Here is a 70,399-nt window from a genome sequence, read left to right on the forward strand (position 1 = left end):
CAGAAATGTGTATAGATATGTTAATTCTTTCATAGTTCTATTGGCAAGTAAGTACTAGTATATGTGATGGCAATTTATAAAGACTGATAACACAAACTCACGTTATAACTATTCAAACAACATAGTACTCGCTCAGTCCCAAGGAAAATGACCCCTTCCTTGGGCGGCCTAGGTTTTAAGACATCTTTATTTTATGTGTTAAGTGAAGAGGGGGAATATAATAGAGATAAAGGTGTTTTCATTTTTAGTATTTATGTGATCATTAAAATATTTATTAAAATTAGTTTATGTGATCAATTATAATATGATTGGATAGTATTATTGATTAATAAAACCACGTTGTGAAAAAAAGTTAAACATGAGAGATACCTTCCTTTCAAAAATGAATTAGGAATCTACAACTAGTCATGCAATTTAACGTTTCTTATTTTCTGCTCAATTATTGAATCCAAGCATTTATAGTGTATATAAATAAAGTGAATTATGATAACACAAGAACACACGGGTCACACATTAATACTTGATGATGAAATGAAGTCACATTGAATTATAGTAGTGTATATATGAAAACATAAAGTGTAAATGTATGATAAAAGTAAGTAACAAAAGAAATTACATAAATAGTAGTATTATCTACAGTTTTTATCATTCGAAACTCTATTATTAGGACAACCAAATAGTGTGTCAATGCTAGGCTTTTGCATCACTATTTATTAACATAGAAGTCGATTGATTGCGACTACATATCGAGCTAGCATAAGCATGCATATTATAGTAGCGGATTGAATGCTTTACCAAAGATATGAAAATATTCTATAAGCAGCAAACTGATGCGGAATCATAGGGCCCTACTAATTTTGTCTCCTTTCTAATTTTTATGAAAGTAATCAAACTTAGGTACTCCTTTTCTTTTATTATTCTGGCCAAACAACGAAAAAGCAGATAGATGTATAATTGCGCAGCTTCAAATCAATTCCAAGTTCTATTTCACCTTTCAACAATTTTAACCTAATGGTATACTGTAGAAAAATGGTCCTATGTATTAAAAGTGATACTTTATTACTGTATTACGCAAAAACTGTACAACCAAAGGCGCTAACCATGTGTGGAATATAAATTGAATATAAAATACGTGATCCAAGTTTGAAAATTATTTGTTCAAATCAAATGTTAACCTATATTATTTCTATATAGTTAATATACCACCTAAATATAGCAACACATGGAAACTATTCCTCGTAAATCTTAAACCTTGTCCAATTATTGTTGGCAATTGAAACTAAAAAAATACAACTATCCACATCGGTGTACAAAGGGAACTGAAATCACTATATAAGTCTCATGAGTCCCTCCTCCTATCACCAATTGGTTTTAAGATGAAACCCATGGATTTTTATCCTGATATCAGAGCGGGTCGCCGACTGTGATTTGAATAAATCTGAAACCGAAAAAATGACTGGCCCAGCAGTATAACTGGACTTAAAAATTTGGGCCAAGTGGTCCAACCGATCGAAAAAAATTGAGTCAGTTGTCCATTCGATTAGAAAAAAGTCCATGTTCACATAGACCTGCTGAAACCACTATATAATAATTTTATATCTAGTTTCAATTGCCAACAATTATGACCCAACCCGACCTTTCGGTACATCAACAACAAACATACAAGGATGGACACTTAATTTAACAGGCTATGGTAAATTTGATATGCAGTGAGATAACATATATGGCGATGGGCGAACCCTTGGGAGAAAGAGGTAAAAAAAACAAAATATGTATTATACAGCTTCATATGTTATATGCTAATTCAACCATGATCGAGCCGAGCCAACAGAATTACCTGGGATACCTTTGCCAGGAATAGAAAGATAAGGTGATGTGGGGAGAGAGAGGTCCACTGGTAAAGCAACAAACATTGTGGAGGAATGGCACTATATTTCATGCAGACAAAATTGAAGGTGGGACATAATTTCTTAAGAACCCACGAAACCGTCAACAAACAGCTATTTATTTGGATCTCAACTCAACACAAGAGAACAATACACAAATTCTACATGATTTGCTTAATACTGTCAATATTTATCTATAGCCTAGACCATCACAAGTAAATTTCAAAGACCACACGATTAGCCTCTCCTATAATGGACAAAGATATACTCCGTAGATCATGGATCCACTTCTCAGGTAAAGACAAAAAAAAGCACATCTTAAGATTCGATCAATTTGCTTATCACAGAAGATGTATTGCCATGATTTATTTGGTGGGGTTCGTGATGAAATGGTTTTTGATGTTATTGTGGAATGGGGAGCAAGCACAATCTGCACTTGATCTAGGTCTGGGGCTGATGGTAAAGTGGTTTCAAAAGTCTGTGGCTGTTAAGGTAAACTGTATGGTGAAAGCAAAAGAGGTTTTGTCCGCACAACATAAACAAGGTTTCCCACTAACACGTGAAGCTGTTGGCTAGTTGCTGCTTATTGGATTAAGTACCATCAGATCAACAAATTTTATTAGTTTCTGAATTTAATTCAAAGCTAGTATCATTTTGGGTCCTATAACGTGCAATATAGTCAATAAAATTGAGTTCCTACCTCAAATTGAATCCAGCATACTTTTAACTAAAAACTGAATATAGTACGAAAGAACTAAAATGGCATGTTGGTAGACTTGTGGGCAGAGGTTTTCAAAGCTTTGTTCACTCTGTCTACGATTGAAATTTGTTTCTGGTGGTTTTCGACTCAAGTGAAATATAATCATTACATTAGTTGATGAACCCACCACCCCAAGCTTCGATTATGTGCAATATAGTCATAGTTTATGGCTCTCATGTCCGTATAGTGTCGGGACGTTATGCGCTAAGTCCATGTGCATTGTTCGGAATATGAGTATTTTCATTGACAGCCCCCCACCTCCTCCAGAGTGGTTTACCAAGTAACGAATGCAAGAAGAACTAGATCAGTGATAGATTAGAAATTTACCTTCTTTAAAGCCAATCATGCTGAATAAGTGCCAAGGCTCCATCACAAAAAAGGTTAGACAATCCGTTTCAGCTCCATACAGTCCGTGAGTTAACTTGGCACTGTTCATCTGAAAAGAACAAAGACAGATCAAAAGAAAGCATAGAATAAAACAAAATAAAGCTATATTCGAAGCTGAGAGGTGGGATCATGCTCGTGAACCTTACACAAAATTTCCCTTAGTTAGAGGTCTACATACACCAAGTGCACTTATTTGATGATATAAGGGCAAAACAGCCCAAAGAAAAAAATGAATTTGACTCTTTCGAGCTGAAATGCAGGGCACAACGACAAGATACTATGCAGCAAACACAAAGCCACACACGCACACAACATACGAAATAATATACAGTACTTACAAGTTACAAGTGCTGTCAACCTCAAGTGAGTAGTGACTGTGTCCAACTGATCCTGGTCATCGTTTGCCCATTAAATGCCACAACAAAAAACTATAGATATTTTCTGCATAACCAATTTGTAAAAAGAAAATGAGAGTGACATCAACTCATAGAGAGAGCACTAATTAGTGCCAGATTCATAAGGATCATAGGTTTGTTGATGAAGCTAGGGCTCTGTGAGCATCTTTAAAATCATTAATCAAGATTTCAAGTACAATCGGGATCACATTTCAGGGTCAGCATGGCATCTTCACTGGACTTAACTTATAAAACTGAATGGAAGTAAAGAAAGGTATATAACTACTCATCCTAGAGAGAGAATTACTAAGAAGGAAAAACAGGTCCATGAAACACTACTCATCAGTTATCATCCAAATAGAAGTAAATGTCAAACATGTTACCATAATAAGCTAAAGATTCATATCAATGTCTGAAACCCAATACTAAAGATGGGGAATCTATCATTATAGTACATGAAGGCCGTAAACTGCTAAGTAAAAGGGCAGTCATGTAACTACAAAACAACACAGGATAAATTTTGTAATTACAGCACATCCAATTTCAACATTTTGCCTTCACCATTACTTATCCTACATAACTATCATGAGGCTGTAAGATGTCCATAAGTCATCTCTTGTTTACAGACTTTTTATAGTTCGAGAAAGCCAAGCTTCGTAATCACATCGAAGAAACCAGATTATCCTGTTCGGCAGTCAGTTGTGAGAGTGACCCCTTCATCCACCTCTTCAGCATCTCTAGTGCGGCTTTAGGCTGATCCATAGGAACCATGTGTCCAGCATCATGTACCTATATTCAGAAAGGAAATTGTATGGACAAATGAAAGAGCAAAATGTAAATCAGCGTAGCAGTGAATCTACATATTAAAATCTGAGAAAATTAGGGGAGGAAGGAGGTAGAAGACCTTTAAGAAACTCAGAGGACCATAACTTGTCAACAATCCTGCATCAGAACCATCAACTTGAAAAGGGACTTCAGGGGATGATTCAAAGTCATTCTGACCACTCCACTGCATTGCGTGTACCCATCTTGAATTACCTGTTCATAGAAATGATTCAACACAGTTTTGTCAATGAACTTCAATTTGGATAATGTCACTTCTCCCTGATCAGGAAGTAAAGTAGTCTCACCAAGCCAGTTGCAGATCAAATCATATTCTCCAGCATAAACCAGCATCTTTATTCCATCCTCAAGAAGAGCAGGGATACCAGTTTCAAGATTTCTCATCCAGTCCATGAGCATTGCCTGGTAAACAGTAGGACTGCACGAGACAAACTCTATATCTCCAACTCCAAGCGCTGTCCTCACAGGTTTTTCATTGAGGAACTTCTCCAAGTTTGAGAAGTCGTAGCATAGACTGCCTATGCACTTCTTTCTGATATCATAATACTGCAGGAAGAAAGAGTGAAGCATCATCCAAAAACTTATAGCTTGAGAAAGTAAAGACCTAATTTTTTGAAAAATTATATGCAAGGCACAAAGCCTCTATCTGAAGAAAGGCAGAAAGCCCATGTCATTTCAAAGCTCAAAGATGCTTTGGGACATGGTAAGCATAGCTCGATGAGTTTTATGAGTATCATCAATGAGTTCAATTTGTTGATTTGATCCAAGTTCATCCCAAGAATAAATTAATACGATTACAGGTAAATGTTCCTGCTGTTATTAGTATATTTTATGCACAGCAGTTATAAATCAGGAGATAACCCAGACATAGACGAGTTATATGCTTCTTACATTCACATCGCCAGCATGTGAGATAATTGAACTGAATATTGTGTTGCAAACAAAATAGGCCGCCATGCAAGATAAAGTTCCATCAGTGCCTGAAACAAGTGAAGGAAAAACGTTTAAGCTAACCAACAACATAGCTACAGAGTGATAGAGCCACTCCAAGCATATAATAAATATTGTCATAGCTGATTTACAAATAAGGCCTAACAGCTTAAGCAATGACCACTCACAGAAGACAAACAGACCATACTCAGAAAATACAAAAATCATTGTAACATAAAATATCAAGAACAGGAGGATGTATAGTACCACAGAGCTTGATCGCTGCTTCACATAGTGGAAGCACTTTGTTGATACGATCATGCTCAGATTGCGTAAGTATTCCCATATCAAGAGCATAATCAGCATATGCAGCATACTGGATTCCTGGATCCGTTAGACCATTTCCCATAGCAAATCCCTGTTTAGCTTAGATCAGATAAGATATTCAACACAGCCACATAAACAATAAAATTAACAATTCAGTAATACCTTCAGATTCACATGAATTCCTTCCCCTTCTTTGTTTCCACGGTGGACGCGACCAGCAAAAGCAGGAATATAATGTCCAGCATATGACTCTCCAGTAATGAAAAAATCATTATTTGCTAGTTCAGGATGCTCCGTAAAGAATGCCTACAGCAGAACTTAAGAGTGAGAACTCTATTCAATATTTAAGTTTTATTTTAGTCTCTCTTTTTTTCATCTAATGCAATTCCACATTAATCATAAAAAAGTGGAAACCTGTGTATAAGTTATGCACTGTACAAAAGCTTCATAAAGCGTCACAACACATTATTTCTTCCATCACTCATCAGTACGTGATATTCAAATATTTGCTTTTGGTTCACACTACCAGAACTTAAATCGCACAGAGCTTCAAGAATAATTATCATCATACACCTCATTTACATTTTAAGTTATTGAGAGTTGCTATGGACGAACAATCATTTTCTTTGAGATGAAACATATCAAAATCAATGCCAGTATTTACTCCTCCACATGCATCATCATCAGGTACAACTAGTGAATCTTTTGAGGGTTAACTTCATAATGAAACAACACTCTAAAAACCTGAATTGCCACATTCTTTGTCAATGAGTGACAGCAGAAAGCTCTAGTACTTGGCATTTAATGGCACTCTATTATTTGAATTCTCTTTTGTCAGACAAAAATCTTTCCGCTTGAATGACTAATATCAAAATTACTAAGATAGATGTAGATACATTCAAATTCTTTCTGAGAAATAGGAAGCATAACAAAGACCAGATGCTCTTGTATGAGAGGGTGCAAGAGGGAAACAAAGTAACAAAACTAACCTGTATAAAGTCATATAGGTCATCGCTGACATCATGTTCATTATGGCGAATGTCACGTTTATCAGAACTATAGCTAAATCCAGTTCCAATAGGTTGGTCAACAAATATAATATTTGAAACCTGCAAAATCATCAAAGAACTTTATATCACAAACAAGTGTTTCTGAAGCTTGACACTTAGGGCACCCACAATGGGGCGCCCGATGGCGTCCATCGTCCTCGGGCGCGGACGATGGCACCATTGTGGGTGTCTGCCATCGGGCGCGCCCGAAGCCCACGCCCAATACATCGTCCGCGGCGTATAGCGCAGACGATGGCCATCGTCCGCGCCATTGTGGGCGCGGCGAACGATAGGCGTGGACGATGGCACGCATTTTACTTAAAAAAATGCATTTGCCGGGGTTCGAAATTGCTTGGAAGACAATAATCCTAACCATTGGGTTACACACACTAGTTGAGATATCTTGAAAACTAAATTGTTTTATACATTTATTAAGATGAAAATGTGATAGAAATTAATTTTTATAAAATGTATTAATTTTTATAACATGAATTTTTCTAATTTTAAATCCAATTACATTACTAATAATGTGACTCTACTCTTGACTAACTCATAAGCATATGAACATTAATTTTTATAAATGTATGAACATTAATTTTTATAAATGAAATGGAGTTTTTTTCCAATTTTTGTAGTTATTTAAATATTTAAATAAAAGAAAATGCATAGGGCGCGCCATAGGGCGCGCTTTAGGGCGCCCCACTGCAGGTGGGGGGTAGGAGGATAAAACTGATGACGTGGCGCGCCATAGGGCGCGCCTTAGGGCGCCCCACTGCTAATGGCCTTAAAAGTGTGAATAGATCGTCGACATATCAGGAACATTGTAAACCAAATTCAGCAGTTCAAACATGGCACCAAAAAGTTTAGAACACAAAACATTAACAATTAGCATAATTCCGCTTTCAAGGAAAAAAACAATTAGCTTAATTCAGATAATAAATCAGTAGGTAATAGTATATTTTTAATCACCAGAATTAACCAAGTATAATACCTGGTCCCACCCATACTCATTTCTCACAAGAGTTAGATTATCAGCAATAGTGAAGGGGCCATTTTCGTAGAAAAGAGCCATCTCACTGCTACAACCTGGCCCACCAGTCAACCAGATGACAACAGGATCTGTGGTGCTATTACGAGACTCAAAGAAGAAGTAAAACATCCTGCAACCATAATGCAAATAGCACAGTTTGAGCATTGGGTATAGTGAGAATATCAGAGGCTGCAGAAAATCAAAACATTTCCATAGGAAACTTTACAAACATTATGTTTGAAATTATAAAATTTAAGGAACATGCTCTCGAATATAGTTAATCAGACAATTGAAAAATGGAATCCCCACTTGACATTGCTCATGAGGTCAACAAAGTTAATCCCAAGACATATGATCACCGGTATTCTAATTATCAGCTAGGTCATGGCAACAGAAAATGTTAAATGTCCAAATTAAGATTCAGGACATAGTAACCTTGCATAAAATATCAAGGCCAGCGCATACAAACCAACTAAACAGATCCAAATATCCACATTTAGCGTCATTAGACAGAAATGCAAACAAACATATCCAGTGAGTGTAAAATGATGATACAAAGTGTTCTCCGTAAATAAGTAGCAGCAAATACGTTCCTAGAAAGTATTTGTACAAGTAGAACAGTGACTGCACAGAGAAAGCGGCTCTACCTCAATTAACTGCTGGTACATCCGAATTAATTAAACACATGTATTGAAATGGTCATCGCAACAATGTACAATGATAAAATCACGAAACGTAGCAAAATAACAGTCATGGTGCCTTAACTCGATCAATGTGAGCAAACCACGTTTTCCTCACTCGCGAGTCGCGATATAGCACATAATAAAAATATCTATCACACGCGATTAATCGATATAACATCGCTGATAATCGAGGAAAATTAGTCAACCAACCGTCATATTTCTATAAATTGGCTGCTTATGCGAGTCAGTTACTGATTACGAATTAATAAACGTCAACAAAAAAAAAAATTCGACGGCAAGGAACTTGTAACTTAAAATTCAATTTCTGAAGAAGCTAACCTGGCGGCATGAGAATGCTCAATCTTATAGTAACCGGCATGGTGACCTAGTTCCTCAGCTGCGTTGGGATCCACCGAATTCGGAAACCTAAATCGCCTCTCGACCAGCCTCGCAGTGTCGGGAGAAGCAACCTCATCGTCGACGATGTTGATCGGATGGTTCGGAAACAAATTGAGGTCGTGAATCAGCCGCTCAACCGAAATCATTGACAGATTCGGCGGCGGACGGAGCAGCCCGACGACGGAGGCCGTCGGCGAGAAGAGGACGACGACAACGACGAAGATAGAGAGGTAGCTTCGCGAAGACGAAATCATTTTTTCGTGAGCTTGCGACTATTTGCTAGACTGAACTCATGCGTTTTTCGTAGTTTTGTTTGATATTTATACCAGAATCTGTAATCTCCAGTTTCAAGGCTTTGATCTTTAGATCGTGGGGTATGATGGGTCCGGCAAAGTGGAAGATCGAAGGGCTATAATCGTGCTCATGGTCTTTGCGATTTATGTGGCCCCACAATTTAGCATTAATAATTAGGGCATCCACGATAAAAATAGGCAGGCCACAAACTCCTCCAGCTACATCATCAGCACTAAAAATTCTCCTGTCACATCATCAGGACAATCAAATAGCCTAGCCACATCACTCAAAATTATATAAAACAAATAATTGAGAATCACACAAAATACGGAATTAAATTTACGACACAGATACGAGAAAATTCAATTATATTATTTAAATTAAAAAAAAATACATTAAAAAAATTACATTAATTTAAAAAAAATACATTATTTTTAAAAAAATCCCGACCTCCGCCTCACTCCTCGTCTCTGTCGCCGCCGGTACCCTCCTGTCGCGGTGGCCTTCAAATCGTCACGCATGCTCACGAGCAATGCGTGAAGAAAACTCTTCTCCTCGGGGTCCTCTGTCGCCTTCCAATCGGCTAAGATCTTGACCATCTGAGCACGCCTTTGTTGACGCGCGAAGAATTTGAGATCCTCTGTCGACTGGCCAAGGAGGGATGCCGACTGGACCTCCTGGGACCCCCGGCGCCCCCCCTCGCCTTCCGTTACGTTTGACCAACCGGGCGAGTTCGGCGAGCGAACGATGGAGGGGATGGGAGCTCCTGAGCACCCTCGGGGAGGTCGTGGGAACCGCCGCTGCTGCCGCTATAATCACCGGTATAGTTCAGTCGTTGCTTCTTCGGCCAGCCAGCGTCGACACCTGCCCGAAACTTCTCGGAGTCGTTCAGCACCTCATAGCAGTTCCAGTAGGTGAACTCCTTATACAACCCGGGCTGGGGGAAGGCTTTCTCCGCTATCCTCCTGCAGTCATCCCCCGTTTGGCCACTGCTCTGCATGCGGAGAGCGTTGGCGTACAAGCCCGAAAATCGGGAGACTCCAGCCCTGATTCGGTCCCACGCCTTCCGACACTCCTCCCCGTTGCGCGGCCTCCCCTCCGGGAAACATGCCTTGTAGGCTGCTGCTATTTTGGCCCACATGTTGACGATCCTCTGATTGTTCGAAGTGAGGGGATCATCGCAAACACTCACCCACGCCTTGGACAGCGCGACGTTCTCCGCATCCGTCCACTTCCTCCGTACCGAGCAGTCGTCCTCACTCGGTTGCGACGACTCACCGACCCTCTTGCCCTTCCCCTTGCCCTTCTTCTTTGGGGGGCCCCGACCCCGCCCTACTCCCCCCGTTTGAACGGGAGTTTCCGGAACACCGAGAAGATCAAACCCCAACTCCTCTAAGGAGAAAGTCTCATAATGCGTGAACTGCGCCTCCGTGGGGTCGATGTGTGCGAAGAAGCAGTCGAAAAATTAAAACTGGGGTGATAGACGTTTCCCCCCCCCCCGCGTCCCCTGCATCACCGGTACCCCCGGCTGCCATCCCTGACATCATCTGCTGCCACGGGTACATGTTGTAGTACCCGGGCATCGGACCACATCCACCTCCCACGGGTACAGGGGGAGTTTGAGAACTGCTCGTCATTGGAGTACCTTCGTTGTTGTTCTCCATTTCACGTTGTTGATCTTGTACAGAAATTAAGATAGAGAGTACTCGTTAAAACAAAAAAAATCAGCTCGCCGATCGGGAGCTTGCAATAGCGCCGAGCCGATCGGCGAGCGCCCGGGAATCGGCGTGCGCTCGCCGAAATTCTCGTCAATTTGGCGCTCGCCGGTTGCAATAGTCCGTCGAGCGAACCGGCGAGCGCCAAAAATCGGCAAGCCGGTGCGCTCGCCGCTATTATGGATGCTCTTAGAGGTGCAATGAAAATGATAAAATAATTAAAATATTCTGTATATAATAAATATATTTAAGTGTAGTAAGATATGGTTTTGAACTTATTTGATACTGTATGTATTAATGCGGCTTCAAATAAGAGAAAAAATGATCATATGGCGTAATTTGTGTTAAACGTACTATCAGATATACTTACTAGTAGTACTAATGATTCATGTAGAAGTAGTGTAGAAATTTGAAGTCTTTGTGCAGTATTGATTCGTGTCAAATTTAAAAAAGGCATAATTGTAATATTTCATGATCATAGAAAAAAAACATCACTGCTCATTTAAAACATCGTGAATATGAAAAAGTGTTATTCCATATATATAGGGGGAGAAAGAACGATAATTTCATAGAAGTATTCAAAATTCAAAAATAGTAGTATTAGGCATTCCACACCAACATCTGCAGCATTTTATGTGTTCATACAAATCTAGTTGCTTCTACATTTTAAGAAGAAACTGAACTAACAACTAAGATTATCAGTTGAATGCGTTACCTATATATCAAACTCATACTACACTGTAACAACTAAAACTGGGAAAAATAAGCCATGCTCAATCCGCCCACCTAAGCTATGCAACACAGGGTACTCATTCGACAACACGAGATGTAGCACTTTATCCCCCACAGAGTGATTATTGTTGTAGAACAATATATAAGCAGCAGAGCTTATCGACAGCGCAATGCATCATTAAGAAGCATAATCAAGCTAAAAGTATGTTCATCACTATTTAACAACAACATCTGATGTGGTAGCAGAAGCTGATGAATTATCGGTGTGAAGCCCCTTCGATAAGATAATCTAATCAAAAAGCCCCTCATCATGCCAGGTATCGACCAAAAAATCTACCATCTCCTGCAAAAGTGTAAATGCATCTATATTTATCTACTTGTACTAGAGAGGAGTTCAAATATGGTGTAGCGTAGAGTTTAACTTACAGGTAAAGGAATTGGCTTAGGGAAAGGGTCATTGGTCGAGAGCAAGTCTTCATACGTCGTTGACCAGCTGCAAGGGATCTCACGATGAAGAATCAATGCACCATCATAGAATTACTAGAAACCAAATGTAATGCAAAAATAAACTTATCAATGAAAACTAATAATCCGTGTGAACACTTATTAGCTCCTGTCCTGAATAACTGATAGGACAGCAATTGAGAATCCAAATTTTATCGGTGATCATCCAGCACAGGATGAAGTCTCTGTCTCTAGATTATTACCTTAGGTAGCCATAACTGGTTCAACTTCATCTTCAGCCATATAAATTAAAGTATTAAAACGATCAAAATATAACTACTACATTGGATTTTCATGGAGCAGAGAAGAGAAGGAGATCTCAATACCTTATAATTGGATCATTTTGCATTCCGCGAGGCCTCTGAGATATATCTTCAGTCCATTTCCTTCTGCTCTCTTCCCATTCAATTGAAGCTGGATTAACATATTTAGGCACAGAAAAACCAAATAAAGTTTATATGCATCAGTTAGTGATACAATAACAAGGACCATTGCGATACATGGAAGATTCTCTTTTTGACCTGACATTGGACCAACAAAAATACAAGTATGAAATATTGTCGCTCCATTTCCAAAATACGAAGCAATGAAGTTGGAGTTACCAATAGATAGAATATACATTCTGTTTCTTGATATCACTTGTACTCTAGATACATTTCTCTATTATGTATGCAGATAAAAGAGTGAAGATAGGCTTACCATGATTAACGAATCGAGAAGTGCCTGGGCTGTTATCTGCTGCCTTTTTCTGTTCATTACGAGACGTTGAAGGTTGCAAACATCTGTTTTCATTGCAATGGGAAGCTCTACCATTAACTTCTGTCATGTCTGGAATAAAGGACCATCAGTTTTAATGCGTACAGTATATCTTAAGCGAATTGTATGTTTCCACTGTTTTTCGATGTTGAGTTACATCAGAATAGGTTTCACAAACACACTCCAATTAAGATGTAAAAATTCCTTCACACTCCAATTAAGATGTAAAAAAATTCCTTCTAGTACTAATCATTAGATGCAATATAATTGGAAGGAGAAGATGAATATCAATTCAATTGATACATCCCAAATTTGTTTCACGTCAGAAAAAGGCACTGTTCAAGCTACCCCATTCAGTTCAATCTGATTACGAAGTGAAAAGTGGAGGCTATTTGCTTAAATCAGTTCTCACACAGAAAGAACTGAAAATCTAGAGAACTAAGGATTAGCCTAGATAATTACACTTTGACCATTATAGCAATGGTGCTGCTCAATTTAAAAGTTATACTATTCAATTTCATATGTTTGATCACAAATTGCTAATTATCAAATTACCCAAATCAAAAGCATGACTTATTAACCTTTAGAGGGCGTTAACTATTCAAGATTAGCCTAGTAGCTACTCTATTGTTTACTATGATGAGATTGGAACTTTGGGATATCCTAAGAGGCCCCTTGATTATTCCTACAATTTGAGCTAACTCACTTGATTCTTATCCAATTGAAAGAGCTACAATTGGAGAATTGGTAGTAATGAAGACAAAAAACACTCAATCATGTATTATAGTAAACTCCACCCTGAGAGGCTTTGAATAATACATACAAGAACCAACAAAGAAGATATTGAAATGCGAAAAACTCATCAAATGTCCACTAAAAAAAGGCCAGCAAACAAGAAAACTAACTTATACTACTACATAGCATTCAAATATGCTCTGTTTTGACTTTGAGATACAGGAAACTAAAGCCTTGAAGGAGAGGGCAAATGGTCAAAATTTCTTTCATATATGTACAAACTCCCAAATTCCAAAAATAAATTTCAGTTACAAAACCTTGATGATAAACATGCAGCAGCATGGCAAATCATAGCAACATGAGCAGAGTCAAAACAAAGAATCCAAGAGCATGAGAAATTCTAACTCAAAACAAAAAAAACCCATCACTGTTTCGACGTCCTTAACGAAACTACATTCATGTATTTGACAATTCAAAAAGAAAAAACAAAGACAGCCAACCAGAACTTGAAAGAACAAACAAAACAGTAAAAAGAACGGAAAAGGAAAAGACGCATAAAAACAAGAAAAGGTAGAAATACGCACCTTTAGCGGAAGGCAAGTAGAAATGGGATAGAAAAGAAGGAATTTGAGAGGGGGAAATGGCGTATATATAGGCAGAAAAGGGAAGCATTATGTGGGCTCAAGAACATGCAGCGTCGTTTTCTTTGTTTGGTGGCATCCTGTAAACAGTTTCTCCAGTTTCCTGATTCTATTATTCTCCCTATCTATCACTTGTTCTCCCCTCTCTCTCTATCTCTCTCATCGCCGATGTGGATTTGGTTCCATTCGAGAATAGCACTTGCATGTTTAACACGATTACCAGAAACTGCCCTTTGGCTGCCCCGGAGATTTGCATTACAGGTTTGTACTTTGAGGGCATTACGGTCATTATGTTGGAGTCTGGATGTGCAAGTACATCGTGCTGAAGATTCTTGTACCTTGAAGATAGTACCAGTGTACCACGAGGACCGAGGTGCACGCCGCACCGGATAATATTAAAAAAAAGAAGGTAAAGTTGATAAATTATCGGGTAATAGTAACTTAAATCACGAAGTGGTGAAACGCTATCACGTCCCATGAACTTTGAAATTGGATATTAAATTATGAAATTTCAATTTTTTTCAGTTGTCTCGTCCATTTACAATTTTTGATCAAATTGGTTGGTACATGAATGGGATAATTGAGAAAAATTGAAACTTCGTAATTTAATATTCTAATTTCAAAGTTCAAGAAATAAACTAGAATTTGATCAAATTTTATGATTTAAAATTTTAAATGACTATTAGCCCATAAATTATACTACCTTCGTCCACCTTTAATAATATTAATGGACGACATGAGATGCAAAATTAATAAAATTAGAGAAAAATATTGAAAATGCACGAGATTGGCTCCTCTTTATATGAGAAAGGAAAATTACTGAAAATAGAACAATACTGGTTTTTACATCACATCAAATAAAGAAATTAAGATATTATAGGTGGAGTTTAAAAAATTGGGAGTGAAGAAACATCTAAAATCCAATCCAGAATGACCATGAACAAACTAGACAGTATATAGTTCAATCCTCATACTCCATTTCTCACCTACTCTCCAGAAGAAAAAAGAAAAAACTCGTATCTTCATAATTTTATAACTCAAATAGTTGCAATAAATTGTTCTATAAGCTCGCAAGAAATTAGATTGATCCTATACATGATTCTTGGGTCTATATATGCTTTTTATAATTAGTACTATAAAATTCAACAATTAAATGGATAAAATAAATTCTATTGCTAAATTTGCTACTACTATAGTATTGTTTCTAATATTGTAGTAATTACAACGTGTCCAACAGCTCATATTCATAATTACAAAGCTCAGCTTGTAATTGTATTTGCAAAATTTTGAAATCATGTTGTAGAAGAAAATTTAGTGAATATTTAATGAAAGTAGTCAACTTCAGAGGCAATATTTTGTTATTATAGTTTTAGTTAGCCTAAGTTCCACAACCGACCTTAGCTCAGTTGGTAGAGCGGAGGACTGTAGTGTTATCATAGCTATCCTTAGGTCGCTGGTTCGAATCCGGCAGGTCGGATTTTTTACTTTTGAATTTTTCTGTCTCGAAATTGAATTCTGAATAACTTTGATACTGTTTAACTGTCAAGCACCCTACATAACCATATCAAAATCCTTGTATTACAATCTCTATATGGTGACCACAAGTTTGAGCACGTTGAGCTATAAGCTTTGAACTAAGTACATTATACCACACAAACTGACTCTAATAATAGTAGTATTACCTAACTAGGAGGTCATAACGGCTGAAACCATTGTGAGGGAAATAGTGGAAGTTAAATTGCTCCACTAGTCAGCTCCCATGCACAACTATTCGTTGGTGGCGTGACACGTGTGTGTGGCTTTCTACACGTGTTGCTAAAACATGACGAAGGACTAAATTTCAAGAAGGGATACTGGTGGTGTAATATATAGAAAAATTAAATATAGTTTAAACTTTCAACAATTCTGGTCGAAGAGTGATTTTTGGAAGCCGGGCCCATAGTAAAAATTGGGTAGGCTGGCGGCCTTTCAACCCAATATGGTTGGCCCAGCCTGCTCCAACACCTTAGACACAAAATAAGTACCATTGCATAAACGAAACAAAAATATTTCGCTTTTAGAGTGTAAATTTTTGTTAATTAATTTATTTATTTATTGTAAGCGGTACATAAATAGGCTGATAAAGGGTACTGCAGTTAACATTTGTACCATACAAGGTGGCAAAATTCCAAAAAAAATAGTCTTATTTGTGGACATCATGAGTTTTAATAAGAAATTTGGTAAAGTAAGAGATAATGAGAAAAACTAAGTACAAGAAAAGAAATATGGAGAAAAAATAGGTAAAGAATATGAGAGGGGAGAAAAGGTAGATAAAGTATGAGAGAGACTTTCCATTTATAAAAATGAGACCATTTTTTATGGACATCCAAAAATAGCAAAATGTGACTGTTTTTCGTGAACAGAGAGAATAATCTATTTTATTTCATTACTTTTTTATGAGTATAAAATGCTCAGACCAAAGAAGGTGAGTAGAAGTTCACCGAGAAATAAGGCTCATCGCAAGCCCTTCAACACACACACAAAAAAAAAACTCTAATATTTCTTATTTCATTAATGACTTATTTTAAAACAAACATAATATTAAGTTGTTGTATGCATATAAATATATAATATTATACACTCTTGATCACCCAGCGTTCAAACTTCGCAAAGGTATTGTAATTTATGTTCAACCTTTAGTTTATAGTCGAAGTTAGCGTTAAAACTTTTTGTACAAAAGTTAAACTGATTTTTACTTATACTTTTAGGGTTATCCAATAGCGTGAAGAAATTTTTTTTGCAAAGGTATTGCTATTTATTTGTAAAGGGATGAAAGATGAGCCATAGCTAAATTAACTCATTCCTCTTTATTGTGTGTTATTTGAGGAATCGATTGCTACCTATGCTTGTCATAAACCCGACATATTATTGCCTTTTGTTTTCATTGTTATGGAAAAGGCCCCCAAATTAGCTAATTGAAACAAAAAAAAACAATTTATCTTTCTTGTTATTCAATTGGTCAACTGTCTTCTTCCCCAATCACTTAACTCATAAGTATTTGAACAGCATTGATGTTGGTTTATCAAAACACCAACTATAGGTGACTCAGTTTGTGGAACTGATAATTATGTGATTGAATTGCAATCGGTGGAAAATTTAGAAACTAATTTCCGGTCGGATTTCAATTTGTGGAAAATAATTTCCGGTATGGTTGGAAAATTTCATGATTCCAATTTTTAACCGTATACAAATTAATATGGAAATTGTTGCAAGATTTGTTATCATGCTCTGATAATAAATAAAAATATTACACAACATGGGATGCTATCTATTTTTTTTTCTTCTTCCTTTTTATTAGTAGTGGGAACATAATGGTTGAAATGTACTACTTGTATTATTGCTTACTCAATCAGACTATACATAAGACTGTGCATAGTCTATATTTTAACTTAAATATCTGTGCAATTTTCTTATATGAAATTTCTTAACTATTTTATAATCCGAATCATAACCTTTTGAAATATTTGACAGTGCCTTAAGTTTTCGGTCATTGACACTCTAGATTGTGACATTATAATATTCTTTGGAAATTTGGTGTTTAAATGGAGTAATTAACATCGTCTTACTCATGTGACATATTTCCAAGTGGATTTAGTTATATCAATTTATTTTCTTTCTAGACCCATTAAAATGTGATTGATTGATACATATAAAAATATTACTGCTATGTATTAACGTATATCGTACGCACGTATATTAGAATCTTCCATACCTTTGCTTGTTAGTTGGTATCTATTTAAATTTAATTTTTTTTATTGGAGTGAGAAGTTTATTTGAAGTTGCTAATATATAAATATTAGGGTTTGCGTGTATCTATGTATCATTGACTAGGATAGTATAAAAGATAGGATTAACTGTTTAATTAATTTGATAAATTATTCAATTAGGTATGGTGATAAAATTACCTAATCTGGATTTGAGAATTTTTTATACTTTTGGTTAAGATTTAAGAAGATGTGAAAAACTTATTTTTGAGAAGTAGATATATAACATCATTATGACTGTTTCATAAGAAAACTATGTTAAAAATGAAACTGAACTAGCTAATATCTAATCTATTTATTAATGCTTTTAAAATTGTGCATACGCACGTATGAGTATATTTGGTTTCGCATGGTTGAGCTTAACTTTTATTACTGTATGTGTTTGCAAATAATGTATTTTCACTAGTATATTTTATAAATAATATTTGAATGAAGGGCTCATACAAAAAAATACCCCGTAATCTGCAATCGTAAGCTGCAATGTTTCATTCAAATCTGTTTAGTAAATATATATTGCATTATTCGCCGTATAATTTTATATGTAAATCATTTACTGCTACTTGCCTACCCACCACATAATCACAATAATTTGTTTCAGTTTGAAGTTCATGATACATAGGATTAGGGCTTAATGATTAATTATTGAGCTCATTGATGAGTCGGCGAATTTTTGATGGTGATGAATGCAGGAAGATGCAGATCACGACACAGAGATTTTACGTGGTTCGATTTACTGAGGTAAATCTACGTCCACGGGAAGAAATGAGGGCAGAGTTGTATTGCTTGATCTGTTTTCTTACAGCTTACAATACAGATTTGCTATTTTGTATTTTATCTCTAGAAAGCGAGAGAGTCTACCCCTATCTATCTGATCTAGGTTCTATTTATACGTTGAACCAAGATCGTGGCATGCAGCTATTTACTAGGTAGTGGATGTCGTGGAGATCGTGGCGATCTTGCATGGGTCCACTATCCTGCATGAGTTAATGACTGCTTGACACCACTAAATAGATCGTGGGTGTAGTGGAGGTGGAAATCCTGCATGAGTCCACTATCTCCTAGTTCGGTCGAATACTGAGACCGAACTGCTGAATTATTGCCGAGCAGCTTTTGCCGATCTGAGAGTAGAGCTTGATGCCGACCTGAGAGCAGAGTTTGATTGGTTGGCTTTTACCGAGCTGTAGGCTGGGGCCGAACTCTTTGGTTGTGCCGAACTGAACTCTTTAGTCATGCCGGACTGATACTCTTTAGTCGTGCCGAACTGATACTCTTTCTTGGGCTTTAGGCTGATGGGCTTTACTGCTGTTGGGCTTGTTTAGTACGTACTCCATCACTACCCCCCCCGGAAAGCGAAGTGAATTACTTCGGCATTCTGGATAAAGGTACGGGGTAAGTCGATGTTTGTCCTTGGTCTTATGAAGTGAATTCTTCTTTGACCGGACTTGTCTTTGGTCTGATGAAATAAACATCTTTGACCGGACTCGTCTTTGGTCTGATGAAATAAACATCTTTGCCCGGACTCGTCTTTTGGTCTGATGAAATAAACATCTTTGACCGGACTAAGCTTGTGTCCTAATTTGGCGAGTTTTATCGCTCGGATCGGACTTTCCGTTGTCCTAATTTGGGGATCGGACTTTCCCTTGTCCTAATTCGGCGAGTTTTATCGCGTGGATCGGACTTTCCCTTGTCCTAATTCAGGCAAGTTTTATCGCGAGAATCGGACTTTCGTTGCAGTTCGTTTTAGACGAAGTGCTTGATTTTTAAGCCGAATTGTGGTCTTGTATCCTCTTTAGAAGCTTGGACTTCACAATCGTTGGCTTATTGCAGCTCGTTTCAGACGAACTGCTTGTTTAAGCTGAATTGTGGTCTTGTATCTTCTGTAGAAGCTTTGACTTACAATCGTTGGCTTGTTGCAGCTCGTTTCAGACGAACTGCTTGTTTAAGCTGAATTGTGGTCTTGTATCTTCTGTAGAAGCTTTGACTCACAATTGTTGGCTTGTTGCAGCTCGTTTCAGACGAACTGCTTGTTTAAGCTGAATTGTGGTCTTGTATCTTCTGTAGAAGCTTTGACTCACAATCGTTGGCTTGTATATGTTCTAAGAAGGGGATCAGCCTTCGAAGAACAAGATACCTCAGTAACATTTGTAAGAGACGACACGCACAGAGACAGACAAAACACACAGACAAAACGCACAGAGATAAATAAAGACCAAGTAAACCAAATAAAGCACATTGACTGAACAGGACTCAAGACTGACTGACCGGACTGTCTCTTACAAATGGAACTTTTTGAGGTTGGAAATGTGCCATGTTCGGGGTACCTGTTCTCCTGACATGTGAGCCAATTTGTAAGACCCTTTGCCGAGGACTTCTGACACCCGATACGGACCTTCCCATGTGGGTTCGAGCTTGCCCAGCTTTTCTGCTCGGCTTACTTCGTTGTTTCTCAAGACGAGATCTCCCACTTGAAATTGCAGCTTCTTCACCCTTTGGTTGTAATACCGGGCTACTTGCTCCTTGTACTTGGCTGCTTTTATGCATGCCAATTCTCTTCTTTCTTCGGCAAGATCTAGCTCGGCTCTCAGTCCGTCGTCATTCATTTCTGAGGAGAAATTTAGAGTTCGGGGACTGGGTACGCCGATCTCCACCGGAATCACGGCTTCAGTGCCGTACACCAGACTGTACGGAGTTTCACCGTTGGAGGTTGTGGGTGTAGTTCGGTAGGACCATAGGACTTGAGGGAGATTTTCTACCCATTGTCCTTTGGCTTGTTCTAACCGAGCTTTTAACCCTTTCACCAGGATACGATTTGTTACCTCCGTTTGTCCGTTTGCTTGTGGATGAGAGACCGAAGTGAACCGCTGTTGAATATTCAGCTCTTGGCACCAATTCTTGAACGTCTTGTCGGTGAACTGAGTCCCGTTATCCGAGATGAGGATGTGGGGTATGCCAAATCGGCACACTATGTTCTTCCAGACGAAATCCAATGCCTTCGAGCTCGTTATCGTAGCTAATGGTTCAGCTTCCACCCACTTCGTAAAGTAGTCCACGGCAACGATAAGGAATTTCATTTGCCGAGGAGCTTGAGGAAGTGGTCCCACTATGTCTATGCCCCATTGCATGAAAGGCCAAGGGCTTTGCATAGTGGATAGATCGGTCTGCGGCATCCTTGGGACATTTGCATGGATTTGGCACTTCGGGCATGTCTTGACGAGCTGCACTGCTTCTTGTACCAAGGTTGGCCAATAATATCCCCATCTTAGAACTTTTTTAGCTAAAGCTCTAGCTCCGATGTGGCTGCCGCACGATCCTTCATGAACTTCTCTGAGGATGTAGTCCGTCTCTTCTGGTCCTACGCACCGCAATAACGGCTGGAGGTAAGACTTTCTAAAGAGGACTCCTTCATGAAGTTCGTACCGAAGTGTTCGGCACGTGATCTTCCGAGCTTCTCTCTTATCCTCGGGCAATTGTCCTTGATCCAGATACTGCAAGATTGGCGTCATCCAGTTCGGCGAGCTGGACACTGAAAGTACCTCGGCTTCATCAATGCTTCGATGCATTAATTCTTCCGCCTTTGAGCTCGGATCTGAGGCCAACTTACTTAAGGTATCTGCTCGGCTATTTTCCGTTCTGGGAACGCGGATTATCCGAAAATAGGAGAAACTTCGGCTGATGCTTTGCGCTTTGTCCAAATACTTCTTCATTCTCTCGTCACGAGCTTCACTTGTACCCAACATGTGATTTACTATGACTTGTGAATCACAATGGACTTTGAGAGATTTGACGAGCAGACTTTGCGCTAACTGGAGTCCGGCTAGGAGGGCTTCGTACTCGGCTTCATTATTAGTAGTGGGGAATAGGAACCGAAGTGAGTAGGTTACCTCGTGTCCGTCGGGAGCGACGAGTAAAATACCAGCTCCACTTCCCATCTTGTTTGAAGCTCCATCTACGAATCCGCTCCAGCAGTCTGGCGGCTCTACTTCGGATTCCAAGGGCTGTGCTAGTTCGGCATTGGCAGAATTTTTCTGTTCGGCAATGACAGGGATTGCTTGATCGAACTTGGCCTCTGCAAGAAAATCTGCCAAGGCTTGTCCCTTGATGGCTTTTCGAGGTAGATATTCAATTGTGTGTTCTCCCAGTTCTATGGCCCATTTGGCGATTCTGCCTGATGCTTCTGGCTTGGTCAAAACTTGCCGAAGAGGCAGATCGGTTAAGACGCATACCTTGTGAGCATAGAAGTATGGCCGCAGTCTCCTTGCTGCATTTACTAACGCCAGAGCAATTTTTTCCAGAGGTTGATACCTTGTTTCTGGACCTCTTAATGCTCGGCTTGTAAAGTAGATGGGAAACTGCTTTAGGCCTTCTTCTCGTACAAGCACCGCGCTAATGGTTTGATCTGATGCCGCTAAGTATAAGAATATTACTTCGGCTTCGGTTGGAGCAGAGAGAATAGGAAGCTCGGCTAGATAACTTTTGAGCTCGTCAAAGGCCTTTTTCTGCTCGGCTCCCCACTCGAACTTTGGTGCCTTTTTCAACACCTTGAAGAACGGCAGTTGCTTTTCGGCTGCTTGGGAAAGGAATCGATTCAGTGCGGCTAGACATCCGGTTAGCCTTTGCACGTCATGTATGGACTTCGGCATTGCCATGTTCTGAACGACTTGAACTTTTGAGGGGTTTGCCTTGAGTCCGTCCTTTGAAACCCAACAACCCAGAAACTTTCCCGAATCTACCAAAAAGGTACACTTTTGGGGATTAAGTTTGAGGTTGGCTTTCTTGAGCACGTTGAGAGTGGACTTAAGGTTGTGCTCGTACTCCGAAGTGCTTTTGCTTTTGACGACTATATCGTCAACATACACTTCGACCTCCTTTCCAATCAGGTGCCGAAAAAGCTTGTCTACCATCCTTTGATAAGTGGCTCCGGCATTCTTTAAACCGAATGGCATCTTTTTATAAGTGAAAATGCCGAAATCGGTAATGAAAGCTGTTTTCGGAGCGTCACTCTCATCCATCAACACTTGGTGATATCCTTTGTATAAATCAAGAAAACAGAAAATTTCGAAGCCGATCAAAGCTTCTACTTTTTTATCTATATTCGGAAGGGGATAGCAATCTTTGGGACAGTGCTTATTTAGATCGGTGAAATCTATGCACATCCGCCATCCTCCTTCCTTTTTCTTGATCATGACAGGATTAGCCACCCACGAAGGATACTTCACTTCGAATAACACATCCGCCTTCAATAATTGACAGACTTCGTCATGGATGACTTGACTTCGTTCTGCCGCAAAGAGTCTTTGCTTCTGTTTTATCGTCCGGACCGAAGGATCAATATTTAACCGATGAGTGATTACCTCGGGGGGCACTCCGGTCATGTCCAACGGAGACCATGCAAAGACGTCTTTATACTCCTTGAGGAGCTGGATGGTTTTTTCCCGAAGTAGAGGCGTTCCCGCGAAGCCGATCTTAACCGTTCTGGATGGATCGTCTTCGTACAGCTGAACTGTCATCGAATTCGGCTCCGGTATGACTTCGGTCATTGCCTCTGACTCCGGCTGCTGTGATTGCTATGCTTGGTGGTGCCGATCTGACTGCTCGGCACTTCTAAGCGCAATTTGCAGACATTCCTTTGCTCTCTTTTGGTCACCTCGGATGACCGCTATCCCTCCTTTAGTAGGGATCTTGATGGTGAGGTGATAAGTAGAGCAAACGGCTCGAACTGTGTTGAGCCAGTCTCTCCCCAGGATGATGTTGTACGGGGACCGAGCTTTCACCACAAAGAACTCGATCATCGTATTGGAGCTTGTAGGCGCTTTTCCCACCGTGATTGGAAGGCTGATAATACCTTCAGGGCGGGTGTCCTCCTGGGCGAAACTTTTCAGAGGAAGCGGAGCCGGACTGAGCCGAGCTGGATCCACTTCCATTTTATCGAAACATTCTTTAAAAAGAATGCTGACTGATGCTCCTGTATCCACAAATACTCTGTGGATCAGTTTGTTTGCCACTCCGGCTTGAATGACAATAGCGTCTTGGTGAGGAGAGATGGCTGGGACGGGATCGGCATCTGAAAATGTAATCACTTCGTCTTTCTTCAGCCTTTTATGTGTTGGCTCCTCTTGATTGGAACCTCTGCGTTCTGCTTTTAGGGACGACTTAGTCTTCCCGGCAGGGAGAGCATCAATAGTCTGGATTACTCCATCATATTGCGGCTCGTCGTCGTCTTCGGGATCCTCATGCCTTTTCGGATCCTGAGGATTGCAGTTCGCACCTCTCTGCCTTTTGTTCTTTTTCGGCTGCTTGCTTTGGTATTTTTTTAACGTTCCTGTTTTCACAAGAACATCAATACCTGCAGCCAAATCTCGGCACTCCTCGGTATCGTGTCCGTGGGCTTGATGGAAGGAGCAATATTGATCCTGAGGTCGCCGCACGGCTGATTTCGTCATCCGCTTTGGTCTTTCGAACATATCGGAATGTAGTTCGAAAATTTCCGCTCTTGACTTGTTCAGCGGTACGAACTGAGCGGGCGGCTTCTCGGGGTTGAGACGGGGTCCCAATCTGTCTTGCACCGGAGCCCTTTGAATTCTTTCAAATGGAGTCCGGCGAGGATGCCCCTGATCGCTATGATCGGGCTTCCTTCTGTCTCCTCGGGACGATGAGCTGTCTAACGACCGTTTGCGACGGTCTGCCTCATCGGCCCGGGAGTACTGGTCCACAATGTCCCACATTTCCTGAGCTGTCTGCGGACCGCACTCAACGAGCTTCCTGTAGAGAGCTCCAGGCAGGATTCCATTTTGGAATGCCGAGATGACAAGCAGATCGTTGAGATCGTCTACTTGCAGGCATTCCTTGTGGAATCTTGTCATAAAGTCGCTGATTTTTTTCGTCGCGACCTTGACGAATAGAAAGCAGCTGAGCCGAAGTGATCCGGGCTTCCGCTTTCTGAAAGAACCTCCTGTGGAAAGCATCCATTAGATCTCGGTAGGATCTAATGCTGCCTTGAGGAAGGCTGTCGAACCACCTTCTGGCGTTCCCGATGAGCAGCTCGGGGAACAGCTTGCACATGTGGACCTCGTTGAGACCCTGGTTCGCCATGTTATATTGATAGCGTCCCAAGAAATCATGAGGATCCACGAGTCCGTCATAGGTTATCGACGGAGTTCGGTAGTTCCGCGGCAAAGGAGTTCGGGTGATATCGTCCGAGAACGGAGTCTTTAATGCTCCGTACATGGCGAACCCGACATCTCTTCGGTACGGAGGAGATGGAGTTCTCCTGTGGTTCCGGTACCGAGGAGGAACAGGAACATGTCGGGGTTGAGGATTCTTTCTCCTGGAAGACACGTCACTACTGCGGTAGTGACTTTCATGCCTAGATGAGGAGGGAGAATCCGTCGTTGTCTTCTCCGGCTGTTGGCTCTTCTGCAGGAAGGTTAAGAACTCCTCCTGCTTCTCGGCCAAGAACAGCTTGACAGCTTCATTTAAATCGGGCTGCTGGGAAGACTCGGTGCGATGACTCCTGGAGTGGCTTGTTCCTTCTTCGTGAGAACCGGAGGTAGATGTCTCCCGAGGCCGTTTTTCAGACCTGCGAGCTGAACTAGCTTCCTCACGGTTATCACGAACGGTATTATGGGTGTTATGTGATCTGGTATGCATTTTTTTGGGGTGGAAAAAGGGTCAAAAATTCGCTTTATCACAAATTTGGTTCTCTGTTTCCCACAGACGGCGCCAGTGATGAGTCGGCGAATTTTTGATGGTGATGAATGCAGGAAGATGCAGATCACGACACAGAGATTTTACGTGGTTCGATTTACTGAGGTAAATCTACGTCCACGGGAAGAAATGAGGGCAGAGTTGTATTGCTTGATCTGTTTTCTTACAGCTTACAATACAGATTTGCTATTTTGTATTTTATCTCTAGAAAGCGAGAGAGTCTACCCCTATCTATCTGATCTAGGTTCTATTTATACGTTGAACCAAGATCGTGGCATGCAGCTATTTACTAGGTAGTGGATGTCGTGGAGATCGTGGCGATCTTGCATGGGTCCACTATCCTGCATGAGTTAATGACTGCTTGACACCACTAAATAGATCGTGGGTGTAGTGGAGGTGGAAATCCTGCATGAGTCCACTATCTCCTAGTTCGGTCGAATACTGAGACCGAACTGCTGAATTATTGCCGAGCAGCTTTTGCCGATCTGAGAGTAGAGCTTGATGCCGACCTGAGAGCAGAGTTTGATTGGTTGGCTTTTACCGAGCTGTAGGCTGGGGCCGAACTCTTTGGTTGTGCCGAACTGAACTCTTTAGTCATGCCGGACTGATACTCTTTAGTCGTGCCGAACTGATACTCTTTCTTGGGCTTTAGGCTGATGAGCTTTACTGCTGTTGGGCTTGTTTAGTACGTACTCCATCACTCATTAATAACAAGATTGTTCAATCTATAGGTACTCGCTGTAACATAGTACTATCATATAGTAAAAGTTAATAACCCAATAAATTAAAACAGGTCTCATAAATATTGCAAGTAATGCAAGAAAATACAGACCGAGATCACGCTAGGGAGTAATTTATTTCATTCGAATTGTTAATTGGCACAATTTAATATTTTTATCTTTGTGTTGCATGTGGGGGAGATGTATTGGAAAAAATAAATACTCCTATATGATTTTAAAATGTAACAGCGATAATTTTCTACTATATATAAAGGTCAGTTATAAAAGATTAAAAGTCATCGTTTCGACGTATTAAAACATAATTGTAGATATATAGAATCCACACGCATGTGCTAAGGGCAATGCATTAAGTCAATTAATAATGTTAATTTGACTCGCAATATAGTTTTAATACTACAAAGTCGGTCAACTTATCATTTTTATTTCCAGTTGTTACAAGCTAAAAAAATGAATAGGTTCCAAATGCTATACCTGCTCATTTTTCACGTAAAGTTATGTAAAGAATTACATTGTTTGATTAGCAGAATTATGATTAGACACTGAATATGCGGAATATGATTTATGTTCGTGATATTATGTTTGGGTTGGCGGCACCAAATTTCGGACTTTGTTTTAACTTTTACTTTTCTTCGCAGTTTCTATTTTTTGCTCTTTGTGATTATCAGATCTTGGTTTGAAGAGTTTGTATCGTTTTCCATATTCACTTGAATTTGTTGTGTGTTGCAAAATCGATACATCTGAGTATCTGATATTATTCTTTGAAGCCGTTGATAGTTTTTGTTAATATTCTAATGTAGTTTTGTTGATGAATTTGTTTTGCTACCATTCTCGATTTCTCGATGTACCATGCTCACCAATTTTTGGCTTAACCATTTTCATTCATTATAAAAATGATTTGTTATCATCATACGGTCGTCGACTCGATCGTTGCCATAATTTATTGCCAATAACTTAATAAATTTTGCCAATAATTCCATTACCAATATGATCTATAGCAAATCTGTTATGTAGGTATAGACATATATTTAGCGATTATATATGTAGATAATATAATTTAAATTTTAAATTGGACCTTGTCTCAAAGTAAACTCGATTTTAATTAAGTGTTTCTAAATTCGTTCCTTCAACCTTTTTTGCACAATCATAGGCCTAAAAACTTAACTTTTCATTACAACTCACATAAAGTATTATTTTTGCTGTGCCTCATCGTTTTGAAATTTTAGAATTGATTAAAAACATTTGAAACTCATCAACTCATCAACTCATCAAACTATATGATATTGCATTATACTTGCCAATAGAATAGAAATTAAAAACATTGGATGCCAACTAGTACTATCTAATGAGCAAGACTCTCCTTCCCATAGGCCGGTAATTTATAATAATAATAATAATAATAATAACTATAGTAATTTTATCTCAGTTCGAAGATAGATCAGAGGAAGAGTCAACGCTCAGACCATTCATTGATACTCCCACAATTGATAACTAATGTAAACAAATCAAACAAAACAAGGCAGTATTCAACCATAATACAGTACATAATTTAACTATCTCACACACACACACACACCAACACATACTTCAAAGCAGAAAATGCGGTTATCAAACATTAAAAATAGGGTAATCTCCATGAAGTTAGAGTATTATTTTATACTAATCAGTTTGACAGCCCACTTTTAATATGCATTCCCTCCTAATTATTGCTTTCAAGTTTCTTCCTCATCTTAGACTTTACAACCAAATTTTTCTCTCAGACTGATGCAGCAAAAATATCTCGTGAACTCTATATTCAATTAGATATGTCATTATTGAAATCATAAATTCGAACAAATATTTTCCTTTCGATGTAGTTTCCAGGAACCAGTACGTTGCTCTATGATCAATTTTTCGAATTATTCAAATGTATATTCTTCCCTTTAATTCACTCTAATTTCCTAGAACCACAAGTGCGTTTAGAAAATATGGTTTTCTTGGGTAATGATTATATATATACATGAGAGGTCAAATAAATCAACTTCAAAATTTTCAAATGCCTCCAAAATCGATTTTGTCATGATTGATTTTTGAAGTGTGAAATTTATACTCATAGACAAAACGGGCATGGACCAGTTTCATGTTATATTTTCATTTTGCCTATCAATACACAACATAAGTATATTGGACATAATTTATATTAAAATACATGTACTAGTATATAATCCACAATTAAATTTAATTCTACACCATCAAATCTTAAAATGAGTGGACAAGATTAAAGTTCACGGAGTAGTAGACAAAGTATCAAAACGGTAAAATAGTCAATATGTTCATGGTTTTTTTATATCAACATAGTGTATTACAAATATTAACACAATGACATGAAAATTTCAACACCACTATCCGAAAATATCAGCACAATTTTATTGATATTGTACATGCATTATATTGAAATTTTCTGATGCATTTATTGATATAAAATCTGCATAACAACATATACGAAAACTGAAATAAAAATTATTAAATTTCATTACCCGATCATCGTCGGAACATATGCAATTGGGATCTCGTTAGAATCCTTATAATATTACCTTTAATAATTATTATTTAAATTTAAAATATAATCAACTTGGCATTATTTCAACCACTAAATCTCTTAATCTAATGCTAAATAATTGGTCTTAATTTGAAATTTCTAATTAGTTAACACTTGATCTTAACCTTATTGTGTCTTATGTATATATAGTATTACTTACTATATATTGGATAATTGGATGGCATGTAAATATCTTCACGTTTCACGGATATTGAGAAAATATTTTCTACTCCGTTATATAGTACATTAAGGTGGCGTTCGGTTGCCATGACTAATATCATGAGACTATCCATCTATGATTAAGTTGTGGGATTATTTTAGTTGGAGGGAGAGGCTATGACTAATTATCATGAGACTATCCATCTAGGATTATGTTGAATGGTTCAATCTTATGAACCAAACATGATACATATTTAATCATGAGATTTAATCTTGTCAACCGAACATCCCCTAAGGGATTTTTTAATACTAATAAATATTCAGATAATAGAGAACACATATTAGAAAGACGGGCTAATTGCCGGAACCACGAAGTTTTGTCATACTTCGACATTTTTATCATATGTCTTATTTATTTGTATTTGAAGAAAATTGTTTTGTGCCGTAGAAGCCGAAATCAATAAAAAAAAAAGTTTGCAATATATACTCATAAAAGTCATTAATTTTAATAAGAAACATATATAAAATACTATGAGATTAGGCTAATAAATTTGGGCTTATAAATAAATAAGAATTTAAAAAAATATCAAAATTAATATTATTGTTATTTTAGAAAGTTATCAGATGACCAGAATTTAACGAATCCCGGTCAAGAATCATTCTCGATCTTCCTTAAATGTAAAACAATATGTGAAGGATAGTATAATTATACAGCTTGCAGTCAACTATTAAGTCTTCCTCCAGATCACACCCCAAGCACGCCTCTCCCATTAGCTCGGGTACACACCATAAATGACCCCACTTGCGCCACACATATATACAAGCGACACTTGCACATATAAGTACTGCCATAGTCATTCTCCAAATTAATGTTCTCGTCCTAGTTAGCGGCGATGCTCAAATAGGATATCTTCATCACTCATAAATCAAAATCCAAACACAAATTTCCCATACTACATATTTATCCAACATAACCATGGTGGCCGCATCCAACGGAGGCGCCGAGTTTGGCACCGTGGCCTTCGCGTCTCAGGTGATCACGGGGCGATGGTTCATGGTATTCGCCACCACCCTGATCATGGCCGCAGCTGGGGCCACCTACATGTTTGGTCTATACTCCCCAGAGATCAAAACATCTCTAGGGTACGACCAGACCACCCTCAACCTCCTCTCCTTCTTCAAGGATCTCGGGTCAAACGTCGGGGTCCTCGCGGGTCTCATCAACGAGGTCACCCCACCATGGGTGGTCCTCTCGATCGGCTCTGTCCTCAACCTCTTCGGCTACGTGATGATCTGGCTGGCCGTCACGCGCCGCATCGCCCGCCCCCAGGTGTGGCACATGTGCCTCTACATATGCATCGGCGCCAACTCGCAATCCTTCGCGAACACCGGCGCACTCGTGACCGCGGTCAAGAACTTCCCCGAGTCCCGGGGGACCGTCCTCGGGTTACTCAAGGGGTTCGTCGGGCTCAGCGGCGCCATCATCACCCAGATCTACAACGCGGTCTACCACAACGACCCGAGAGCTCTCATCCTCCTCATCGGGTGGCTCCCTGCCGCCATCTCCTTCATCTTCCTCCGCACCATCCGCATCATCAAGGTAGTGATACAAATCCATAGCATTTCATATTAAAATCAATTGACGATAAGATAAGAGACCAGACTTATATAGTGGTTTCAGTTGTCTCGTATTTATAATTCTTTTTTATTTGCTAATAGGTGGTCCGCATCCCCCACGAGCTCAAGGTCTTCTACAAGTTCCTCTACGTCTCCCTCGGCCTCGCCGGATTCCTCATGATCCTCATCATCCTCCAAAAGCAGCTCAACTTCACCCGCGCCGAGTTCATCATCAGCGCCGCCACCGTTGTCGGCCTCATCTTCCTCCCGCTCGCCATAGTCTTCAAAGAAGAACTCTACCACCTCAACAAGAAAAGGCAAGATTTATCAAACCTCCCTTCACAAGTCCAAATCGTCGAACAAAAACCGCCGCCGCCTCCTTCGGCGGCGTCACCACCGGAAAATCTGGAAATTTCATGCTGGAATCCCAAAAGCATGTTTAATCCACCGGCGAGAGGCGATGACTACACGATCCTTCAAGCGCTATTCAGCGTCGACATGCTTATTCTGTTCTTCGCGACGATTTGCGGCGTTGGCGGAACCCTAACCGCCATTGACAACCTTGGGCAAATCGGGGCTTCTCTCGGTTATCCGAAAAAGAGTATTAGCACATTTGTTTCGCTCGTGAGCATATGGAATTATCTCGGTAGAGTTGCTTCGGGATTTGGATCGGAGCATTTTTTGAAGAAGTACAAATTTCCGCGGCCGATGATTCTGACTCTAACCCTCGTGATTTCATGCATTGGCCATTTGTTGATCGCGTTTGATGTTCCGAACGGGTTGTATGTGGCGTCGGTGATCATCGGGTTCTGCTTCGGGGCGCAGTGGCCGTTGCTGTTTGCGATCATTTCGGAGCTGTTCGGGCTGAAATACTACTCGACGCTTTATAATTTCGGGTCGGTGGCGAGCCCGATCGGGTTATACTTGCTGAATGTGAAGCTGACGGGGCATCTGTATGATAAGGAGGCGCTGGAGCAGCTTCGGGCTTCGGGTCGGTCTCGGGTTGAGGGGGAGGAGCTGAATTGCGATGGGGCGGTGTGTTTTAAGTTGGCGTTTTTGGTTATTGCAGCGGCGACGGCGTTCGGCGCGGTGGTTTCGCTCTTTCTGGTGGTGAGAACGAGGAAGTTTTATAAGAGTGATATTTATAAGAAGTTCCGGGATGAGGCGGAGGCGGCCGCCGACGGTAACGCCGTTGTTTCCAAGTAATCCCTCTGTACGTGTGTATAAGAGAGAGATCATTTGATTTAATAATAGAGAAAGTATATAGAGAGATAGGGTTGAGAAATATTTCCTGAAGATTGTTAATTTGTTCGCCCCAAATGGAATTTGATTTTTGCATTTGCATTTTCTTTTATAATTAATTTCGCATTTACTAGTAGTACTTTTACTTGAACATATCGCCATGGTTTTTTTCTCATCTTATGGAGTACTCTATTATGTTATTATAAGTAAAAGAAATCAATTTAAAAATGACCGTTGGAGTATTAATTAACAGATCGAATCGGACTCGATTGATCTGATCCAAACTATTTATATGACAAGTTTACACCGAAAATATCTGTCCTTATTTACACTCAATCTGATGGGAACTCAATAATGTATATTCACTCTGAAAGAAAACCAACTGTTGTGCAGTCAATTGAGGTCCCTCCACTTTGAAATATGGGAATGAATGAATGAATGAATAATTTAGAGTTTTACTGTAATTCACAACTTGGTACTTTGACTAAGGAACACGCACAAGTCCAAATTTTGGAAACTATATCCACATACAGACCTATTTTATTCTCCTTTGTTTGTGTCTCTCCGATTTAGACCCCAACAGTATAAATTTTATTATTACAATAAATATCAAGTGGGTGATGTTAATTGTTAGTTGTCCCCTCCTAGTTTCTTTATTCGCTTCTCATTAAATGTCCCACTGAACCATACGAATTTTTAAGAACGTACAAAAAAAATAAAAATTTCTTTGAATTTCAATGTTGGCAGGAAAAAATAAATAAATAATTAAATTTGTGAAATTATGTGTCAAGTTTAAAGTTTGTGGTTTTTTTTTAATTTTTTGTAATACTAGATGTCAGTATCTCATTTAAAAAATATACTAAAAAAGAAAGGAGATAAAAAGGTTAATGATATAAATCTTTTATATATATATATATATATTAATATTAATTTTATAATAAAAATGACAGTGAGATACTTAATAAGAGTTCTATTTATTAAAAAATAAATTGTCAAATAAATCACGAAAGATGGTCAAATTATGCCCATCTTATACTTTTCAAATTCTAAAATTAAAATAATGAAATGTGAAATTTTTACAATTATCTCGTCCTTCCATTTTCTGGCAAATTTCGCGCTGATGTGGCAAACCAATTTAAAACACGTTGATAATATAATGTTGGACAAAACGAAAACATCTACTAATTAAATTTGAAACGACATTTTGTCAACGTGTTTTAAACTTATTGTCATGTCAATGCGTAATTCGCCGGAAACTGAAAAGATGATATAATCATAACCGTAACCGCCGGTTCCGGAACCGTGAGCACCTCTAAGAGCATCCAAAGCGCTGGCTCGTTGCCGAGAGGAGGCTGGCGAGCAAGCTCGCCACCCGCGTTGGCCACGTGGAGAGCTCCCGTGCGGCCGTGACGCCCACTCACCGGCCCGCGAGTGGACGTCGTTTATATTCGTTGAAAAAAACATGTTTTTTTTAAATTTCAAAAAAAAATCGAGAAAAAATTTCCCCCAAAAGTACTAGCCGTTTATAGCCTTTTTTCCATTATTTTATTTTTTTTCTATTTTTTAAGCCCCCAATCACTTCTATAAATATCAAATCATTCCCACAAATTATCCACCATAAAAAACTCTCTATTCTCATCAAACACTCTACATTCTTCATCTCAAAACATTATTCTTCTCCCAAATTCAATTCATTCATGGATCCATTTGAGCAAATGCGTCGAATGATGGAAGAATCGGTAGAAGCATATCGACGTAGGGAGGAGGAGGAAGTCGCGGCGCGTCAAATGCAACCCCGGAAATACATTCATCGTGACCGGGAGGAAGCCGCCGCAAGGTTGGTACGAGATTACTTTATGAGAACCCGGTATGGGGAGATACCTACTTTCGTCGCCGTTTGCGCATGCTGCGGGAGCTATTTCTGCATATCGCAAATACATTGGCGGCCCGGGAAGAGTACTTCCAAGAAGGCATCAACGTTATTGGTCGTCCCAGTCTCACGACGCTCCAGAAATGTACCAGCAATATGTTAGCTTGCTACTGGACAAAATGGAGACTGTGTTTGATGAACTTCTGCAAAGGCGTCCGGGCAGCCTTCACCGACGAATTTCTCCAGAAGCCAAACACCGCAGATTGTCAGTTTCTGCTCCAACTTCACGAAACAGTGCACGGATTCCCCGGGATGCTTGGCAGCGTCGATTGCATGCATAGGCAATGGAAGAATTGCCCTTTGGCGTGGAGGGGATCATACATGAGCGGCCACAAAGACACCCACTACCGGCTATGGATTTGGCATGCATTTTTCGGGGTCCCCGGATCGAACAACGACATCAACGTGCTCAAGCAATCCGACCTCTTCAGCGAAGTTTTGAATGGTAAAGCGTCGGCCATCAACTTCACCGCTAACAACCGCCAGTATAAAATGGGGTATTATCTTGCCGGCGACATCTATCCGAAGTGGCCAACCTTCGCGAAGATGTTCAACAGGTCGATAAACGAAAAACAAGCTCTCTTTGCACAAAAGCAAGAGGCTGCTCGCAAGGATGTGGAGAGAGCGTTCGGGGTTCTACAAGCTCGATTCCACATTATCAAATCTCTGGCTCGTACGTGGTTTATGTAGAATATATGGTAGACATCATGTATACGTGCATAATTTGCACAACATGATTGTCGCTGACAAAGGACCTAATGCGGAAAATTGGTTCGATCCTGAAACCCCGGGAAGCTCTACCCCAAGTAGTCCACCTCGCAGTGGAGTGCATTCTTCTTTGCAAGAGCGAATATGTGTTCGGGCAAGGACACGTGATTCTATCGCCCACGCCCAACTCCAGGAGGATCTAAGGAGCACATTTGGGCAAATTTGGCAACCGTTAGACGATCACCGCATCACTTTCCATGATTATGCGGATTTCAATAAATTGTAATATTATGATTTCAATTATGTATTTTTCGTATTTTCGGATGTTGTAATTTTTGTGGTTTTTAATGATTTTATGAATTATTAGTATTAATTTAATATTTCAATGAAATATTAATTGAATTTGTTGGAAATAAAAATAAAAAATGAAATTGAATGAATAGTTAAGGTATGAGATGGTTAAGAGATGAAGGGTTGCAGGTGTTGTCTCTTAGTTAAGAGATGGGGTAAAAAGTGCAGTGAGACCCATGAATAATTAAGGAATGAGACGGTATTGAGATAGAAATTTGGATAGCATAATTATCCATATTCAATGAATAGTTAAGGGATGAGACGGTATTAAGATAGGCATTTGGATAGCATAATTATCCCTATTCAATACATTTGACTTTTCTTATCCGATATGTAAAAATATAATACTCGAACTCAGAAAATAGATAATATTAAAGGAAACAGGAAAATGAATACTGAAAAGGAAGCCGTGGAGAGCAGCAGCCACTACAATGGAAAATCAAATTCAATGGAAACCATATAAATAAATAAGATTAAGGAAAAACAAAAAACAAGCCCTAAAGTCCTCAATTTCCTCGTCGGCGGTGACTTAATTCAAATCATATCCGTTTCTTCTTCATCTTCTTCTTCTACAGCCTCTGCCTCCGCAAAATTGGTGCTGCTTTTGAGAGTAGAATTAGTGTGATTTGCTCTCTAACTCGTGGATTCTGTAACGCGACACTGCTTTCTAAGTTCGACGGAACTGATCGGATACTGGCTTTGTTCGCTGATTCCTAATTGGTTTTCCTATTTTCTCAAGTATTTCTCTGGTATTTTGTTTCTGTCGAACTGTTTGCGATTTTGCACAAGCACGGAGAGTAGGGACGAGCATATTTTTCTACTTGATTCATAGTTTCATACGGCAGAAGCGTTTCTATGTTGTTACCTGTTAGTTTTAGTAATTGATCATGACTTAATTAGGTTTTGAGATTACGGGCCCGGAGTTTTACCACCATCTGCTTTCATTGCTTTTGTATTGGGAGTTACTGGAAGAGCAATTAAAATGTGAAGTTGAGTAGTGTGATAGTTTGTTGCTTTAGGCGATTTCTGTTCCTGCGGTTTGTGTGATTTCTCTTTCCTGTTTGGTTTGAGGATCACAATGCTGAACAAGATAATGAAAAGGGGGCAGAGGAAGTCCTGGAAATCTGAAGCAATAGAGGCCCCCATATCCCAGTCGTCGTCTGCTTCTAGTGTGACTGTCAATCATGCATCTCGACTGGCCTCTGCAACACCTCAGCATGTGACCCTTTCCAACATCCCGCCGAACCCGGGTACTGTTGATGTTTTGCCTATGTTAAGGGATGTTCCAATGGCTGACCGGCACAATCTATTCATTCGGAAACTTCAAATATGTTGTTTCCTATTTAATTTTACTGATCCGACTAAGTCTGTGCGGGAGAAGGAGATCAAGAGGCAAACTCTGGCAGAACTCGTTGACTTGGTGCAGTCGGGATCGTGTAAAATGAATGAGGTGATGCAGGAGGAATTAATGAAGATGATATCTGTGAATATTTTCCGGTGTTTGCCACCGGCTGCACATGAGAACACTGGCTCAGAGGGTGGAGATCCTGAGGAAGATGAGATGTTCATGGACCCTTCGTGGCCGCACTTGCAATTTGTATATGATTTACTTTTAAAGTATGTGGTGTCATCAGAAACTGACACTAAGATTGCCAAGAAGTATCTTGACCACTCGTTCGTACTTAAATTGCTTGATTTGTTTGATTCAGAAGACATGAGGGAGCGGGAGTATTTGAAGACAATTCTTCACCGCATATATGGGAGATTTATGGTTCATAGACCCTTTATACGGAATGCGATAAACAACATTTTTTATCAGTTCATATTTGAGACCGAGAGGTACAATGGGATTGGTGAGCTTTTGGAGATTCTCGGAAGTATAATTAATGGGTTTGCACTGCCAATGAAAGAAGAACACAAGTTGTTCCTTGTACGGGCACTTATTCCACTGCACAAGCCTAAATGTATTTCTTCATACCATCAGCAGTTGTCCTATTGTATAACACAGTTTGTTGAGAAGGATTACAGATTGGCTGATACTGTCATTAGAGGAGTGCTGAAGTTTTGGCCAGTCACAAACTGTGGTAAGGAAGTTCTCTTCCTTGGGGAACTAGAAGAGATTTTGGAGTTTACACAGCCTGCAGAGTTTCAGCGCTGCATGGTACCTCTGTTTAGACAAATTGGACGAAGCCTCACTAGCTCACATTTCCAGGTCTGAAGATTTTCATGCACCCTTCCTGGACTTTGTGTATTTACATTGCAATATCTACTTAGAAAAGGGTTCTTTCAACTAGTTCTCTTTGATATATAGTGTTGCTGCCATAATGATAGGAGTGAAAGGCGAGAGGAAGGGAGGGAGCACGAGTTATGCTCTGTTTTAGGATATGTAAATTGTAAAGATAGTAATGCTAGGAATCCGATCACTTGTATTGCCAGACGAATAAAGAAGAACACTCCTCCGCAGAGGCCTACGACTCAAGTCGTCCAATTACAATGATCTATTCAAGATGATTTCCACTCCCTAGCTTACATTTATTTATACTCGAAAGTCAATAACTAAAAGCATAAAAATAGGAACTGGACTGCCGCTTCTTCCTTTTTCCTTCCAGCTACTTCTCTGCTGCCTCCTTATTCTTCTCCACCAGTTTCTGCTTCAGTTTGGCCTGTCCCCTTATTCTTCTCCAACGGCCAAACAACTCTCCTATTTCCTCGGTGGTAGACCTTCCAAGATCTATTGTACCACTGGGTTAGCTGGAAGATTCCCCGGTTCTTTTGGGGCACGGTTGGGGAGCAGAGGAAGATTCACTGGGTTAGCTGGAAGAAGAAGATTTGTCTGCCGTTGGATGAGGGAGGCCTCGCCATCCGTCGTTTCCGCGAGGTCGTCAAAGCTTTCAGCATCAAGCTCTGGTGGAGATTTCTCGCGCAGGATTCACTATGGGCGCAGTTCACCATGCGCAAGTATTGTTTCCATGCTGACCGTGCTTTCATTTCTCCTTATTCTGTGCATGATAGTCCTATATGGCATCGTCTCACGGACATTAGGGGTCAGGTTCATGGTCTCATTAGGTGGTCCCTCGGCGAAGGGCGGATTAGTTTCTGGGATGACGTGTGGGTCGGGGATCGCCCCCTTAGGACCTTTTGTCCGCCCGGGACTGATCTTCCTGCCGCTGAGGTCTCTAGGTTCTGGCATGATCATACTTGGCATTTTGAAAAACTGCATGATTATTTGGTTTTGTATGGTGTGCCTTTGTATGTGTTGGATCTTATCAGGGCTGTTCCGATTGAGGTGGGCAGGCGGGATGTGATGCGATGGAGCCTCACTGGCGATGGCGAGTTCTCGACGGCCTCAGCTTGGGAGCTCGTCCGGACACGGTCCCCTAGACATTTCGGACTTCGCATGGTTTGGAATGCTGGGCTGACCCCTACCATCTCTGTCTTCATCTGGCGCCTCCTCCTCCAGAGGCTCCCTGTTGAGTGTTATGTTCAGGCCCGTGGTATCTCTCTTGCATCCAAGTGTCTGTGTTGTGTCTCTTCTTCTTCAGTCGAGTCTTTTCAGCATTTGTTTGTGTCGAGTCCTCTGGCGAGATCGGTTTGGGATTACTTTGATGGCTGGTTCCCTTACCTTAGCACACACATCCACACGTGCACTGATATTGCACTTAGATTAGGTTTTTAGTGGAGGTCCTCTCACAGGGCCACCGCCTTGCACATCAGCTTCATTATTTCCTGTTTGGTATACTGGTTTATCCGGACGGAGAGGAATAGCTGCAAGCACCGCGGCATTTCTTTTCGTTCTTCCCATGTTATTTGGCAGGTTGTTCGGCATTTGCGGACGTTGGTGGCGGAGGGCGTGCTTGTCCCCATTCATTGGCGCGGTTGCTCTCCGGCCGTCGACTTCATGCCTTCGGTTCCTCCTCGCCGGCGAGTTCTGAGGTCCCTGCAAGTGCTTTGGCATCCACCCGACGATCCTTGGGTGAAGCTGAACACCGACGGGGCCTTTTCTAGCTCGACGGGACAGGCAGGCGGTGGGGGAGTGGTTCGTGGTTCAGACGGTTCCCTCCTGGGGGCCTTTTGCACGCCCCTCGTAGCTGGGTCGGCCTTCGAGGCGGAGCTCTTAGCTCTTCTTCATGGGCTGACTTTGGCTATGCAGTTCTCATCGCAGGTTTGGGTCGAGATGGATGCGGCAGCAGTGGTCGCGGTGTTCACTTCAGGACGCGGAGGAGCAGCGGATGTGAGACATCACATGGCTCGCATTCGCACTTTGCTCGCTCAGATATAGTTTATGTTCTCTCACAACTATCGAGAGGGCAACCGGCCAGCATATTTTTTGGCAGGTAGGGGGGTCCAAACCCCTGCCATCACCTTCTTTGATGCGGATTCAGCGCCTCGGTATTTGAAGTCGCTCGTCAGGATGGACCAGTTGGGCTATCCGAACTTCAGATTCAGATATCGAGATGGATGACTACTTCACTTGATTCGTGGTTTTGATTTATGGTTTTTTGTTTTCCTTTGGATTTGGCCAGCATTTGGCCATCATCCATGTTCTTTTTATGTTGTATAGCTTTGCTATGTTTATTCTCTCTTTAGTTAGATGGTTAGTACCCGGTCTGTGGGGATACCATCATTGTGAAGCAGAATTCACCAAGTGTTGGATTGTTCACCCACCAATAGGGAACGTGAGCTGGGTTTAGACCGTCGTGAGACAGGTTAGTTATACCCTACTGATGACAATGTCGCAATAGTAATTCAACCTGGTACGAGAGGAACCGTTGATTCGCACAATTGGTCATCGCGCTTGGTTGAAAAGCCAGTGGCGCGAAGCTACCGTGCGTTGGATTATGACTGAACGCCTCTAAGTCAGAATCCCGGCTATAAGCGACGCATGCGCCCGCCGTCCGCTTGCCGACCCGCAGTAGGGGCCTTTAGGCCCCCAAGGGCACGTGTCGTAGGCTAAGCCCTCGCGGCGGTATAGCCGCGTTGGCCGCCTTGAAGTACAATTTCCATCGAGCGGAGGGTAGAATCCTTTGCAGACGACTTAAATACGCGACGGGGTATTGTAAGCGGCAGAGTGGCCTTGCTGCCATGATCCGCTGAGATTCAGCCCTTTGTCGCTTCGATTCGTCCCTCCCCCATTTCTTTTTCTAACTTATTTAGTTATGAGGTTTCTTACTAAGCATTGGTGCTTGTATGAAGTTGATGAAAAAATCATGAACACATGGCAGGTGGTGCACGACATCGATATCCGTTCCCCGTCCCGCTGCCTAGCGCACTCGTTGGGTGGCCAAGGACTCGCCACGTTCTCCATCCTTCCCATTTAAAAAGTGATTGACTATGTTAACGGAGATAAATAATAGAGATGACAATTTTTTATTTCTTTCTATATTCTCATTTCACTTTTCTTGTGTATTATATGTCCACTTAACTCACCGAACTCACTTACACTATGATAAAGGGAGTGAATGTTTTTGTTTTTGTATAACTGACACATGCATGTTTTTTACAATAAAATGTTTCTTGGGCAATGAGATTAAGAAATTGTGTTAAATGAAGATCAAATTAAATAGGAGATATAAGAGAGAGTAAAGTCGGAAAGTGGATACAAAGTGATTGATTGTATACTTTATTTTTTCTTTGCAAACACTTACTTTCGTCATTATTGTTGGTTTGGTAACAAAATATTTTTTTAACTAATATGTTAAGGGCTAGGATGAATTAAAAAGAAGATAAATTTAAACATGCATTTTTTTCCAGTAACATGTTTTTTCCTATATTTTATTTTTTTATTATTATATATTTTATTTTTTAAATAAATAACATTGTCTTTGGTTAATAAAAACTTTATCCTACTAGCTTCTTTCTTGCACAACAAGTGTTGCCAACAAGAATGCACGCGAAACTCTTTCTTTGAAAACCAAGATTCTGGATTTGATTCAAGTAAAAAAAAGATGATACAAGTAAGCAAGCTTTGCTGAGCATTGGGCCATAAATCTTCCAAAGTTTGTTCTCCATCCATAAAATCTCCCAAACCATCCATAAAATCCTCCAAATATTGTATTTGAACCGGTTCAAGAAACCCCTCAACCCTCTAATGATGGAAGAGGTTGTGTATTCCAATATCACTATATGGAGGGAAAGCTCCCAAATAGAGAAAAAACATTTCAAATATTGAGGTAAGTAATCATAAAAGTACCTCCGATATTTGATCATATGCATCCATAAATACTAAATTTTGGTGTTTGTCTGCTACCTCAGTCCAATATTCTGGGGTCTTGTCTTCTTCGGATAGGAGCTCTGCACTGTGGCTATCATAAGTGGAAGACCTTCACATTTTTTGGCAATCTTCTCTCCCAATTTCTCAAGGTGGGGAGGGAAACCCTTTTCCCCGAACACCTTTTCACCAAGTAATTTCTTACTTTGTTCTTCATTCAACAAGCGTACTACTTGAATTGGATATACATTAATTTTTAGCCTGCTTGTAACCAAGATTTGGACATTCTCTTGTGGCAAGTTATCCATTTCTCGTCTGTCCCATTCCCATACATCATCCAACACAACAAGGCATTGCTTATCCTTCAATCACTCTTCCAAGAGTCCAACTAATTCATCATCATCATCATGTGTGAGCATTTGGTGGTAAGCATTAGGATCCACTTGAGGTAGTATGCATCGTAATATTTCATTGTATTCACACTTTCTGCCCACTTTGACCCATGATTGATGCTCGAAATGTCTCTGAATGGATAGATCGTCAAATAATTTCTTAGCAAGAGTTGTCTTACCAACCCCTGCCATCCCAACAACTGATAACCAACTCCCTTCATCTTCTACAAGATAATCCCGGACTTGTTCAAATTGGTCGGATAATCCAACCATATTTGAGTTGATTCCACTAAAATCAATTCTTAAGAAAATAGGCTCACCTTCATCTTCTGGCATATTCTCCAGTTCAGTACCGTACTTCTCCTCCATCACGGTCACCCTCTCGACCAAGTTATCAACACAATGTTGCAGACTCTGCAGATCAACATGGAAAGGCAAGTGGTCTCCCTCAACTCTTGGCAAGCTTTCAAGTTGTGGAAGAACTTGATCGACAAATTGGGATTCTAGTAAATCTTCGAATTCCCATGCAGTCTCTTTGATTCGTTCATCCAAAGCGTTCACCTCCGTCCTGATCTTGCTGCAGCTGGTGTCGTCCAATTTTAGCAGAACTTCCTGCAAACGACACATGGCCTCGTAGGCCGGCTGCAAGATTTCTGAAGAGGGGGAGCCAGCGAAATACGAGACGATTGTAGAATATGTTGAATTGTATTCTTAAGAGAGGACGCTGCAGCGTAAGCCGCCATAACTCAATATATAATATCAAGAGACAAATGGGAAGAGGTGGTGGTGTAGCGGCGGTGCAAATCAAGTGTTTAAAAAATGTGGACTGCAATTGTTAAAATGGAAATGGTTGTTTTGCGCCTAATCTCTACAAAGTCAGCACTATATCATCATGCATGCAATATAATCCGCTATAATATTATTTAGAAATTGCATTCATTGACACATGTATTCAACACCACATCAATGAATAGACTATTTTTAAGTTGAATACTTTTTACCTACAGTATTTTGATGATGAATTAGTATAGTAAAATTCAAAGTTGACTACTGATAATTTAATTGCATTCATATTTATTTTTTAATGATTAGTTATATTAAAAATAAAGTATTTAAGAACAAGGGGGCAATATAAGATACAACCTTAAACTTAAAAATTTCCATGTAAATCACCTGCTTGGATTTGAGGTTGACTTGGGCAACGATTCATTAATATTCGCTGATCAAACTAATATCATGATTATCTTGCTTACGATATTGGAACCGTCCCACATAATATATTTGGGTCTATCATGTCCATTTCTGGTTTCGTTTGATGAAGCTATGCAGTCAAAAAGAGAGTGACAAGTGGATGAAAGCTATGATAGAGGAGATAGAATCATTACTAAAAAATAGAACTTGGGTGTTGGTTGAAAGAATTCTAGGAAGAAAGATTGTCAATTGTAAATGGATATTCAAAAAGAAAATTGAAGGTGGTGAAGCTGATAAAGTGAGGTTCAAAGCAAGGTTTGTGGCTAGATGTTTCACACAGGAGCAAGGTGTGGAAGTTAATGAGGCATTCTCACCAGTTGTTAAGCACACATCTATTCAAATTTTGTTGGCCATTGTAGCTAAGAGAGACTGGGGACTTGAGCAATTAGATGTAAAAACTGCATTTTTACATGGTGACGACCAGAGGGTTTTGTCATACCTGGGCAGGAAAATAAGGTGTGTCTATTGAAGAGAAGCATATATGGACTTAAACAAGCTAGTAGACAATGGCACAGAAAGTTTGATATGCATATACTTGTTAGTGGTTTTGTCAGATCAAAATTTGATGAGTGTGTGTACATTAAGAATGAAGGTGAAGTTCTTGTGGCATATCTTTTATTATATGTAGATGATATGTTGGTTACTAGTGAGAGCAAGGAAGTTGTACAGAAAGTAAAAGATGACCTTGGCAGGGATTTTGACATGAAAGATCTTGGTCCAGCTAGAAGAATTCTGGACATGACAATAATCAGAGACAAAAAGATGGGAGATATATGGTTGACACAATCTGGTTATGTGTCAAGAATTCTTACTAAATTTAAGGTCAATGATATGAAAGAGGTAGGAGTACCAATGTGACAACATTACAAGTTATCTGTTGAGAAAAGTCCAAAAGATGAATCAGATAAACAAGAGATGCAAAATATTTCTTATGCTAACATAATAGGCAGTGTGATGTATGGTATGATAAGCACACAGCCAGATATAGCTCAAGTTGTGTCAGTAACTAGTAGGTTTATGAAAAGCTATGGTAGAGAGCATTGGTCTGCCCTGAAGTGGTTGCTGAAATATTTGAACGGAGCTACTGAGATTGGGATTCTATTCAAAGAGTATGAGGTAGATGCTTTGAGGGGATTTTCTGATTCAGATTTTTCTGGGAATATTGATAACTGGAGATCACAATCTGGATACATTTTTACACTATATGGATCAGTCATCAGTTGGAAATCTAGTCTTCGGAGTGTTTTTGCTTTATCAACTACTGAAGCCGAGTTCATGGAACTTACAGTAGCTGTGAAGGAAAGTAGTTGAAGGGAATTTTGAATGATATTGGTGTGAAACATGTTCATGGTACTTACAGTAGCTGTGAAGGAAAGTACATCATCAATCAAGGTGGAGAATTGTTAGATGATTGATGTTGCTGAGGAATGAAGCATGTTTCGAATTCACTAAGCTCAAATTAGAAGAAAGAAAGTAGTGAAAATTATCTTGTTTTCAGCGGGAGTTTAATAGTGAGATTGAATCTGAGCCGTCAGATTGTAACTAGCCGTTAGGCTGTTAAATGAGTTTTTCTGTTTCAAGTTTGTTATTCAGTTTATACAGCTACATTCTTTCTCTCCCGGTTGTAATCAAGTTAAAGTTTATAGAAGAAGATTGATCTTGTATTTCTTTCCACAATACATCTTGATTTCTCTTGCGATTGAGCTTCGATTTATCATTTAGAGTCAAGATTCACCAACAATAAATCATTTTTTCATAACCATAAATGCACACACCATACGGAAGCATAGAACATCGTAAATACCATGAAAACTAAAATAGAAAGTGCAAACGAAATTCAACAAAAGCAAAAGTAGCAATCAAATAGGAATGAAAATGCGAGAGTTGTTGAAAGCTAGAGAGTTCGAAACAGAAATCAAACCAAGGAGAGAAAACTGAAAATTCAGATATCTTTGTTTGTGATACATTTTCTTGTTAAATACTTCCTCCCAAAGGCAGAACAATACCCACGTGCATGGCACGTGTGAGCATGTAGCGCGCTCTTTGAGAAGTAACTTTCCCTCCATCACAATCACAACTGGAAATCCCTTAATTGTTTAGCTTAGGTCCACAGATCGACCTATCTTCACTACTCCATGCGCTCCCACTCATGCCTATCCAAAATCACCACAGATCACACAAGCATCTTTTCATGTAGATAAGTTACACTTTATCCATAGAATTTGAACGAAAACACGTGACACAAATAGACGTATTACTCTTTCTCTAATATATCAACCAGTTTGTGAATCAGAAGTGAATAAACTCCTACATATAACTAATGTATACACAAAAGCAAATTCACATTTTGCCAACGTGAACCAAATATTCAAAACATGTTACGTGATTTAAACCCCCCACAATTTTAGAGATCAAATTCTCATTCATAGAATGAATAACTTGTAATAAGAAGAAAAAAACAGCCAACAACCTTAAACACACATCTGCAATACTCCCTCCGTCCCCCAATTTGAGTCACTCTTTGACTCGGAACGAGTTTTAAGGAAAAGTTTGAATGTGTGGTGTAATAAATAGAGTTAGGTAGTGAAATGTGGGGCCCCTTTGACTTTTGGTGTAATAAAGGGTAATTTTGATGTCCAAAAATGGTAAGTGGGAAGAGTGACTCTTATTGGGGGACGGCCCAAAATGGAAAAGAGTGACTCAAATTGGGGGACGGAGGGAGTAATATATAACCAAAACACTTACAAGTGCAAGCATTTCAGTTAAGAAAGAAGTGAGTTCATGTGGTTTTGTGCAAATTAAAGGGAGTAGGAAGACTAACCTGTTAACCAAACTTGAGAGTCGATCGAGCTAGGAATTCTCGTATCAAAAAGAGGAGTGGCAGAGAACTTTAAAGACAGATTCAGGTCGTAATTTCTTGGCAGAAGCGACAGCTAAGGGATTGCAATCAACTAACTCAATTGTGGTTGCTTTGACCTTTGAGGGATCACACGTCCATTCGAGTTGTTGTAATTTGTAGCAATGGCGTATGCTTAGGAGTTCGAGCATTGGGAGACTTCCGTGCTGAGCTATCAATTGCACCAAATCGGTGTCCTCAATTACAACTTTCTCCAGTTTCAAAAAACTCCCTGATTCAATATTCCACTTGGGGCTTCGAAAGGCATAGTCATGTAATGTGAGGTCCACAAGATTTGGTAGCATCGAACCAATGTCATTCAAGTGCTCCCATGGACACCCTAAGCCATTCAAATGCAAGCTTCTCAAACTTGATGGGAACATTGATAGAGGAACCATACGCTCACGCTTCATATCAGGATTCATCACTGCATATTTGAGTGTTCCCAATTTCTGGAGTTCCTCTGATATGTAACCCAAGTTACTCAATGAGTTTCTATCATCATAAGGTTGCAATTCTACCTCGATTCTTAATGCATTTAAATTAGGGATTCTCTTGAGAATTTCTCTTGTGCAACTCTTTTCAGTCACGCCAATAAGACTGGAAAGTCTATCCAAAGCAACAGCAGAATCATCAGGGGTAGGTAGGTCTTTTCCCCATACCTCAATATGTTGTAGTTCTTGCATGTTCCATACTTCCGCCGGCATAAATGACAAAGCTCCACGCTTTTTAAGGTACACATATCGACAGATAACCAAGAATTGAAGGTGAAAAAGGTTGGATATAGAATCAGGGAGCTCTTGGTTGCAAGTTAGAGAAAGGTACTTTAGACAAATTAGTTTAAAAATTTCAAGTGGGATAAGATAAAATCGGACATGTCGAGCATCCAATACCTTGAGCAACTTGAAATCCATTGCATGTAATGGCAGTGCATAATGATAAACAGGGCCAAGACAAAGTAGAGAACGGACAGTGGAGGCACAATCATTTTTTATTGCATCATACACTTCTTTGAAGGAAAATAATGTGATGCAATGGGCACATAACCGACGTTGATCTTTCACATCATCATCGTAGCTTTGTAAAACATGCAAAAACTTAATCCTAGTTGCCTCTTTCTTACAAAAGTGCTGCCAGCAAGTATGCACACGAAGCACATACTCTGAAAACCAAGATTGTGCATTGAAATTGCATCGAAAGAGGTTGTACTGGGTAGAAAGGGATACGAATGATTGAGACACAAAAAAATCATAAGCTTTTCTGTTCTTAAAATTATCCAAAGTTTCTGTACCAAAAGGTTCAAGAAACCGCTCTGCATTCATCAGGTTTAAGAAGATGCGTGATTCAATATTTCTATATGGAGGGTAAGATCCCAAATACAAAAATAACATTTTCAATTTTTGAGGTAAGTACTCATAGCTGGGGTAAAGTACCTCTAATATTTGATCATACGTGTGAAAGTGTGTCCATGCAAACTACTGGAGCTCGGCTTCTGAGCTCGGAAATGAAGCTCGGCTTTGAGTCCGGTTGTGATCGAGTGGTGGAGCCTCGGCAGCTCCGAGAAGAGATCAAGAAATAAAGCTCGGCTTTGAGCTAGCCGAGAAAGGCAGTTCGGTCGATAGCCGAGAAAGGCAGTTCGGTTGATAGCCGAGAAAGGCAGTTCGGTTGATAGCCGAGAAATGCAGTTCGGTTGCTAACCAAGAATGGCAGTTCGGTTTTAGCCGAGCAGCGGTTATAACTAACTTTGGGAAATAGAGTTAGTTGGATTTTATTTCTTGATTGCATCTTGTATAAATAGCTCGATAGAGCTCAGTAGTGAGAGAGCAGAATTACACCATATACACACACTCAGAGAGATTAAATCTCAAGATAGCAAGCAGTTGTGAGCGGTAGAGTGTGAGTGTGAGTTCGTTGTAATTGTAAAGAGTTCGTCAATAAGATTCCGGTCATCTTCTCCGTGGACGTAGGTGGATTATCACCGAACCACGTTATATCGTTTGCGTGCTTTATTTCCTCGTTCGTGCGTGTGTGAGATCGGCGGTATCGCGACCCAACAAGTGGCGCCGTCTGTGGGAAACGTTGAAACGTTTTCTTGATTGGTTTTCTGGGCGAGTTGAAGTCCGGGAGCTCTGTTGTCTGAGCCGATCTTGGCGATTGCCCACCGTTTGTTCGAGAAATGTCCACGGCCAGGTTTGAGGTGGAGAAGTTCACCGGCAGAAACGATTTTGGGCTGTGGAGGCTGAAGATGAAGGCCATCTTGATGCAGCAAGGCCTATGGGATGTCTTGAAGGGAAATAGTGATCCTAAAGAGAATCCGGAGGCCGACGAGAAGGAGAAAGGGAGGCTTCAAGACATGCAATACAAGGCCTATAGCACCCTGATCTTAAACTTGACAGATAGGGTGCTTAGAGAGGTTTCCAAGGAGGAGACAGCCGCAGGGGTGTGGACAAAACTTGAGTCATTATATATGACCAAGTCCCTTGCAAATCGATTGCATTTGAAGCAGAAACTTCTTGCCTTCAAGTTCTCGGATGGAAGAAGCATTGCTGAGCAGCTTGAGGAGTTCGGAAAATGTATTGATGATCTTGAAAACATCGATGAGGTAATCAAGGATGAGGACAAAGCCTTGATGTTGCTGAATTCCCTTCCTAAAAGTTTCGAACATTTCAAGGATGCGGTGCTACTTGGAAGAGAGTCCAAGGTTACCTATGAGGAGATTCATTCTGCCCTAAAATTGAAAGAATCACAGAGGATTGATCATCCAACTTCTTCAAGGAAAAATGATCCAGTAGCTGAAAGTTTGTATCTGAAGAAAAGTCAGAACAAGAAAGGCTTCAAGAAAAAGAAACCAAAGAAGGAGAGGGCTGAGGGAGAGAAGGAGACCAGGAGCTGCTATTATTGCAAGAAACCGGGCCATTTAAAGAAATCTTGCAATGCTTGGAGAAGGAAGCAAGGGCAAGAGATGGCTGGCAACCTGGAGACTGCTGATCTAGCTCAAGAGGTGGAGGCCAACGAGGCCTTGAATATACACTCAGGAGCAAAGATTGAAGAGTGCTGGATTATGGACTCGGGCTGCTCCTTCCATATATGCTCTCACAAATCCTGGTTTCAAGAATTGTCAGCATGGAGAGGATCAGTGATGCTGGGGAATGATCAGACGTGTGATGTCAAGGGCATTGGGGAGATCAAGCTCAGAATGAAGGGTGGAAGTGTCAAGACTCTCACAGAGGTCAGGTTTATACCACAGATCAAGAGAAACTTGATCTCTCTTGGATTGTTAGAATCAAAGGGGTACAAGTTTGATTCCAGTAATGGGATTCTCAGAGTAACAAAGGGTTCCAGAATCATTATGGAGGCCCAAAGAAAGAATAGCTTGTACTACTTGCTGGGAGAGACAGTGGTTGATGCAGTGAATGTTGCTCAGTCAGAGAATCTTAATATTTGGCATGCTAGGCTGGGACATGTGGGTGAAAAGGGCATCAGGCAGCTGGCCAAACGTGGTGTGATGAAGTTAGGTACATCAGAGAAACTGAGTAAGTGTGAATCTTGCACTCTTGGAAAGGCGAAGAAGCTGCCATTCACTGGTGGGAAGCACACTTCAACCGCACCCTTTGTGTATGCCCACAGTGACCTTTGGGGGCAATCTCCAACTGAATCCATAGGTGGAGGTAAGTATTTCATCTCCATCATAGATGATTATTCAAGAAAAGTATGGATATATATCCTGAAAGAGAAGTCCCAAGCATTTGAGAAGTTTAGAGAATGGCATGCTAGATATGAGAATGAGAAAGGGTCAGTGCTGAAATATCTTAGGACTGATAATGGCATGGAGTTTCTGTCTACTGAATTTGATAGCTTCTGTAAGGAGAAGGGAATAAGGAGACATAGGACAGTGCCAAGAAACCCCCAACAAAACGGGTTGGCAGAGAGAATGAATAGGACATTGCTAGAGAAAGTGAGATGTATGCTATTTTATTCTGGAATGCCAAAGAAGTTTTGGGCAAAGGCCGTTTCTACTGCAGCTGCTCTCATCAATAAGTGTCCTTCTTCAGCAATCTCTGATGAGACCCCAGATCAGAGATGGTATGGGAGCTTGGGAGATTATTCTGCATTGAAGATTTTTGGATGTGCAGCTTATGCACATATAAGGCAGAATAAATTAGAACCAAGAGCCAAGAAATGTGCAATGTTAGGATACCAAGATGGTGTGAAGGGATACAGATTGTGGAACTTGGATGGAGAAGGTCAGAATGTTATAGTGAGCAGAGATGTAATATTCAATGAAGAAGAAATGCCATTCAAGAAAAATGGAAGAGCCTCTGATGGTGGCAGCAGCTCTAGTATGCAGAACTTTGAGTTTGGTGAAGGATCTGGTGGGACAGATACAGATGAGGATGCTGATATTACAGAAAATCAAGAAGAAGGTGGAGTACTTAATCCTCAACCAGCTCAGGATGCGAGTGATCATGATCCACCAATGGAGCAAGCTGCTGCAAGTCAGGAAATTAGAAGGAATCCGAGGAGGAATGCAGGCTTGCCTAGTAGGTTTTCAGATTATGATATGAGCTTCTTTGCTCTATGTGTAGCAGAAGTACTCATGTTTTCAGAGCCCTCGACCTATGAAGAAGCCATGAGTTGCAAGGAAAGTCAGAAATGGATCAAGGCCATGGAAGAAGAAATTGAGTCCCTATTGAAAAATGGAACTTGGGTTTTGGTGATTGATCCAGGGATACAGAAACTGATCAGTTGCAAATGGTTGTTCAAAAAGAAGGTAGAGGTGGGGGAGGTTGAAAGCATACGTTTTAAGGCAAGGCTGGTTGCTAGGGGGTTCACACAAGTGGAGGGAATTGATTACACAGAGGTGTTCTCTCCAGTGGTGAAACATACTTCCATTCGGATCTTGTTGGCCATGACTGCTCATTTTAACTGGGAGCTGCATCAACTCGATGTGAAGACAGCTTTTTTACATGGAGATCTAGAGGAAACAATCTACATGATGCAGCCTAAAGGCTTTGAGAAACCTGGAGAGGAGAAGAAAGTTTGCTTGCTGAAAAAGAGCCTATATGGCCTCAAGCAAAGTAGTAGGCAGTGGAACAAGAAATTCCATGAGCAGATGGAGCTGATGGATTTTGAGAGATCAAACTTTGATAGCTGTGTGTATATCAAGAGAAAGGGAGATCTGATAGTTGCCTACTTATTGCTGTATGTAGATGACATCCTGTTGGCTGGATCTAGCAAGAATGAGCTGCAGATTGTCAAGAAGGAACTGAAGCAGAAGTTTGAAATGAAAGACCTTGGGGAGGCAAAGCGGATCCTAGGGATGGATATCATCAGAGACAGAGGAAAAAGGGAGCTGAGGTTGGTTCAAGCTGATTACATCAGGAAGGTGATAGAAAAGTATCAAGTGAAGGATGCAAGGTTAGTCTCCACTCCATTGGCAGGCCATTTCAAACTTAGCAAAGAACAAGAGCCAAAGACAGATGAAGCTAGAAGGGAAATGAGTCTGATACCCTATGCGAATATAGTGGGCAGTGTGATGTACTTGATGATTTGTACAAGGCCGGATGTTGCTCATGCTATAAGCGTGGCCAGTAGGTACATGGCTGACCCGGGCAGAGAGCACTGGGCCGCGCTGAAATGGATCTTGAAGTATCTAAAGGGATCTGTAATGATTGGTTTGAAGTTTGGTGGTGGAGCCTGGTCTGAAAAGGATGAAGTTCTTGAGGGATTTTGTGATTCGGATTATGCTGCCAACTTGGACAACAGAAAATCCCAAAGTGGCTACATATTCACGTTATTTGGCACAGCAGTGAGTTGGAAATCAAATCTACAGTCTGTGGTTGCATTGTCTACGACCGAGGCTGAGTATATTGCGCTAACAGAGGCTGCAAAGGAAGGAAAATGGCTGCAAGGGATACTACAAGATCTAGGAATGAAGCTGGGAGCAGTGAAGATTAACTGTGACAGCAACTCGGCTATATGTTTAGCAAAACATCAAATGTTCCATGAGAGGTCGAAGCATATAGATGTGAGGAGACACTTCATCAGAGATGAGATTCAAAGTGGAAAGATCAATGTGGTGAAAGTTCCTACCGAAGAAAATGCATCAGACATGTTGACAAAATCTCTGCCAACTTCGAAATTCAAACATTGTTTGAAGTTGGTTGAGATTGTGGAGTGTTGAAGCTTGTAACAAGGATTGAGAAGGGAATCCAGATATTGATGGAGTTTTGCAAGGACAAGGTGGAGATTTGTGAAAGTGTGTCCATGCAAACTACTGGAGCTCGGCTTCTGAGCTCGGAAATGAAGCTCGGCTTTGAGTCCGGTTGTGATCGAGTGGTGGAGCCTCGGCAGCTCCGAGAAGAGATCAAGAAATAAAGCTCGGCTTTGAGCTAGCCGAGAAAGGCAGTTCGGTCGATAGCCGAGAAAGGCAGTTCGGTTGATAGCCGAGAAAGGCAGTTCGGTTGATAGCCGAGAAATGCAGTTCGGTTGCTAACCAAGAATGGCAGTTCGGTTTTAGCCGAGCAGCGGTTATAACTAACTTTGGGAAATAGAGTTAGTTGGATTTTATTTCTGTTGGTTTCTGGGATTACAAAGATAACTACCGGGCGTAATACAACCCAAAAGAAAGGAAAGGAAGAACTGAACTTAAAAATACAACGTATAATCGAAACTACTAAACCAGTGTGATTAGCCGAGTCGAGGAGGCCTCTTCCCGCAAGACGAGATACGCCCCGGTAGTGCTCCTCGGTTTGGCGTGTCGTCCCCAAAGGTAAAACGGCTACGTCTCTATTGATGCAGCACCGCAATCAACAGAGCTCCGGCGAACTGGATGGAGGAGAGGGCAGAGCTTCGACAGAAAAAACTATGCAGGGAGAGGGAGAGAGCTTATGATGCAGAATGCTTTTTGAATTGTGTAGTGATGCATGGAATGGCTGGCCTATTTATAGGCTCAGTCCACTGCAGGGGGTCAACAGCCATGATGGCTGTCATCATGGCAATTCGTAACCGACGTCGGTTACAGACGTGTGGCAGGAGTGTGCCATCCGTGTGTGGAGCGTGTGGATTTCTCACGTGGCAACCGTGACTGTGCCTCGCTTGACGACGTGTCAAGCCACTTGGATTGCTGACTCGGCGGTGGTCCAAAAAGAATAGTTTGGGCCAAGCACCAAGCCCAAAGACCACCCAAAGACCAATTGCCAAGATCCAAGTCCAAGTCCAAGTCCAAGTCCAAGTCCAAGATCAAGATCGAGATCGGGATCGGGATCGGGATCGGGCTCGGGCCCGGGCCCGAGGCCCGAGGCCCGCGGCCCGCGCCCGCGACCACGAGCACGAGCACGAGCACGGGCACGGGCACGGGCTCGGGCTCGGGCGGGCGGGCGGCGGCGGCGCGCGCGTGTGCGCGCGTGTGGGCTCTTTCACCCATCTTGGTCCACTATAATTATTAAGTAACATAAAGTCACTTAATTTATACACATTAAAGATGTGTTAATCCTCCAATGTGGGATAATTAACACTAGTTAATTATTCCCTAAGCTCCATCTCCAAGCTTTAATTAAAAGCTAATTATGCCCAACTTTAATCCACTATTTCTCACTCACCGGAAATCGGATTTGAGAAAGTGAATATACTACATTTACCTACGTAAAATGTAGATCGACGCTATGTCATTTAATTTCACAAAATTAAATGTCTCGTCACATTTATTATTTGGTCAAAATCCATTGACCGGGCATATTTAATCCATGATTTTTTACAATCCCCCACATGAGTGGAAATAGCCGAATGCATATGCATGCAGACACAAGCTCAACCCTCGCGAGGTATATAAGCATAAGGATAGGTAGTTGTTGACTTTGAACCCTCCATAGTCGACACCATCGGATACACAGGCGGCTTAGTAGCGCGATGCTTTGAACTAATCCCCCCACGGCGTGCACCGAGACAATGGTGTTAACACTTAAACACCTCAACCTCATCCGTTCTCACGTTTTGTGTCCATTGCGGTCTTGGACACCACTTTGGATTCATAAGTGCGTTTTTTATGAAGCGACCACACTTCGCACTTACGTAGGTGATTCTTAGTCAAGTACCTTGCCATACTTGGTCTCTTTGAGAATTCCATCTCTTTGAGATCCTTAAGAACCATTAAAAGTCATAGACTTAGCCTTTACCACGAGGCAAGTTCTCCAACACTCTATTGCACTCTAGGGAATAGATATAGTTTGAGTGTTTTTCCATGAACTCTCATAGCTTAGTTGTCCCTTTGAACCAAGTTCTTGGGATCTCCAGTCATCATGGTTGGGTTACCACTATGACAATTCTTTAGTTTGTGGATTTCAAACCCATTCCCTCTAGCAACTTATTCATTTGATCACGGTTTAACCCTTTGGTTAGCGGATCCGCTAGATTATCTATTGACTTCACATAGTCAATTGTAATCACCCCTGTTGTGATCAAATGTCTCACGGTGTTATGTCGTCGACGTATATGTCGAGACTTACCGTTATAGAAACCATTGTTTGCCCTTCCAATAGCCGCTTGGCTATCGCAGTGAATCAGCACTGGTGGCACTGGCTTAGACCAACATGGAATGTCTTCAAGGAAGTTCTTAAGCCACTCGGCTTCCTCACCAGCCTTATCCAAGGCAATGAACTCCGATTCCATTGTTGATCGGGCTATACAGGTCTGTTTTGTGGATTTCCACGATACAGCACCACCCCCAATAGTAAAGACATATCCACTTGTTGAAAGTGAGTCTCTATTATCGGATATCCAATTGGCATCACAGTACCCTTCAAGCACCGGGGGGTATCTCGAGAAGTGTAGCCCAAGATTTTGAGTGTGTTTTAAATATCTCAAAACCCTCACAAGAGCTCTCCAATGCTCTTTGCTTGGATTGCTAGTGTAACGACTTAACTTGTTCACGGCACAAGCAATGTCAGGTCGAGTGCAATTAGTCAAGTACATAATGCACCCGATGACCCGTGCATACTCTTCTTGTGCAACGGGCTCGCCTTTGTTTTTGCTCAAGTGAACGTCGAGTTCAATTGGAGTCTTAACCGGCGCGCCATCATAGGCTTTGAATTTATTCAATATCTTCTCAACATAATGTGATTGTGTTAAGATGATTCCATCATTCGTTCTTAGAATCTTCATTCCAAGAATTACATCGGCTAGACCCATGTCTTTCATGTCAAAGTTTCTCTTTAACATGGCCTTTGTATCGTTAATTACTTGAGTGTTGCTACCCAAGATTAACATATCATCAACGTAGAGACACACTATAACATGACCGTTATTAGTGCTCTTGATGTAGACACATTTGTCGCACTCGTTGATTTTAAACCCATTTGATAACATCACATTATCAAACTTCAAGTGCCATTGCAATGGCGCTTGTTTCAATCCATATAGGGATTTCACGAGCTTGCATACCTTTTTCTCTTGTCCAGGTACTACAAACCCTTCGGGTTGTTCCATGTAGATTTCGTCTTCTAGTTCACCATTCAGAAACGCGGTCTTTACATCCATTTGATGAATCTCGAGATTGTGCAATGCAGCAATAGCGAGAAGCACCCGGATAGATGTAATCCTTGTTACAGGTGAATAGGTATCGAAGAAGTCATGTCCTTCTTTTTGTTTAAAACCCTTTACTACTAATCGGGCTTTATACTTATCAACTGTTCCATCGGCCTTAAACTTTCTTTTAAGAACCCATTTGCATCCTAAAGGTTTAGCACCTTCGGGCAAATCAACCAACACCCATGTGTGGTTTAGCAAAATTGAATCAATTTCGCTTTGAACAGCTTCTCTCCAATGCAGCCCGTCTGGGCCAGCAAAGGCTACTTTTATCGATGTTGGTTCTTCATCCAACATGAAAGCAATGTAGTCAGGACCAAAAGTTTTTGGTGTTCTGACTCTATTACCACGTCTTAGTACTGTATCTTTTGGATCGGGCCTTGCACGCTTGCGCGATTCAGGTTCCGCATCTGTTGATTTAGAACTAGTGGCTTCTTCTTCCACTTGTTTAGAACTAGTGGCTTCTTCAATTCTTGTCTCAGAATTGGTTGATACTTTTTCCTTATCTTTGCAAGGAAAGGTATTTTCGAGAAATACAGCATTCCTCGACTCAATTGTTGTTCCTACTGTGATAGTCGATATTTCAGACTTGTGAACAACAAATCGATATGCACTACTGTTAAGTGCATATCCAATGAAGATGCAATCAACCGTCTTAGGTCCGATTGTAACTTCTTTGGGCGGAGGAACCATCACCTTTGCCAAACACCCCCACACTTTGAGGTATTTGTAGGATGGCTTCCTTCCCTTCCACAACTCATAAGGAGTAACATCTTTTCCTTTGAGAGGGATTTTATTCAAGATATAGTTTGCTGTCAAAACAGCTTCCCCCCACATGTTATGTGGTAATCCTGAACTGAGTAGCAGTGCATTCATCATCTCTTTTAGAGTTCGATTCTTGCGTTCTGCAACACCATTAGATTGTGGTGAATATGGAGCAGTTGTTTGATGAATTATACCACTTGCGTTGCATAACTCCTCAAACGGGGCTACATATTCGCCTCCTCTATCGCTTCGAATCATTTTGATTTTACAACCAAGTTGATTCTCAACTTCGTTCTTATAATTTTTGAACGCCTCTATTGCTTCATCTTTGCTTCTTAAAAGATAAATGTAGCAATATCTTGTGCAATCATCTATGAAAGTGATAAAGTACTTTTTACCACCTCTAGTTTGCAACATCTTTAAATCACATACATCCGTGTGAATTAATTCAAGGGGTTTTGTGCTTCGTTCAACCGAGTGAAACGGCAACTTAGTCATTTTTGCTTCAAGACAAATTTCACATTTATCTTGGATATCCAATTCATTAGCCTTTAGTAAATCTAAATATACTAATCTTTTAATGGCTTTTGAATTTACATGTCCCAATCTACAATGCCACAAATTTGAAGACTCAATCAAATAAGAGGAAGTAGATGCTTTATTCTTATTGGCCAATGGCTTCGCAACACTTCGAGTTGCTACACTAAGCTTGAAAAGCCCATCGGTTACATAACCTTTTCCGATGGATTTTCCAAACTTATACAAGACAAACCTATCGGACTCAAATACAAGTTTAAACCCTTTATTAACTAGTATTGATCCTGACACTAGGTTCTTGCGGATGTCCGGGACATGCAGCACATCCTTCAAAGTGATAGTTAGGCCAGACGTCATCATGAGAATCACGTTGCCAACGCCGAGGACTTCTGACGATGCTTGATTCCCCATGTTGATCTTCCTCCCTTCAACAGCAGTGTAGGAGGCAAACTTGCTCCTGTCGGAGCAAACATGAGCAGTAGCGCCGGTGTCGATGTACCAGCCTCCCTTGTTATCAACAAGGTTAACCTCTTCAGTGACCACTGCAATGAGGTCGTTCTCATCCCAGTCCTTGAACTCCTTCTCAACGACGTGGGCTGCCGGCTTCTTCTTCTTGCTGCGGCAGTCTTTGGCAAAGTGGCCCGGTTTGCCACATTTGTAGCAGTCGCCTTCAAACTTCTTTGAAGGCTGCTTTCCCTTCCCTTTGTCGTTTGGACGGTTTGGGCGAGGGCGTTTGTTGGAGGGACCGCCCCGCTCCAACAGGTTGGCTTTGGCTTCATTTGGGGTGAAGCCCTTAGCCTTTTGATCACTTTTGCGCACGTCGGCCTCAATGCGCAACTTCACGATCAAGTCTTCAAGGGTCATCTGCTTTCGCTTGTGCTTGAGATAACTCTTGAAGTCCTTCCAACTTGGAGGGAGCTTGTCAATGATCGTGCACCTTAGGAACTTATCGGGCAAGGTCATCCCTTCAGCCACTAAGGAGTGGATGATCATTTGGAACTCTTGGACTTGCTCCATGATGGGTCGAGAGTCGACCATCTTGTAGTCCATAAACTTGGATGCTACAACCTGTTCAGTCCCTGCAGCATTGTCTATGCTATATTTCTTCTCTAGGCTTTCCCACATTTGTTTAGATGTGGTTACATTGGAGTATACATTATAGAGGCTATCATCTAATGCACTTAAAATAAAGTTTTTACATAGATAATCCCCTTTTCTCCAAGCTTCATAGTCCGCCATGACTTCGAGCCTAGTCTCTTGGTCGCTTGGCGCGGGCGGCTCGTTCTCCGTGAGGAAGTTGGCGACGCCCAATGTTGTCAAGTAGAACAACATCTTCTGGTACCACCGCTTGAAGTCAGATCCTCCAAACTTTGGTGGCTTCTCGGCAGGTGGCATCATTCTTGGTGCCAAAGGTGCCGCAGTTGGTCCTTGGAAGGAACCAATTCCGTTGCCCCCGAAGGAGCCAACAACTTGGTGGATGAAGCGGCTGGGAAGCCAGGAGTTGGCATCATCGAGGGAATCGATGAAGTGTTGACCGGTCCAGTGGTCGCCATGGTGGAGGGAATGGCGGCGGCGGTGGTGGCAGCGGCGGTGTTGGAGTCGGTAGACATCTCCAGCAAAGGTGTTTAATATTTCGAAAGTTTTAGTTCAGTTTAGAAGTCCAAATTCCTTCAAAGGCAAGTTATCTCGTCTTGCGATTGTTGGTTTCTGGGATTACAAAGATAACTACCGGGCGTAATACAACCCAAAAGAAAGGAAAGGAAGAACTGAACTTAAAAATACAACGTATAATCGAAACTACTAAACCAGTGTGATTAGCCGAGTCGAGGAGGCCTCTTCCCGCAAGACGAGATACGCCCCGGTAGTGCTCCTCGGTTTGGCGTGTCGTCCCCAAAGGTAAAACGGCTACGTCTCTATTGATGCAGCACCGCAATCAACAGAGCTCCGGCGAACTGGATGGAGGAGAGGGCAGAGCTTCGACAGAAAAAACTATGCAGGGAGAGGGAGAGAGCTTATGATGCAGAATGCTTTTTGAATTGTGTAGTGATGCATGGAATGGCTGGCCTATTTATAGGCTCAGTCCACTGCAGGGGGTCAACAGCCATGATGGCTGTCATCATGGCAATTCGTAACCGACGTCGGTTACAGACGTGTGGCAGGAGTGTGCCATCCGTGTGTGGAGCGTGTGGATTTCTCACGTGGCAACCGTGACTGTGCCTCGCTTGACGACGTGTCAAGCCACTTGGATTGCTGACTCGGCGGTGGTCCAAAAAGAATAGTTTGGGCCAAGCACCAAGCCCAAAGACCACCCAAAGACCAATTGCCAAGATCCAAGTCCAAGTCCAAGATCGAGATCGGGATCGGGCTCGGGCCCGGGGCCCGGGGCCCGAGGCCCGCGGCCCGCGCCCGCGACCACGAGCACGGGCACGGGCGGGCGGGCGGCGGCGGCGCGCGCGTGTGCGCGCGTGTGGGCTCTTTCACCCATCTTGGTCCACTATAATTATTAAGTAACATAAAGTCACTTAATTTATACACATTAAAGATGTGTTAATCCTCCAATGTGGGATAATTAACACTAGTTAATTATTCCCTAAGCTCCATCTCCAAGCTTTAATTAAAAGCTAATTATGCCCAACTTTAATCCACTATTTCTCACTCACCGGAAATCGGATTTGAGAAAGTGAATATACTACATTTACCTACGTAAAATGTAGATCGACGCTATGTCATTTAATTTCACAAAATTAAATGTCTCGTCACATTTATTATTTGGTCAAAATCCATTGACCGGGCATATTTAATCCATGATTTTTTACAATTTCTTGATTGCATCTTGTATAAATAGCTCGATAGAGCTCAGTAGTGAGAGAGCAGAATTACACCATATACACACACTCAGAGAGATTAAATCTCAAGATAGCAAGCAGTTGTGAGCGGTAGAGTGTGAGTGTGAGTTCGTTGTAATTGTAAAGAGTTCGTCAATAAGATTCCGGTCATCTTCTCCGTGGACGTAGGTGGATTATCACCGAACCACGTTATATCGTTTGCGTGCTTTATTTCCTCGTTCGTGCGTGTGTGAGATCGGCGGTATCGCGACCCAACAATACGCATCCATGAAGATTGAATTATGCTGTATTTCGACTACCTCAGTCCAGTATTGTGGGGTTATATCTTCTTCGGATAGGAGCTCTGCAACTGTGACTATCATTAGTGGAAGGCCTTCACATTTTTTGGCAATCTTCTCGCCTAGTTTATCAAGGTGAGGAGGGAAACCATCTTCACCGAACACCTTCTTCCCAAGTAATTTTTTACTTTCTTCTTCATTCAACAGGCGTAGTAGAATACCATCTTCAGATTCTAGAATTACTTGCCGGCTTGTAATCAAGATTCCGACATTCTCTTGTGGCAAGTGATCCATTAATTGTGTATCCCATTCCCATACATCATCCAACACAACGAGACATTTCTTATCCTTCAACCTCTCTTCCAAGAGTCCAACTAATTTCTCATGGTCATCGCCGTTTCCTTGGGTAAGCATTTGGTCGCGAGTGTTTGGATCCACTTGAGCTAGAATGCATCGTAACGTTTCATGGAATTCACATTTTCTGCCGACTTTGACCCATGCTTGAAGCTCGAAACGGCTCTTAACTGATGGATCGTCAAATAAATTCTTAGCAAATGCTGTTTTTCCAACTCCTGCCATCCCAACGATATGTAGCCGCCAATTCCTTCCATCTTGTACACAAAGATAATGCCTAGCAGCTTCAAATTCAACAGATAATCCAACCATGTTTGAGTCAATTCCATGAAAATCAATTCTTGAGGAAAGAGGTTCGCCTTCTTCTTCAGGCATATTGAGAAGTTCAATATCGAACTCCGCCTCCATCACCTCTACCCTCTCGATGAAGCAATCAACACTCTGTTGAAGAGTCTGCAGATCTACCAAGAAAGACAAGTGATGATCTCTCTCACTTTCGAGTTGTGGAAGAATCTGTTCATACACATGAGATTCTAGCAAGTCTTCGAATTCCCACACGGCTTCTTTGATTCGTTCATCCAAATCATTCACCTTCATCCTGATCTTGCTGCAGCTCGTCTCGTCCAATTTTAGCAGAACTTTCTGAAGGCGACACATCGCCTCATAGACCGGTTGTATGATATGTGGAGAGGGAGGAACTAGTGAAACGCGATACGATAGTAGAATAGTCTGAATCGTATTCTTGAGAGAAATCGCAGCGCCATAAGCAGCCATGACTTGATAGTAGAGTTGTGGTTGGAAGCCGAAGTAAAAGGATTTTGTTAAAAGAAATTGCTAATCATGTGCAGCGCATTGATTAACGATGCCACGATGCACGCCCATATAATCTGCTCAATCAGTCAATTATATATATTTGAACTTTGTTGGAATTCTAACATTTTGTGTCCGAATTCTCTATTATTAAATGGAGGTAAATATGGACATACCGGAATTCTCTGATATGAGTTGGACAACTCACTACAAAACCTAAATTCATAATTTTGCAACGTAACCAAGTTTAAAGCTCGTATATAAATTAAATATCGGCCAGTTTATGATTTTATGGACTAACATTTAGTAAAAGACAAATACTAAAAGTAAATTGATAAATCTAGTACTGAACATCCCTATTTATTTAATGACATTATGACAATATGAGAAATGTAAAATAAATATCATTTGTGTAGCTACTAGTTGTATAATTTTAATATAACCATACCTGCTCAATTATTGAAGTCGACGGTCAACATTTTTAATAGAAAAGTAATTTAAGGCTGGTGACAATATGAGAAATGTAAAAAAAATAGGATCATATGTCTACTAGTATATTTTAAATATAACCATACCTGTCAATTATTAAAGTCGACAGCCAGCGTTGTAAATACAAACTCATTTAACCCGGCTGCGAAATAATAATTTTTAACTGAAAGAACAAAATGTTTCTCAGATAATAAAAGTTTATTATATGGTCATCGTTTGAAGATATTTTCAAGATTAGTGTCCGTTTTATTACATAGGATTAAGACATTAATTTTAGCATTTTATTTTATTCAAATTTTGTTTTTAAATATAGATAAATTGAATTTTAATCTTTCCAGATTTTTCCTTCATTCATCTCCCGTGCCAAAAGAAGTGCATCACTTATCTTGGGAGAGAGGGAGTACTACCATGCCAAAGTTTATGAACCTAGGGTAGTGATATATAATATATAATGTACAAACTAAAACTCCTCAACAAAGTGTCAACACATTGAAAAATTTCAAGATTTTGATGTTAACATGTTGACATTTTCTGCTGCTATTTTGTCATCCGTTAATATTTTCAAACGGTCTAAATCAAAGTTTGTGTTTTGTTTGTACTATGATTACAACCCTATGGATCTAGTCCATCGACTAAAAGAGGCATTCTCATGAATCGAAGTCAAACCCGATGGGGCAGCTGGGCTGGTTTGTGGGTGTTGGACTTTGGAACAGTGGCGGACGCAGGAAATTTTATTGGCAGGGGCTCTACTATATTACCAGTGCCTTTGTCCTCATAAAATAGTCTCTTTTTTTGTCTGATTCGTCCGTAAAATGCAGTTCAATTCTATTTTTAGAGATTTTTTACAACACATTATACTGTTAAAATGTGAGTTTCATTCTTTACTAATGTTAATTTATTTTTTTCTTCCTTTTTCTTAAAAACTGATACTAAAATCTCTATTTTTATGAGACAAGAAAGTGTATATATATAATTGTGATCAATTGATAACTAAACTAAAATGGAATTTAAGAACTTATCACTCGTTGATTATAGTATATATTAATTGTTATTTTTCAATATTATAAAATTCAACTGATATTCATGAATCAACGAATTATTATCGAGAAACTGATAAGTTATCAAGTTCTAATTTTAATTTAGTTCTCAATTAATCACTCTCCCCATATATATAATAATACTACCCCCCCCGTCCCTCTGTAGTAGAGGCGTTTCATTTTGAGCACTGGTTTTGAAAAAATTATAATAAATAGCTAAAGTGTAAAAAAATAAAGTAAAAAAGAGAATAATATAGTTAAGAGTCTTCTCAACATTATTTTTTCTCTTATTTTACATTTTTTCTATTTTAATTATTTATTATTATTTTTTTTCAAAATGAGTGCTCAAAATGAAACGTCTCTGCTACATAGGGACAGAGGGAGTATATCATATTATGAAAAATTACAAACACAACACTTATACACATAACACATACATAAACATTTAATATAAAACTAGTCCAATACTTTTAAATTATTTAATTTACATAGATTACATGGAAAGAATATTAAAATTAATTTTTGTAAATGATGATTTTTGTCGTGACTTCATACAATTAGATTTCTATTGGTTGATGTTCATTTTAAAATTTTTTGGTCAATCCATAATTACTAAATATAGTTTACACGGTACATTTTTAAAGCAGTACTTTATTTTAAACAAAATCAAAATATATTGAAACGAGAGCATTTAAGTGACCAGCTGTCAACATTTACACATTTTACAAGGCTCTTTAGTAATAGGAGTAATATAATATTATTAATATTTGTTTTAAACCTGTCTTCTCCTTCCTCAACCACACGGCAACCATTGTTGCTACATTTTCACCTCTGTAAATTTCGATTTTTTAAATTTCGTTCAGCCCCTCCCTACCTTTCAACATCTGTTAATTTAGTCGTCTAAAACAATATTTTAGTGAGGGCTGAAGATGATTTTCAGAATTTTTAAAAAATTTTAAAGTAGAAAAACCAAGAAAATGGAACTCTTGGGAGGGGCTTAAGCCCTTCCCCACCTCTTACTGTGTCCGCCACTGATTGCATCCCAAATTGCAATTTCATATGTGAATCTGATTCGTTGAATTCGTAGTGTTTTTTTCCTAATGGTTCAACTTTGTTTATTTCGGATTATGTTTCTTGACTTTGTTATAGCCAATTACAATAAATGAGTGACATGTAAATATTAGTTCATTTTAAATATCAATAATATGTACATATCCTTGCAGAAATTATTATCATATAACAAAGTAAATATTTGAGTAATGATTAAGTAAGAGATACCGATAAATCAAAATCATTTGCAACACATCATGATACAAGTATCGTGTGTCAAGTTAGTCCATATAGAAGCAAATACGATAACTATGACATCACATGGTATATAACCGTTTAATAGACAGGGTAGATATCTCATTCTAATCGAGCATTGAACTAAACTTAAAATGGGTAAACTACAAAGATAAATGAGTATCTATAAAATCAGCATTAAACTCTACCAATAAATTTTTTGATATGATAAATTTTTAAGAATATTATCCTAATACATTATCCCTAGGCCTGTCCAAGGTTTATCAAACCGGAGGTTAAAACCGTAACCGCCGGTTACGGTTCCGAACCGAAACCGTGAGTTTTACCCGAACCGAAACTGTCGATTTTTGAACCGTAGTTCGGTTCAGGTTCAAAAATTTTAAACCGAAACCGTGCCGGAACCGTGGAAAACCAAGCCGGAACCGCAAAAAATCGACCGTTCGGAACCATAAAAACCGTCGGTTCGGAACCGAAACTGAAACCGGCGGTTTTGGAACCGGAACCATAACCATAACCGTAACCGCCGGATCCGGAACCGTGAGCACCTCTAAGAGCATCCAAAGCGCTGGCTCGTTGCCGAGAGGAGGCTGGCAAGCAAGCTCGCCACCCGCGTTGGCCACGTGGAAAGCTCCCGTGCGGCCGTGACGCCCACTCACCGGCCCGCGAGTGGACGTCGTTTATATTCGTTGAAAAAAACTTGTTTTTTTTAAATTTCAAAAAAAAATCGAGAAAAAATTTCCCCCAAAAATACTAGCCGTTTATAGCCTTTTTCCATTATTTTATTTTTTTCTATTTTTTAAGCCCCCAATCACTTCTATAAATATCAAATCATTCCCACAAATTATCCACCATAAAAAACTCTCTATTCTCATCAAACACTCTCATTCTTCATCTCAAAACATTATTCTTCTCCCAAATTCAATTCATTCATGGATCCATTTAAGCAAATGCGTCGAATGATGGAAGAATCGGTAGAAGCAGATCGACGTAGGGAGGAGGAGGAAGTCGCGGCGCGTCAAATGCAACCCCGGAAATACATTCATCGTGACCGGGAGGAAGCCGCCGCAAGGTTGGTACGAGATTACTTTATGAGAATCCGGTATGGGGAGATACCTACTTCCGTCGCCGTTTGCGCATGCTGCGGGAGCTATTTCTGCATATCGCAAATACATTGGCGGCCCGGGAAGAGTACTTCCAAGAAGGCATCAACGTTATTGGTCGTCCCAGTCTCACGACGCTCCAGAAATGTACCAGCAATATGTTAGCTTGCTACTGGACAAAATGGAGACTGTGTTTGATGAACTTCTGCAAAGGCGTCCGGGCAGCCTTCACCGACGAATTTCTCCAGAAGCCAAACACCGCAGATTGTCAGTTTCTGCTCCAACTTCACGAAACAGTGCACGGATTCCCCGGGATGCTTGGCAGCGTCGATTGCATGCATTGGCAATGGAAGAATTTCCCTTTGGCGTGGAGGGGATCATACATGAGCGGCCACAAAGACATCCACTACCGGCTATGGATTTGGCATGCATTTTTCGGGGTCCCCGGATCGAACAACGACATCAACGTGCTCAAGCAATCCGACCTCTTCAGCGAAGTTTTGAATGGTAAAGCGTCGGCCATCAACTTCACCGCTAACAACCGCCAGTATAAAATGGGGTATTATCTTGCCGGCGACATCTATCCGAAGTGGCCAACCTTCGCGAAGATGTTCAACAGGTCGATAAACGAAAAACAAGCTCTCTTTGCACAAAAGCAAGAGGCTGCTCGCAAGGATGTGGAGAGAGCGTTCGGGGTTCTACAAGCTCGATTCCACATTATCAAATCTCTGGCTCGTACGTGGTTTATGTAGAATATATGGTAGACATCATGTATACGTGCATAATTTGCACAACATGATTGTCGCTGACAAAGGACCTAATGCGGAAAATTGGTTCGATCCTGAAACCCCGGGAAGCTCTACCCCAAGTAGTCCACCTCGCAGTGGAGTGCATTCTTCTTTGCAAGAGCGAATATGTGTTCGGGCAAGGACACGTGATTCTATCGCCCACGCCCAACTCCAGGAGGATCTAAGGAGCACATTTGGGCAAATTTGGCAACCGTTAGACGATCACCGCATCACTTTCCATGATTATGCGGATTTCAATAAATTGTAATATTATGATTTCAATTATGTATTTTTCGTATTTTCGGATGTTGTAATTTTTGTGGTTTTTAATGATTTTATGAATTATTAGTATTAATTTAATATTTCAATGAAATATTAATTGAATTTGTTGGAAATAAAAATAAAAAATGAAATTGAATGAATAGTTAAGGTATGAGATGGTTAAGAGATGAAGGGTTGCAGGTGTTGTCTCTTAGTTAAGAGATGGGGTAAAAAGTGCAGTGAGACCCATGAATAATTAAGGAATGAGACGGTATTGAGATAGAAATTTGGATAGCATAATTATTCATATTCAATGAATAGTTAAGGGATGAGACGGTATTAAGATAGGCATTTGGATAGCATAATTATCCCTATTCAATACATTTGACTTTTCTTATCCGATATGTAAAAATATAATACTCGAACTCAGAAAATAGATAATATTAAAGGAAACAGGAAAATGAATACTGAAAAGGAAGCCGTGGAGAGCAGCAGCCACTACAATGGAAAATCAAATTCAATGGAAACCATATAAATAAATAAGATTAAGGAAAAACAAAAAACAAGCCCTAAAGTCCTCAATTTCCTCGTCGGCGGTGACTTAATTCAAATCATATCCGTTTCTTCTTCATCTTCTTCTTCTACAGCCTCTGCCTCCGCAAAATTGGTGCTGCTTTTGAGAGTAGAATTAGTGTGATTTGCTCTCTAACTCGTGGATTCTGTAACGCGACACTGCTTTCTAAGTTCGACGGAACTGATCGGATACTGGCTTTGTTCGCTGATTCCTAATTGGTTTTCCTATTTTCTCAAGTATTTCTCTGGTATTTTGTTTCTGTCGAACTGTTTGCGATTTTGCACAAGCACGGAGAGTAGGGACGAGCATATTTTTCTACTTGATTCATAGTTTCATACGGCAGAAGCGTTTCTATGTTGTTACCTGTTAGTTTTAGTAATTGATCATGACTTAATTAGGTTTTGAGATTACGGGCCCGGAGTTTTACCACCATCTGCTTTCATTGCTTTTGTATTGGGAGTTACTGGAAGAGCAATTAAAATGTGAAGTTGAGTAGTGTGATAGTTTGTTGCTTTAGGCGATTTCTGTTCCTGCGGTTTGTGTGATTTCTCTTTCCTGTTTGGTTTGAGGATCACAATGCTGAACAAGATAATGAAAAGGGGGCAGAGGAAGTCCTGGAAATCTGAAGCAATAGAGGCCCCCATATCCCAGTCGTCGTCTGCTTCTAGTGTGACTGTCAATCATGCATCTCGACTGGCCTCTGCAACACCTCAGCATGTGACCCTTTCCAACATCCCGCCGAACCCGGGTACTGTTGATGTTTTGCCTATGTTAAGGGATGTTCCAATGGCTGACCGGCACAATCTATTCATTCGGAAACTTCAAATATGTTGTTTCCTATTTAATTTTACTGATCCGACTAAGTCTGTGCGGGAGAAGGAGATCAAGAGGCAAACTCTGGCAGAACTCGTTGACTTGGTGCAGTCGGGATCGTGTAAAATGAATGAGGTGATGCAGGAGGAATTAATGAAGATGATATCTGTGAATATTTTCCGGTGTTTGCCACCGGCTGCACATGAGAACACTGGCTCAGAGGGTGGAGATCCTGAGGAAGATGAGATGTTCATGGACCCTTCGTGGCCGCACTTGCAATTTGTATATGATTTACTTTTAAAGTATGTGGTGTCATCAGAAACTGACACTAAGATTGCCAAGAAGTATCTTGACCACTCGTTCGTACTTAAATTGCTTGATTTGTTTGATTCAGAAGACATGAGGGAGCGGGAGTATTTGAAGACAATTCTTCACCGCATATATGGGAGATTTATGGTTCATAGACCCTTTATACGGAATGCGATAAACAACATTTTTTATCAGTTCATATTTGAGACCGAGAGGTACAATGGGATTGGTGAGCTTTTGGAGATTCTCGGAAGTATAATTAATGGGTTTGCACTGCCAATGAAAGAAGAACACAAGTTGTTCCTTGTACGGGCACTTATTCCACTGCACAAGCCTAAATGTATTTCTTTATACCATCAGCAGTTGTCCTATTGTATAACACAGTTTGTTGAGAAGGATTACAGATTGGCTGATACTGTCATTAGAGGAGTGCTGAAGTTTTGGCCAGTCACAAACTGTGGTAAGGAAGTTCTCTTCCTTGGGGAACTAGAAGAGATTTTGGAGTTTACACAGCCTGCAGAGTTTCAGCGCTGCATGGTACCTCTGTTTAGACAAATTGGACGAAGCCTCACTAGCTCACATTTCCAGGTTTGAAGATTTTCATGCACCCTTCCTGGACTTTGTGTATTTACATTGCAATATCTACTTAGAAAAGGGTTCTTTCAACTAGTTCTCTTTGATATATAGTGTTGCTGCCATAATGATAGGAGTGAAAGGCGAGAGGAAGGGAGGGAGCACGAGTTATGCTCTGTTTTAGGATATGTAAATTGTAAAGATAGTAATGCTAGGAATCCGATCACTTGTATTGCCAGACGAATAAAGAAGAACACTCCTCCGCAGAGGCCTACGACTCAAGTCGTCCAATTACAATGATCTATTCAAGATGATTTCCACTCCCTAGCTTACATTTATTTATACTCGAAAGTCAATAACTAAAAGCATAAAAATAGGAACTGGACTGCCGCTTCTTCCTTTTTCCTTCCAGCTACTTCTCTGCTGCCTCCTTATTCTTCTCCACCGGTTTCTGCTTCAGTTTGGCCTGTCCCCTTATTCTTCTCCAACGGCCAAACAACTCTCCTATTTCCTCGGTGGTAGACCTTCCAAGATCGGTCCGTATCACATAATATTTTCACTTTCCAGAAGTAAATAACATCGATGAATTTTTTGTTTTAGCAGCAATGTCGGTGTAATCTCAGGGAACATGACAGCTGATTAAAATGATTAGGTATAAGAGATACGAAACTGAAGTAGATAAGTGTCTTATCATGATGGCATGGACATCTGTAAAATCTACTGTTGAATTTGTGCGCTGCTTACAACCCTTTTACTTTTGCTGGTTATAGTTTTATTGTGCACTAGGAGTTTCTTGTAGAGGTGTATATGGAATATGATGAAGAGTAAGAATGAGTTGGGGGATGGGGGAGGTGAATTTACAATTTTCTGGTGGAGATCTGAATTCATGTGTGTAGTTGAATATATATCAATGCTTTTCCTCTCCTTGTAGTTCTAAAGGTTCATATAGAAACTTCATGAGATACCATGCTATATTGCTGTACAATGCACTATGATTTGTGGCTGGGTTGTGAGATTTGATATAGCCATGTTTAGGGTCAAACCATTGGTTCATTGCTTTTCAGTGAAAGCTGAGATGGTCTCTGAAAATATCTTTATATGCCAACTCTTGCACATACACATCCAGAAGCATGTATTTTGGCCATCTACTTCCCTTAGATGGCATTTTCCCTTTGAGAATGCTTTTCATCAGACGAAGAGAGCATTTAAATGATTAGTGCAGTCTTAATTTTTGTTGAATTATTTACTTCTCTGTATGGTTGTTGTGATCCAATTCATTGTCTGCACAATTTTAAACCTCAAAATTAACCGCCATGATTTCCTATTTGGTAGGTAGCTGAACGGGCTCTTTTTTGGTGGAACAATGAGCACATAGTAAGTCTGATTGCAGAAAATCGGAGCGTTATTTTACCTATCATATTTGATGCGCTAGAAAAGAACATACGAGGCCACTGGAACCAGGCAATCATTGGCTTGAGCTCCAATGTCAGGAGAATGTTTCTAGAGATGGATCCCGAGTTATTTGAAGAATGTCAGATGCAGCATGACGAAAAGCAAGCAAGAGCTGGAGAACTTAAACACAATCGTGAGTTAACTTGGAAGAAATTGGAAGAGGTTGCTTCTCAAGTTACTGGAGAAGAAAGCATGATCGTCATTTAGTGGAATTGAAAAACATACAACTGAGGATGATTGTGAAACAATTTCCGCAGTCAGTGGCAAAGCTCCTTCACTTCTTAAGAAGTAGGAGCAGCTCATGGGAATCAAAATGATTGGAAGGAAAAAACCTACAAAATTGAGGTCAGTATGCTACTCTGCTTCACACAAATGCCATTCTCTTGTGCTTGTACTTTGCAACATTTCATTTTATTTTCCATCCTAATAATGATAGTTTTTGTAATCTATAATTATTTTGTGGTTTTTGTATTTTCTAAAAGAATAAGACTTAAAATCAAGCTATGAGGCTTTTGATGAAAGAATGTATGCCACTTTTTTTTGGCGATTATTCAAATTTCAACTTGTCTCATTTGTATTGTTAACTTTTGCAACTGGTTTAGATTCTGGAATCTAACGTTTGTCCCCACAAAAATCTTGCACCTCAATATATAAAAATGACTGATGTTGATCATAGAAATCCACCAGGAATGGTGGAGATATACAATATAAGAATAATTAGGGAAGACAGAAACAAATTGCTGGGCCGTGGTGACTCTCTCTGGGCTGCGCCTGTAAACGTGATGGAGCCACCACCATATGATACACCGGTGTCCCTGAATTATAATTCCATCAGAAAAAAATTCAGAAATTCTGCCGTGTCTTGTGAAAGATGCAAAGATTTG

General features: G+C 40.4%; 7 protein-coding genes, 1 non-coding gene and 1 pseudogene across 11 annotated transcripts; 4 read left to right on the forward strand and 5 right to left on the reverse strand.

Moving 5' to 3' along the window:
• Positions 1-3,752: 3,752 nt before the first annotated feature.
• LOC121746929 (serine carboxypeptidase-like) lies at positions 3,753-9,007 on the reverse strand. Its single transcript, XM_042140888.1, has 9 exons — positions 8,630-9,007; positions 7,569-7,737; positions 6,518-6,637; positions 5,691-5,834; positions 5,469-5,619; positions 5,163-5,251; positions 4,559-4,817; positions 4,333-4,466; positions 3,753-4,217 (listed from the first exon to the last, which is right to left on the reverse strand). The coding sequence occupies exons 1-9, from the start codon at positions 8,941-8,943 to the stop codon at positions 4,089-4,091; spliced, it is 1,509 nt and encodes a 502-aa protein (XP_041996822.1). The 5' UTR covers positions 8,944-9,007; the 3' UTR covers positions 3,753-4,088.
• A 2,266-nt stretch (positions 9,008-11,273) lies between these two features.
• On the reverse strand, positions 11,274-14,233 carry LOC121746621. Of its 3 annotated transcripts, none has more exons than XM_042140523.1 (5): positions 14,010-14,233; positions 12,634-12,762; positions 12,261-12,348; positions 11,857-11,923; positions 11,274-11,773 (listed from the first exon to the last, which is right to left on the reverse strand). In XM_042140523.1, exons 1-5 carry the CDS (start codon positions 14,095-14,097, stop codon positions 11,720-11,722), a joined length of 426 nt encoding a protein of 141 aa, XP_041996457.1. In that variant the 5' UTR covers positions 14,098-14,233; the 3' UTR covers positions 11,274-11,719. The 3 variants fall into 3 exon arrangements, with proteins under 3 accessions (XP_041996457.1, XP_041996458.1, XP_041996459.1); XM_042140524.1 differs by lacking the exon at positions 14,010-14,233 and adding an exon at positions 13,743-13,978; XM_042140525.1 differs by lacking the exon at positions 14,010-14,233 and adding an exon at positions 13,596-13,663.
• A 1,224-nt stretch (positions 14,234-15,457) lies between these two features.
• On the forward strand, positions 15,458-15,543 carry TRNAY-GUA. Its single transcript is given in 2 exon segments — positions 15,458-15,494; positions 15,508-15,543. It is a non-coding gene; the product is annotated as a tRNA-Tyr (tRNA).
• Positions 15,544-29,733: 14,190 nt separating this feature from the next.
• Positions 29,734-32,021, forward strand: LOC121747838. The gene is made up of 2 exons (XM_042141974.1): positions 29,734-30,647; positions 30,767-32,021. Exons 1-2 carry the CDS (start codon positions 30,024-30,026, stop codon positions 31,868-31,870), a joined length of 1,728 nt encoding a protein of 575 aa, XP_041997908.1. The 5' UTR covers positions 29,734-30,023; the 3' UTR covers positions 31,871-32,021.
• A 3,270-nt stretch (positions 32,022-35,291) lies between these two features.
• LOC121747839 (serine/threonine protein phosphatase 2A 57 kDa regulatory subunit B' beta isoform-like) lies at positions 35,292-40,374 on the forward strand. The gene is made up of 2 exons (XM_042141975.1): positions 35,292-37,107; positions 40,118-40,374. Exons 1-2 carry the CDS (start codon positions 35,974-35,976, stop codon positions 40,211-40,213), a joined length of 1,230 nt encoding a protein of 409 aa, XP_041997909.1. The 5' UTR covers positions 35,292-35,973; the 3' UTR covers positions 40,214-40,374.
• A 4,343-nt stretch (positions 40,375-44,717) lies between these two features.
• LOC121747636 lies at positions 44,718-47,048 on the reverse strand. The gene is made up of 2 exons (XM_042141710.1): positions 45,568-47,048; positions 44,718-44,899 (listed from the first exon to the last, which is right to left on the reverse strand). The coding sequence occupies exon 1, from the start codon at positions 47,031-47,033 to the stop codon at positions 45,612-45,614; it is 1,422 nt and encodes a 473-aa protein (XP_041997644.1). The 5' UTR covers positions 47,034-47,048; the 3' UTR covers positions 44,718-44,899; positions 45,568-45,611.
• A 4,548-nt stretch (positions 47,049-51,596) lies between these two features.
• Positions 51,597-60,778, reverse strand: LOC121749083 (disease resistance protein RGA5-like). The gene is made up of 2 exons (XM_042143696.1): positions 59,672-60,778; positions 51,597-51,617 (listed from the first exon to the last, which is right to left on the reverse strand). Exons 1-2 carry the CDS (start codon positions 60,776-60,778, stop codon positions 51,597-51,599), a joined length of 1,128 nt encoding a protein of 375 aa, XP_041999630.1.
• A 5,486-nt stretch (positions 60,779-66,264) lies between these two features.
• Positions 66,265-70,301, forward strand: LOC121746923 (serine/threonine protein phosphatase 2A 57 kDa regulatory subunit B' beta isoform-like). Of its 2 annotated transcripts, XR_006039088.1 has the most exons (3): positions 66,265-68,078; positions 69,396-69,860; positions 70,203-70,301. XR_006039088.1 is itself a non-coding variant. In XM_042140883.1 (2 exons), exons 1-2 carry the CDS (start codon positions 66,945-66,947, stop codon positions 69,720-69,722), a joined length of 1,461 nt encoding a protein of 486 aa, XP_041996817.1. In that variant the 5' UTR covers positions 66,265-66,944; the 3' UTR covers positions 69,723-70,086. The 2 variants fall into 2 exon arrangements, 1 of the variants encoding a protein (XP_041996817.1); XM_042140883.1 differs by lacking the exon at positions 70,203-70,301 and having other exon boundaries at positions 69,396-70,086.
• LOC121749084 overlaps positions 70,067-70,399 on the reverse strand; it is a 4,279-nt pseudogene continuing 3,946 nt past the window's right edge.

The sequence above is a fragment of the Salvia splendens genome, chromosome 9 (assembly GCF_004379255.2).
Source record: "Salvia splendens isolate huo1 chromosome 9, SspV2, whole genome shotgun sequence".
NCBI lineage: Eukaryota > Viridiplantae > Streptophyta > Magnoliopsida > Lamiales > Lamiaceae > Salvia > Salvia splendens.

Coding starts and splice junctions, on each gene's coding strand:
- LOC121746929 (XM_042140888.1), bottom strand. CDS start 8,943: ATGATTTCGTCTTCGCGAAGCTACCTCTCTATCTTCGTCGTTGTCGTC. Junction 6,638..7,568: donor ATGAGTATGGGTGGGACCAG/GTATTATACTTG, acceptor ATGATTTTGCAG/GTTTCAAATATTATATTTGT. Junction 5,252..5,468: donor AGCAGCGATCAAGCTCTGTG/GTACTATACATC, acceptor CACTTGTTTCAG/GCACTGATGGAACTTTATCT.
- LOC121746621 (XM_042140523.1), bottom strand. CDS start 14,097: ATGCTTCCCTTTTCTGCCTATATATACGCCATTTCCCCCTCTCAAATT. Junction 12,763..14,009: donor CTACTTGCCTTCCGCTAAAG/GTGCGTATTTCT, acceptor CCTTTATTCCAG/ACATGACAGAAGTTAATGGT. Junction 11,924..12,260: donor CAAAATGATCCAATTATAAG/GTATTGAGATCT, acceptor GATCCCTTGCAG/CTGGTCAACGACGTATGAAG.
- LOC121747838 (XM_042141974.1), top strand. CDS start 30,024: ATGGTGGCCGCATCCAACGGAGGCGCCGAGTTTGGCACCGTGGCCTTC. Junction 30,648..30,766: donor GCACCATCCGCATCATCAAG/GTAGTGATACAA, acceptor ATTTGCTAATAG/GTGGTCCGCATCCCCCACGA.
- LOC121747839 (XM_042141975.1), top strand. CDS start 35,974: ATGCTGAACAAGATAATGAAAAGGGGGCAGAGGAAGTCCTGGAAATCT. Junction 37,108..40,117: donor TCACTAGCTCACATTTCCAG/GTCTGAAGATTT, acceptor AACACATGGCAG/GTGGTGCACGACATCGATAT.
- LOC121747636 (XM_042141710.1), bottom strand. CDS start 47,033: ATGTTATTTTTGTATTTGGGATCTTACCCTCCATATAGAAATATTGAA.
- LOC121749083 (XM_042143696.1), bottom strand. CDS start 60,778: ATGGCTGCTTATGGCGCTGCGATTTCTCTCAAGAATACGATTCAGACT. Junction 51,618..59,671: donor CCCCACAATACTGGACTGAG/GTAGTCGAAATA, acceptor CTAAACATATAG/CCGAGTTGCTGTCACAGTTA.
- LOC121746923 (XM_042140883.1), top strand. CDS start 66,945: ATGCTGAACAAGATAATGAAAAGGGGGCAGAGGAAGTCCTGGAAATCT. Junction 68,079..69,395: donor TCACTAGCTCACATTTCCAG/GTTTGAAGATTT, acceptor CCTATTTGGTAG/GTAGCTGAACGGGCTCTTTT.